At 42.1% G+C, this 70149-nt stretch overlaps 8 protein-coding genes across 12 annotated transcripts in view; 2 read left to right on the forward strand and 6 right to left on the reverse strand.

The window, feature by feature from the left end:
* Positions 1–309: 309 nt before the first annotated feature.
* LOC27206553 lies at positions 310–44276 on the forward strand. The gene is made up of 4 exons (XM_016180009.3): positions 310–1715; positions 9079–9124; positions 25447–25477; positions 38642–44276. Exon 4 carries the CDS (start codon positions 39274–39276, stop codon positions 41956–41958), a length of 2685 nt encoding a protein of 894 aa, XP_016024670.1. The 5' UTR covers positions 310–1715; positions 9079–9124; positions 25447–25477; positions 38642–39273; the 3' UTR covers positions 41959–44276.
* On the reverse strand, positions 3965–5400 carry LOC6731993. The gene is made up of 2 exons (XM_016178404.2): positions 5192–5400; positions 3965–5132 (listed from the first exon to the last, which is right to left on the reverse strand). Exon 2 carries the CDS (start codon positions 5105–5107, stop codon positions 4079–4081), a length of 1029 nt encoding a protein of 342 aa, XP_016024671.1. The 5' UTR covers positions 5108–5132; positions 5192–5400; the 3' UTR covers positions 3965–4078.
* On the reverse strand, positions 9682–10023 carry LOC6731994 (accessory gland peptide Acp33A). Its single transcript, XM_002079092.4, has one exon. The coding sequence runs from the start codon at positions 9997–9999 to the stop codon at positions 9856–9858; it is 144 nt and encodes a 47-aa protein (XP_002079128.1). The 5' UTR covers positions 10000–10023; the 3' UTR covers positions 9682–9855.
* LOC6739231 (SUN domain-containing protein 1) lies at positions 29524–30817 on the reverse strand. The gene is made up of 4 exons (XM_016168995.3): positions 30593–30817; positions 29962–30534; positions 29741–29907; positions 29524–29676 (listed from the first exon to the last, which is right to left on the reverse strand). Exons 1-4 carry the CDS (start codon positions 30743–30745, stop codon positions 29652–29654), a joined length of 918 nt encoding a protein of 305 aa, XP_016024672.1. The 5' UTR covers positions 30746–30817; the 3' UTR covers positions 29524–29651.
* On the reverse strand, positions 32523–34335 carry LOC123327055. The gene is made up of 2 exons (XM_044922377.1): positions 33780–34335; positions 32523–32659 (listed from the first exon to the last, which is right to left on the reverse strand). The coding sequence occupies exons 1-2, from the start codon at positions 34067–34069 to the stop codon at positions 32641–32643; spliced, it is 309 nt and encodes a 102-aa protein (XP_044778312.1). The 5' UTR covers positions 34070–34335; the 3' UTR covers positions 32523–32640.
* Positions 44277–62345: 18069 nt separating the features above from the next.
* LOC6731997 lies at positions 62346–66548 on the reverse strand. Of its 4 annotated transcripts, XM_044923474.1 has the most exons (8): positions 65146–66548; positions 64641–65083; positions 64252–64583; positions 63614–64139; positions 63295–63555; positions 63090–63239; positions 63024–63032; positions 62346–62953 (listed from the first exon to the last, which is right to left on the reverse strand). In XM_044923474.1, the coding sequence occupies exons 1-8, from the start codon at positions 66458–66460 to the stop codon at positions 62924–62926; spliced, it is 3066 nt and encodes a 1021-aa protein (XP_044779409.1). In that variant the 5' UTR covers positions 66461–66548; the 3' UTR covers positions 62346–62923. The 4 variants fall into 4 exon arrangements, with proteins under 4 accessions (XP_044779409.1, XP_016024674.1, XP_002079131.1 ...); XM_016178403.3 differs by lacking the exon at positions 63024–63032; XM_002079095.4 differs by having other exon boundaries at positions 62348–63032; positions 65146–66547.
* Positions 66549–68998: 2450 nt separating this feature from the next.
* On the reverse strand, positions 68999–69719 carry LOC6731998 (ATP-dependent RNA helicase DHH1). The gene has a single exon (XM_002079096.4). The coding sequence runs from the start codon at positions 69624–69626 to the stop codon at positions 69060–69062; it is 567 nt and encodes a 188-aa protein (XP_002079132.1). The 5' UTR covers positions 69627–69719; the 3' UTR covers positions 68999–69059.
* A 378-nt stretch (positions 69720–70097) lies between these two features.
* The window catches only part of LOC6731999, a 1444-nt gene continuing 1392 nt past the window's right edge, over positions 70098–70149 (forward strand). Inside the window, exon 1 of one of the 2 annotated variants that reach the window (XM_016180010.3) lies at positions 70098–70149. This exon is cut by the window's right edge and continues 109 nt beyond it. The gene's annotated coding sequence lies outside the window, so the exon portion shown is untranslated. The other variant, XM_044923464.1, reaches the window with a different exon arrangement.

The following is a 70149-nucleotide window of genomic DNA, read 5'->3' on the forward strand; positions in this document are numbered from 1 at the left end:
TTGAAATTAAATAAATTATAATCAAAAAATAAACCAATATGGTTGCGAAAGAAGTGTATTCTAATAGTTTAAAATATTATTTTTAATTTTATTAAAATATATTTTATTATAGTATTTTCTTTAATCTCTTCATAACTTCTCAATCCTGGTTGCTTCCGTATAAAACGAATATATCCTTTTTTACTTTAATTCATCTACTTTATATGAATTATACAATTTTAAGTGCATTTTCATCGTGTTGTACTTATTAATTATCTTTTTTAATTGTCATATCAATTGGTAAATGTATGCAATTGACAAGTCCCGTTGATTTGGATTTTAATAGGCGTATAAATCACATTGAAAATATAAATAAGGTAGCTGAGAGACCGGTGAAAGTGGTGGGCGACTTTCCCTTGCGGCTCTTTCTCTTCTACACAATCTCTCGCTCTCTCGGGAGAGAGCGTGTATAACAGTTTGTTTGCCGAGTGAAGAACGAGGCACGAGGACGCTGCCGAGAGAGAAGGCCGAACTCCGCCTGGTTTCCACTTGGCGGAGGCGTCTGCCTGCCTGGAAATCCGTCGAGCGTTGCGGGCGCAGCAGTTGAAAAGCGTACGCCGTGAGCGACAGACACGCCGCAGTCGATCCGTTCGAGTCCGTTCCGCTCCGTTCTTTCCGCTCCGAACCGGACGGATCCGTAACCCCGCCCGTGGAGCACTCCGCCGGAATTAAAGCTGCCAAGAGCCAAAGGGCCTGACCAGGCGGTCAACTAATCCGTAGTTAACTCAACTAACCCGCAGTTAACTCCTTGGTGCCTGGGTTTCCCTGTTTCTGTGCGCGTGTGTGTGTGTCTGTGTACAGTGGCAAGTGGAAAGAGGCAAGAGTTGGGAGGGGGGCAGCAGTACGTGTCGCCATAAGAATTTTCCGAGTGCGCCGGGTAACGCGAGACGGGAAATTCGGAAAACAACCTGAAATCCATTTGCCGCAATTTGAGAAACCAGCGACAACAACATGTGTAAACGCTAACGAGCGCGAAAACGCGAACATTTTGATTGATTTTTGATTGACATGCCACTCAGCGCATGCCACCCACCTCGAAAAGTGACAAAAAAGAAAAATAACAGAGGGGGGCTGAGATAAAATAAAACAAACAACAAACTTGAGGAGCACTCGCTGCAACATGTATTCACTACAAAATCAAACAAAATATTGAAACGTTGTAAGCGATTTCGGGTCTAAAAAATAATTGCCCCAAGGGCTGTCAGCGAAAGTGCCAGCGCAAACAGCAAAAAATACATATATTTTCCACAAACAAAATGCAATCAAATCAAGGCCCATAAAAACCGAACAAGGAAAAACCAAGTTGGGCAAAAAATCAAACAAAGTAATAATAAAAATCCACAGCATCAGGCGGCTAATCAACTGCCATATATATTTATATAAAAAAAAACGCTGAGTTTGGCAACTGTTTTTCTGGCTTCTCGGTTGGATTTCCTACTCCCTTGCTGTGTCAGTGTAGTGGTGTATTTTATTTGTATATATATGTTTCATGTATATTTGTGCCTGGCTATGAAAAAAGGATAAAATATGCCGACATTGATTTTCTCCTGCGACAACAACAGCACCACCACCACCATCATCATCATCGGCTGAACAACAAAAGCAACATCCTTAATAAGAATCAAGGCGAAAAAGTTGCAGGATTCGACGAGGGCAAAGTTTTTCGGACATTTTCGGTATGTTGTTTCTAATTTCTGCACTGTTTTACTTATTCCGCTTGTTGTACATAAAACTCAACAATATTGCTGTCAAAGTTCTGACAGTTTGAACTTTTTATATGCTCGAACTCCTTCTCATCCTATCCCGCATTACGATTTTGGGTTCGAAGGAGCCAAATTCGATATTTGTTATGCGCAAAGTTGCTTGTATAATTCGGTTAAATGGTTGTAAATAAACAAAAGTGCTCGATTTAAAAGAGTTGGCCACGTGAAGTTGGGCATTGTGAGGATTGGCTTCATCGGGGGATTGGCAATGAAGTTCACCAGGAGTTTGGACTTAGAAAAGAGTTCCTACAACTTTGGACAGGAGCTCAAAGTAATTGAATGGCCAGTATTTGTTTGCAGATACAACCCTTTTGGGTTGTTATCCTTCGGCTCTTGTCATTAATTTGTACAACATTCAATTAAGCTCGTGTAAATTACGGCTGTCAAATGGCTTGCGAACCAGATAAAGCCCCTTTGATAAGGTCATTTAATTGCCAAACACACAAAGTGCCCTGAAGAAAAACTTGCTGATATTTAAAATGTTTGTGCTGTGGCTTTGGTAAATTTCGAAAAGGGAAAGGTGCACGAACCACAACAAAGGACCTCGCCATGCCCCCATTTCTAACCACCTCCCCATCAGCTCGAAATTGGAACCTTTTTTGGGGCAATCGGGGGGTTAAACTGCAAGTATTTCGAAGTCCACTGAAAGACGTGTGTTTGCCTCGAAATGAAATGGAATCGAGGAAATGCCGAAGGCAGTGCCTTGCCTTTTCAACGCTGACGGCGTGCAAATGAGAAAATTCATTATTTAACATTAATTAGGGCTTATTATGCACATTATCAACACAGTGAAGCGAACACGCACACACGTATGCTAACCGCATTAAATGTCAGTCAAAGACTCGACTAAGTAAACACAGGCGAATGTAACTTCACTGTGTGTGTGATTCTGTGGACAACTATCAACCACAGCAAGCCACACACACACACACAAACACAGGCTCACGGGCACACAGCACAGGTGAAAGTTTTACTTTCCACTGAGCCCCCCGCCGAAACACCCAAAAGGAAAGTCAGGTTCATAATTCAACGCCCATCAGTGGAAAGCGGAGGGGAATGCGCGGTGGGGGTGGCCAGCAAGGAGCAAACAGGAAGCGAAGCGGCAACGAAAAAATACAGGCAACTTATGGAAAATTTCTCCGCTTCAGCTAGACTAAATGCTACCCAGCTTTTGCACTTTTGACTAAAAGTAAAATGAAATTAAGCTGTGCGTTTGAGGGAAAATGGTATTCTTTAAAATGTTTTTATATTAAATTTTTAAGTAAATCTGGTAAGATATTCTAAAAATTCTAAACCAATTTGTGCGCTCAATTTTTCGTGCATCTATAAACTCCACTGCACGCTGATTTCCTGGCCCAATATGCCCAGCACGATTGCTTTCACCATCCGCTGGGCGGGGAGGGAGTGTAAATTATTCAGTAAATTGTTAAGTAAATAACACGAAGGGCGCACGTTAAAAAGCAACCGAAAGACAACAATAACAGCAGCCAGAACATAACAACGGGCACAGACATCAACACCGTCCAACTCCGACCCAACGTCCTTGTGTCTAGGGCCGCCGTGGAAATTTACCTCTCATACATGGATATGGCGGTGATTCGGCGTGATTCCGGGTCTGATGATAATGATGATGATGATGTTGAGCAACTGAAGCCAAGGCGAATGATGACACGCCGAACAGTTCACGGCTCAGCGGAGTCGCCGGCAGCAAATGTACAATAAAATAAACACCAAATGTGGAAAGCTTGCCCCGGGCCCTTCGAACGAAACGGAACGAAAACAAAGCCGGAAACGGAAGCAGCTATGAGAGTTCAGGGGGCTGGAACGACTCTGAACGCACTCTGAACCGAGTAAACAATGGCGAGAAATTTGTTAGCCCAGGAGCAGGAACCAATGCAGGAAAGTCGAGTGTAGACAAAGGCCCCAACGACTCATCTCGGTGTCCAGTCCACCCACAAATCGGCGATGATTGTGCAGGGTTGAGAGGAGATGGCGATGGCAGAGCTACAAGTAGCACACAAATTGCACAAACAGATGAATAATTCCGCATAGGGAATTAAAACTTCAACCCCCTCCGACTGACTTAAGAAATACATTTAGAAAAATGAAAAAAAACTAAGCTGTAGAAGACCTTTAAAATCAATTCAAGGGATTTTAAGATCTTCGGTTTTGTAAACACTTATATTATCTCGTAGAAATAATAACTTTCGAATTTCCTTCTCGCTTTCCGTGATAGTTATTGCAAATGTTTTGTACAATATTTGTAAAAGAAATAGTTAATTAAATATACTCCTGACTTTTCCTAATGCTTTCGCAATGTATCCGAATTTGAACCAGGAGCGGTTAGCATCCTCTAGAGAATTTTGACTTTCATTCCAAACTTCTAGTTGGCAATTATGCTGAAAATTGAAATCCTTGTTCGAAAAATTTAAATCACTTTCTGGAATCTGGGTGGACCGTGAGGTTTTTCGCTTATTTTCGCGCTTGGATACTTTGGTTTTCTGTCGTCTTGGTTTGCTTACACTTCGATAGAGATCCCTTTCGGAAGGAGTCATTTTACGCCATAAGGAGGCCTTCTCCACAATCATCAGACCGGGATTGGCTTGACGGGTTTTGCGCAGAAAGTTGTTGTAAGCCGAACCACTATAAATTAGACGTCCCGCTGCCTTTTTGCCTGCTTTTTTTCTGGGATTCACCACAGCTCGTGGTTTTTTTTTAATTGTCTTACGTATCCTTTGGGAGGAAATCTTCTTCGCAGAGTTCATGGACGTACTGGATTCATTAAATGCATTCAGCATTTTTTTTGTAGTTGCATAAACCGGATGCAGGGTAACTGCGTTTAAAATTTCGTCACGATTATGCACTTGATCGCATAATTTTAGAACGTAGTTTTCAGGATTATATTCTTCTTGTTGGTCAGCTGTAAGTTGATTCCATTGAACGATGGCCTGCTGAACACTTTCTCGGGGTACGGAACCATTAGTTATGGAGAAATCCTGGAGATAGTTAACAAACGGCTTATTTCTCACCGACACTGATGCCATGGACATATCACTAATTTCAGAATTAAGCTCTATCGTGCCATGTGCGTTGCTATTATTATTATATCCCTCGGCTAACGCACTGTAAAGCGATGAATTTGAATACCGCACTAGTCTAGGTTTTTCAATAACTTGAATATTTGGATTATTTTCCGAGTTCAACAACTGTTGAGTTCCTTCCATTATAATTTTCGAAAGCGTACTCGTTATTTTCACATCTGTATTGGATTTTTTCGGTAAACGGCGTTTTGAAACGGGCGGCATTTTGAGGTTGCCTGAATGTGTCTCCCTATAGATTGAAGAAATGAAACAAATTTCTGATAGAAGTCGACAAATAAGGGTACATACTCTTGCGGGCTTATGAATGCATTTAGTTTACTAGGTCCTATGTAAATGATGCTATCCAAGTGTTTCCCTGCAACAGCTGTTTTTAAAAAGTAAAAAATTTCGAAATACTTATTTACTTGAGCCCAGAAAGTGTGTGCTGTTTTCTATACTGATAGACTAATGGAGAAACGTAAACGCAGAAGCAACTGTGATCTCAGCCTGCTTTTTACAAATTTTAAACCGAAAGAAAATACATATTTTTGTGGTAAGTTTGCTGCTATAAATATTGAAGATTTATCTGCCGCACACCGAATAGAAGCGCACAGAACCCGTTCGGTCCATTCTGCACCCGCAGAGCTCCTCCAGATCTGGGCCAAAATCTGGGCCGCAGAGTGCTCAGACGCAAATGACATGCAAAATAAGCAGGAGCAGAACCAGTGGAACCATTGGAACCATGAGCAGGAGCAGGAGCAGGAGCAGCCGGGCCACTTACCAAGTCCCAGACATCCAGCAGATAGGGTTTATTAGGGCACCGAGACGGCATCCGTAATTTATGCGGGTTTCGAGTAAAAATGTTTGCATAAACTTTATGCAAAAATATGCTCTGGCCAACGCATGCTGGGTTTTCATGGGTTGGGTGTGTGGTTCGCTGGGTGGCTGGGTAGTTAGTTGGCTATATGGGTGGCAAGGTCTCTGGGCAAAAAACTCTTGGCCCAGGCACATTAACAGAAATTGATTTTCGATTTTTCCCCCACTCGCTCGTAGATTCTGCTCGGAAACAAAGTATGGAAAATGCTTTCTAGCTGAATTAGAAAATAAAGCAATTTGTTTTGCGCATTTTGTGTCGTTTCGGTTATCCGGCAAAAAGTTTGATTAGTTTGTTTTGCATTTGTTTTGGGCGTTGGGAGCGGATAATGTTATTAATGTTTCCTATAGAGTGCCCTGGAAGTTGATCGAACTCTGAGAGCACTGACCAAAAAAGGTTTGGCAACATATTTGCCGAAAGTTTGGGTAAGGGTTTTTAAAAAAAAAAGTTTGCCATCGTGTGTTTGCGGATTTTCCATGAGAGTTGTTTTTTGTTTCACACTTTCAGGCACCGGTTTCAGTAAGCCTTTTCAGTCGAAACTTGTTGGTAGAAGCCATGTTAGCTGGCCTCCAACTTATGACACTTTACAGAAATGCACTTTGACCTCGCATGGTTTGCTGAGAGTTCAAATGGAAGGGATTAAATGGTTAAATTGTATGAAATGTAGCGCCGCTACCTATCAACTTGGTTAAAAATTTTCTTCTAACATATTTCTTCAAGTGATTATAAAATTTCTTTTTTTTATCATAAAGATAGCCATAAGTTATTAACAGCCCATTCTCCTCAGCAAATCATAGGCCGTCAAATGATTAAACTGATTGGCAACTGTACGAGGAATGCACCCTTGAGATGGAAAATTGATTGCTCCTCTCTGCTCCAATGTGGGTCAAAGCATTTTGGCAAGGTGCTAATTTGGTTTTTACATCGCAAGATCAAAGAGAGCCTTCAAGTTTTGCCCACTTATTATTATTATAACATTCTCAATTTGCAGGCCCCCCACAGCCTTGACCACATTTCCCAGCCAAACTGACCGTGACCAGAAACAAATTGGCGTGCAAAGTGCTCGACAAATCAATTGCAATTACCCGGCAGTCTGCCATCGGGGAAATGGGGCCAAGTTGTGCTGGCGGGTGGGCGGCTGTTTGGGCCAAATGTAAAGCATTAAATAATTCCATTCGGCGCCTGTTATGCGCCGCAATGAGCCACGAGCTCAATCAGAAAGTTAGCCAAACAAATTGCAAACGAAAACACAAATGAGATACGCTTTCGCATGGGACTCGATGCCTTCCATCGACTTTGTTTCTGGCTTTGCATTTACTTTGCTTTTTCCACAGCCGAAAAGCGACAGGAACAACGGGATGGCGAAAAGTTGAGGGAAAATCAGGCAACAATAATAACGGCAAGGGCTTACTCCATTTTCCCGCGGAGAGCGAAAGCAATTTCCGTTCGTTAAACCTACATTTCGAAATTAAATTTTTTACACTTGAGAAGCTCGCAGCTTCAAATATTTTCATTTTCCTCAGACGCGGCGCAATTATGCGCCGTCAGTGGGGGTGAGTGGGTGTGCAAGGACCTGGCAACCCTGGCCAACTCGAACAGGAACCACGCAACCCCCGAACCCGGGCTAAGACCCATTTCTGGAAACCTCCCTCGCCAGCCGGAACAAGTGAGTTGTAATGCTCTCTAAGGTTGTGACGCCTTTAAAACTTTTGCCCCGAGTCAAGGGATGATGGCACTAAATTATCGACTACTTTATACCTATTTAAAATATTTGATTTAATACAAAATAATATGCATTGAAGTCTATTTTATTTAAAAAGAAATAGCATTAGTTTAACAAAAGGCATAATGCGCTTAATTTTTTACCTTATTACAGCGGTTTGAATACATTTCAATGGGTATACAGTGTACTTTCATTTATTGTGGCATATAGAGTAGTGTTGCCGTTTTAAAATACCCTTAAATGTGCATACCCGAAGAAATCACCTCATTGGGTACTAAAAATAACCATCAGCAATGTTCAGAAAAGCTGAAAAATATACACGAAAATATTGCTCAAACAAATGCCGAGTCTGCCTACGCCACCCCGCTACGTACCGACCTTTGACCCCCCACATCCGCCCACTCATTACGTCTGTCGGCGCAAGGAGCGCGGAATAAAAAGTTTAGACTCTGTTTGCTGTGGTTGCCCCTCGTGGTCTGCGGGGGAAGGTTCGATGGGGATGGGCATGGATGGGCAAACAAAAAATGCTGCCGAGTATTAAATATCTATTGAAAGTGATTGTGGAGTGCGGAATTGTGGGGCTCGACCTAAAGGAGATGAAAATATTATGCTTGCTTTTCATTATGTTTTTCATCGCCGGCTCAACAACTTCGGTGGCAGCTTAATTGAGGCATTATTTGTGTCATCGATTTTGGCTGAGCCTAGCCTTCAAAATATGCTCCCGGTATCTGATCACACAAGCCGCCCCGATACCATCTAATTTATATTATCTGTTTAATTTATATGGCACACGAAATTGCAAAACAAAAACCCTTCCATCGCTCTTGTTGGGTCAGAAAAAAAAGGCAAAGTGCTGGGCGAAAATTGGTATAAAGAAAAGGGACCCAAGGACCGCCAATAAAATCTGTTTTATTTGCATGCCCCTGGCGAGGACATGGACGTGGCTTTCTTTTTGCTTACTCAAGAGGGGCCTCCGGCTAATAAACGGACAATCAGAATTCGAATAAAATGGCTGCAATTCGAGCGGAGAGGAAACGGAATTAAAATGAAAGTTTACTGCTTTTTTTATTGGATTGCAGTGCGAGTTTGTTATTTGTTATTTGCAGCAAAGGGTTAGCTGCAGGAAGTTCCAGTTGTAGTTATGAACTTGCCGATGAGGTCAAAGGTCCCGGCCCAAGCCCCTGTTCCTGCAGGAATGCATCAAGAAAAGTTGTGCGACGCGTCTGGCATACTACGGCGCCATTAAATAGAATATTTAATTTTATTGTCGCCCCCCAACAGCCTGATGGCATTGTCCTTTGTCACCAAAGATACATCGCACACACCCACAAAAGGGTCCAGTTGCTTTCGCAAAATGAAGCGGCTCGCATTTTTCGAGGCTTAGCTACAAATTTAAATTCCGAGCATGCTGCTCCGTAGGCTCCAAAGGCATCCAGCATCCAGTATCCAACACATATTTACATATTCTCCTTGCCCGTTTCACTTGCCAAATTTTTCACCCAAAGCCATTTTATATTAAAAAACGGGAGCAACAAAACAAAATGGAACGAAAAGTTTTATACATTTCTAATATGAAACCCTTTTGCGTTGTTTTTTCAGGTTGCTTTTGCAGCACTAAGCCGCGGATGATTAAAACGATAAAAAGGTGGGTTCCACAAAATTCCAGACAGCTTTAAAATATTATTTTTGGGATACTTTAAAGCTTGAATAGTATACCTATTTACCATTACCTGTTTGGCCTATAAATACTAAAATTACAATGCACTAATTTTGATTCATTACATTAAATTGTATTTTTTACTGCATTTTTTATGTCGAATTAAATAAAATATGTAAATCAAAAGCGACGCTGTGGCTTTGAAGTAAGTTTTCAATTTGGTGTAATATTTATTTTTCTTTTTGCGTTTTTGCCATCGAGCTGTCATGTGCTGGTCCATTATTTATTTATGATTATATTTATTTATTTATAAATGCTATGTGTACATATGGGCGATTCATCAAAAACGCATGCAATATTTCATTGGGTTTTAAAAACAATATTTATACGCTTGCGGGCCAAAAGTAAAACCGAGAGTTTTTGCCTGCTTGTTGAATTTGCTACTTTTTCTTTTCGAGGCTGGGCCTTTATTAACTGAACGACATACAAATGGCCAGAAAAATCGCGGGTACTGGTCATGTAAAAGTAACACAGACAAACGGCACTCACAATAAAAACGAAATTGATTTATTGGAAGACTTGAAATGTTGCCATGTTAAGGCCACATATTTGTGGATATTTGTATTTATAAAAACAAATTGCAGTTTTTGTTAAAGCCTTGAGAAGTGCTGATATTTCGAACCAGAATACCAGATCCTTCGTTGATTTCTATAGATGGGTTACATGCAACACGGGTCCTTTGTGATCAGGCATCTTGGATAAAGAACGCAGTCTGGGAGTACTCTTTCAGCTGTGTGCTGACCCAGTCCAGCCAGAAACAGGATTATGGTGAACAAAAATGGAACTTGCTTGGAAGGTAGCATGTTGTGGAATGACAAACATGGAGATAATCAACTTTTTACATTAACTATATTATTAAATAGAAATAATTGCCATTTAAATGCAATAATTAATTCAATCATATACGTAACGTTTTATAATTTAGTTCGTTTCGCAGATTTGAAACAGCTATAAATTTTAACGAATAAGGTACCATTTTTAATAACAATTCAAATTAGACTGTTTTAGAATTGGTGCAAATTGATCTTAAGTTTTGTATAATACCTTAAAGAGTTTCTTAGAAGACCTTTAAATATTTTAATTCAATATTCATCAAACACTCAACCAGTTTTCCTCGCTGTCCATTATTATACACCATACACTCAATTCTCGCCAGTTGTCTCCAAATTATCTCATTAGATGTACTTGAGACTGGCGAGGTGGAAAATGCGGAGGAGTATGGCAACATTTTAATTTCTTTTTAATGCGGTACGAACTCATGGTCTTATGGTCATGGTAGCTTGGGGTAGGCCAAAAAAATTAATTATCGTTGGCAAACACGCTCAGTGCGGAAGAAAGAGGATGGAAAAGTGGGCGGGATCTGGGCGGAGAAATCATTGCAAGTGAATTGTAAGCCGCTGAGGCTTCGCGTTTTTCATTACATGAGCGTTGTTAAGCTAAAAATAAATTGCTTATTAAAAAGCCTTCTCTGCACATGTACCAGCCAGGTGGGTGGTGTTTTGGGGATGGTGGTGCGGTGGTGCAGAGAATGGAGCCACTCATTTACACTCGAGGGGACACCAAAGCGAGATGTGGAGGAGCTGTTAGCAGTGACAATGCGGAATAGAGCGATGGAGGCAGACATCCAACTGGGTGTGAATGACAAAGCCGCCAGGAATCCAAGCCACTCCCACTCCCACTCCGCCTCCTTTTTCCATCTTTCTGCTCCCCTTTCTGCAAATTTCCCTGGCTTTCTATGCTAAGCGCGAGAAAGTCCTTGAAGCAATCGACTTAGTGCCTGGCTGTGGCGTTTGTACATATTTAGTTTGCATTTACATGGCACAAGGACAACAAGGACATTGGCATACAAACGCACTGGCAGAAAATTATGTTGCATAGCAGTTAATTTGCTTTTCATAAGTTTTTTTTCACGCAATACTACGAGTAAGGTGTTTCGTGATAATCCTATGTACATATTCCATGTAAGCCATTTGAATATCAGTGCACAATCTTAAATGTGCCATCCGTTTTTTCTTAGTGTCTGAGACTCCAGCTAGCACATTTAATTTTCTACACAGTGCACCATGTCCTGATAGATTAACTGGATATTGGAATGCCACTCCAGCCATGTACATATGTGCTTTGCTCGAAATGAGCGCTTTATAAATATGTCCTTGTCAGCGTCCGAGGTGGGGACCATTTGCCACTCCCACGTTATCTTTATCTGCGCCAGGACCCGGACAGCAGGCCTGATTGGATAGACCAGAGTTCGAAAGTCAAGGTATCCTTCCAGTCCGGTGCGGTTGTGTGCGTATCCTGTATCCTGCGCGCTTCAATGAATTTTTGTCAACGTGATTCGCATTAGAATGTGTATTCAAATGAGCACATAATTTGTTTGTTTGCTTCCCAGCTACCCCAAGTCTGCGAGCATTAAGATATGTCTGCATGTGGGATTGGACTTCCTGGAAACGAGGTGGTCGACCTGGTCATGCCAACTAGTAGATAATTCGATAATAGCAATAGGATAATTCGTAGAGAATTCCAATTCCTTGAAAGGAAACTCCAAGGGAACAACACTATTTCAAAGCCATAATAAAATATTGCATGCAGATGAGCACAATTCCTTACATATATGTTTCTGAAATTCGATTATTCCATAACACCCACTTTGGCAATGGGTATCACTTTCCGGCATAAATATCGAAGCGTGCGGAGCCGGGTATTTGCCATTTTATGAGTGCAATTATGTGTGGCAGGGTGTGCGTGTGTGAAATAGAGACTCTCTGGGGCCAGGATATGGGTGTGGTGGGAGCGGCGTTTATAAATTTCGAACAAATTACAAATAAATTGGAGTTGTCGTGGCAGCGCGCCATTGTCAACCCCAAAAGCAATCGTCGCCGAGCGGCCCCACTAGTAATTTAAAATATGCAAATTTCCCAGAGCTCTGTGCACCAACCAACCAACCAACCCTCTGAGCCCAGACACACCCACCACTTGGTGGAGTATTTATTGCGATTCGCATTGTCGTCGCCGAAATCCGTTTTAAAGACAATTTTCATTGAGGTTTCCCCAACTCTATACCCCATCAGCCCTTGACTCCGCCTACCCGAAAAACCATAACATTTAATTTACTTAAGTTCACTAAGCCGCTTTGGGGCCAATCACTTTGACGAATATTGTGTCTGTGTTCCACATTTTAATTAAATGTATAAACCCATGTGCAGCTCGTATATGTGCATACATATACATACATATCTGTGTGGCGCGGCTTATCGTTTTGTCATTTCGTCCTGGTTTTGTTGGTGTCTTATGTTTGATTGATGGGCGTAGCTTTGTGCAACTTTTTGTGGCCAGCGAGTCAACGCGAATTGATTTAATGCGAAATGCATGGGTGTACTCTCGTTTTGATGGACAATTGGCGGACACATTGGTTCCGTTGATTGCATATGGTCATAAATATAAATTCTTTAAACCGTGTATGATTGAGTTGCAGCTCAGCAGGCGAAATGTACATACCTCCGAGCAAAGTAATTCATTGTGCTGATGAATGGCTGGCAATAAATAAGTTAAAATTGTTTATTGAAATACAGGATGTGAGTCAAATAAATATTTGAAATATCTCTACTCTTTTGCTTTTTTATATTCTATTTTATTTATATTTTTATATTCTATTTTTCTTTAAATTTTTCAATTTGAATTGAGTTCAGTGCACTGGGAATATTTGCAAACTTATAATTGTTCTGTTTTTCCTTTCAATTTCAAATTCAAAGCAAGCCGCAAAAAAATGCATCAAATAAAAAGGGAAATGCTTGATGTTGTTTCCAAATGAAAATCACAGAAACTAGGGCGAAATGGAAACTACAGAGAAACTCCACTTCGGCAACATTTTTGTGGAGCTTGAGCTATTTCGATATTGTTGCCTTTGAAATAGCGCAAAGCAACTAATGTTTTGACTTTCAGTTAAAGAAGGGCAAAAACTATGCCATTGTTGTAACAAAAAGAAAAATTGGTTAATGTTTAGTTATTACTTCTACTCTTGAGCCAGCTCTATTTTCGCGCATTTGCTGTTTGAATAGAACAATAATAATAAATTGTGCGGCAATTCGGGAAACGGGCATTTGTCGCTTTGCCTTTCCACTGTTGCCAAGCCACGCCCACTTGTCCCAAACAGCCCCCAAGTATCATGCCCTGTAAACTTTCACTATTTGTGTTTGTGTTTTTCAAGACCGGAAAGTTGTTCGCCTCTTTTGCATTGAATTTATTTGTTTGTTTTTGCGCCAAGGGGATTTGGGCAAATTATTTAAGCCTATTGAACCTGCCGGTTGCCTGGCTGTGGTAATTGCGTAACCAAATAATTGCTGGCTTCTTGATTTCCAGCCTAACTACTTAACCCTGGCTTTATTAAATTTACAATGGTACAACTTGTCGTATACTCGATGCCAAGGGTTCGGCTGAAGGGAGCAAGTAAAGTGCTGTGAAGCCGTGTTATTAAACATTTTCTTTCGAAAATCGGCGCTTAAGTTCAGCTTGTGCTTGTTTTTTCGCCTTTCAGCCCGGATTTCTTGCCACCCTGCCTTTTTTGGCCTTCGGGCCCCTGCGTTGATAGACTTTTCTGACGATTGAGATTGAGGCGAACCAAACGATGCAGAGAGCCCAACGGCAAAGGAAACTGGCGCCATTTTGTATTCCGCACACAGACACATACGTACCGAATACATACATACATATATATATGTATATATATCCCTATTTCAGTAGTGTGAGTGTGTGTGCCAAAGTGACGATAAAACATTTGCCTCGATTGCTTAAGTATGCCATATCAGGAAAGAGCTGCCAAAGCTCTGGAAATGAGGGAATTGGACTGAGGAGGTGGAGATGAAGCTGGAGGAGGAGCTGATGAGCAGCTTGTTCCTGCACCCCAGCGAGTTGGGTATTATGATACCATTACGTAATTCTATGAGCGAACATGGAATCTTATATGCCATTAGAAAAATGGTGCAAACTCAATTATTGATGTGCCTCGTTGGCAAATCATATGCGTGCTAGCGTCTCGGTTTTCAAGTGCCAAAAAGGGTTTTTTCTATCTCAAATATCCATTTTCGATGTAGTTTCATGGATTTTCTGCCTGACATTGCCAATGTGTCTTCGTGAGCTGTCGCCAATAATATGCAATCAGGTACACTTTAATAAAATAGGCATATAAGACATATAATAAAATATCTATAAACTTAAATATAAGTGAGCCGCTTGTATACGTAATCTAAAAAAATTATATGTATTAATACATAAGGAATTTTGGTATATTATTATTAGCAGATGTATAACCCTTTTAAGAAGTTTTCCGCTGGAACATTTATAGTTGTTCCAAGTGCTCCTCACTCACACACTGAAAGTTAACGACTAAACGTTAGTTGGGTGTCGAAAAGCGAAGGAAGCTGCTCCGGGCTCTGTTAATTTAAGTAAAAAGCATTTTGCCTGATGTGTTTATTTGCCACGCCTACCGAAGGACCTTCCTCCGGCAACGCCCCCTTCGCACATACACACAGAAACACACACACACACACAGAGATCCATGCGGAGCGTTATCCTGGTGCTCCAATATTACTGATAATTTAGTTGGTCTCTTGTCCTGGCAGCGTACATTTATTGTTTGCCATGTAGCAATGGCTTTATATAGAGGAGCTAAGCGAGTGTCCTTGTATGGGTTAGCCCAGCAACTGTGTGCGTGTGTATGTGTGTGTGTTAGCCTTCGAATGTGTTAGTTCATTTTTGGCCTTTTGCCAGGCCCGACACATTGGCGTCCTTTTATGCGAAAATGAGTTGAGGCAATGTGTTGGGTTTGCTATTTTTCGCATGTCTTTTTTCGTTTTTCTCATATCATTATGAAACGCTTGAATGGGTTTTTATGTGCAGTGGTGTGCGTGTGCCTGTCTATGTATTGTCTGAGAGTGTATATAATGGGGCTAATATATTTGGCTATTGATTTAGAGCGGCGATAAGTTAAATATTTAATAGATTTTATCGGGAATTTAATGCTGCACTAGCGGATGTGGTGAGCTTCCAATCGCTTCTAAAGAATATGCCAACTTAAGTAAGCAGAAAAAGAAAATATTATTTTCAAATTTTAATTTCCTATTTTGCATTTTAGTTTTTATTACCAACTAAGCTCTAGCAGAATGTATTTTAATTTAGTCCTGGCGCTTCCATGTAAAACAACGTTTTATCGACGGTTTTGGGTATTTTCCAATTTGGCTTAATTCCAAAAGTGCACAGACATAGCCCAAAATATCACACACTTTCAATACACACACACACACGTGTGTGTATCTGTATCTATGCCCGGGCTTGTTGAGCAATTATGTAAATGTCCCGGGCAGACATGCTAATACATTTTTCGGTAAATAAAACATTTTCGCGGCAGATTTTAATGCCGCCAAATGAAAACAGCGGCAACAGCAAACACACGCTAAAACATAAGAAAATAAATAAATACGGGAAAAGTGCACCAACATTTTTCGGCCAACATAAATTATGCCAAAGCATGAGCCGGCAACAACAATTGGCAGACAACCGAAACCGGCAGCAGCAGCAACTGAGGCAGAGCCGCAACATCATTGTTGTTGACCTACAAAACGGGCGAATTTCCATTTTCCCGACCAACTTTTACCGCGCAAGTCCGCGCAAATTGCGGCCAATTAATTAGCTGCAGTCGGCGGCCAGTCGGTTCGCAATGTGCGCCCTGTAATTTAAGGTCTGCGCGACACTTTAAGCCATCATTGAGAATGCCAGGTGTCGAGCAGCGCAGACCAGAAAGTCACCTGTCCACAAATTAAATAGCTACGCATAATACCAATAATTCAGCGTATCCACAATTGTTATTATACGGATTAAGGCACATTAGTACATCGTGGAAATGGGGAAGGAGAAACAAGCGAATATTTATGGCAGTTTAAGTTTACTCAGAATTATCAAGAGTCTTGTCGCAATTCCCACTTAGCCAACTGTAATCCAACTAATCCGCAGATGCCAGCCCCACTCTTTTGAACCTAACAAATATTGCGGCTTGCTCTCTTATTGCCACGAAAGACATTTAGTGCCCAGGCCTCATTAGAATACTTGCCTTGTTAATAAGATTATGCTGACGTATGCACGAAAATTCCAAGGGAAAGCCAGGTGAAAATGGCTGAAAAGTGTGTTGGTAGCACAGCTGGCAAGCTGTGTTTGCACCACCGCAAAAGCCAGGGAGCCAAAAACCCACCTCTACCCAACCCACCCAATTCCGACCCGGGGGTTACCTGACATTTAATCAAGGCACAGCGCAAAGGTAAACAAACGGAAATAAGCGAAACTTCCTGTTGCTGTCACCGGGTTTTGTTGCTGCCGCTGCCTGTTTGCTGCCTTTCTGCGCATACGAAACGGAAATACAATCAAAATTGTGTAATGTTTGCTTGCCACCAGCACAGGCAGCATCAGCTGGCAGCAGGAAATGGTGAATGGTCTGGGGTTCCAGGGCGTTTTGGGGCTCTTCTTGGGGGATACAGGGGGCCATAGTGGGTTAAGGGGCTCGCAAAACACGTGCCAGATTGTGGTGAGGGTTTTTAGTTTTTTTTTTCTTGCTTTCTGCACCCCAAAGACCCTCGAAATGGGTTGATTTTCAGACTTTGATGGCTGGCTTTGAGGTTTGGCTGAGTGCTGACAGATGTGATCGGTGGATATACATATTTGCGAAGCGCTAATGAATTTTGGCAGCCATCGAGTGATTAGCATTATGCCAATTAAATATTTAATGCTTCCATTTATTTGCCATGTTAATGCGCGCATTCGATATGCAAAGGGAGAACCGCGAACAAGAAACTCACATTTCGACTTATTGCCCCACTTGTAAATGCAAATGGGTTTTTCCCCGGAAAAGCCTCGCGGGCGACGTGGAAATGGCGGAGCTGCCAAGGAAACGTGAAACATTCGACGAGTGTCAGTTATAATTGATGTTTTGACAAGTCAATCGTCAGCTAATTGGAGCCGCATATGAGGCATGGTATGAATTAGAGCTCGGAAATCAAGGAATCGAATCAAAGTTGTCAAGTGGTGACTGGCATTGATATGGAAAACTAATTAATTATTGAGAGCGCAGGAAGGCAACGACGATTTTTAAAAATCAAACAAAAACCGAAATAATTCCAAGAAAATTATAAAATATTAACAATGCCCTCTAAGAGCTTAATTAATTAAGGTATTTAAATAAGACTTCGTAATTCCACGAAATGTCTTCAATATGTTTGTAAAGTCGTTGCCCTCGTGAAAAACTTTAAACTCGAGCTGAATTAATTTCACTTTGAGCCATGTGAATGAAACTTTTGTGAGTAGGGCAACATTAGTTAAGTTGGTTTAAACTTTTTGGCAAAAAGGCAATTAATTAATAGCACAGAAGGTTCAGAAAAGGTCATTGACAGGCTTAAATGGGGTTTCTATTCGTTTTATGTGATAGATAGAAACAAAATAAAAAAAAAATTTTATATAAATCGAGGTCCTATCAAATGAAGCACTCGGATTATTTTATACCATAGTCACAAAAAATCACTTGCTATTAGTGAACCCTCAGTCGAAACTATTCACACCTACTCTCCCAATTCCACGACTTTGATTCTTGGAATATCCTGCGACTCAGTTGACAAACAAACCCTTTCATAGCGATAGCAACCCCCTTTTTATTTGCTACAAAACAATTTCCAAAGTCATATTTTATGCCATCAAAGGCATTTGTCATTTATGCACAAAATGTGTGGCAATTTGGGCAAACAGTTGCCAAAACAGAACTATGTAGTTTAGAGCGAGTATCTGACGAGTGAACACGCTGTGGGTGCTGTTTGTCGTAAAAATGTAGGCAGAAAGGGTGAAAATATAAAATGGAGAATACGGATACAAGCTGAGGAATGGGGCCAACAATTTAGCAAACTTGTGCTATTTGTCTCGCTGCGCAAAAATGGAATAAATACAAAAATATGTATAGAACGAGCATAGAAAGAAAATGGTTACGCAAAAAAGTTGACAGCACGAGCAATTTGAGTTCGGCTCTGGCCTGACTGACAAATTTTTTCTCTTGCTTTTGGCTAATAGTAAAAAATATGCGCGATGGAGTTTCTGTGTGACAGCTCTCGAGATTGCCACGAATTTGTAAGCTTGGCCAGAAATATGTATATGTATCCATGGGGCCATGTGCAGCCAGTCCCAAAAAAAAAAGAATAGAACCGAAGGGCAAACTAGCAAGCCATCTATTTCATTGCAAAAGACTTTATGTTGCGATACTCTCTCATACTCTATAGGCCTTGAAAAATGTTGTGGTTTTTAGATATTTCACAGATTTAACCTAATCAGACTAAGATAGGAACTTTGGCACTACTTTTCTTAATATTTTACTGCATTTTGCAAAATAAAACTAATTCTTTATGAAGGGTATATTAACAGTTGACTCCAGATTTTGAGTTCTCCCTTTAGTTACATTTTCCCTGGCTTTGAAGCCTCGTCAAAAAAGTTCACTTTCTAAATGTTGTTTTTCCACAATTTCATGTCGCTGGAGAAATGCCAGGCTACACACACATACATACACTCGGAGAAAGCCTCGCCCACGCACAGACATACCGCCGTGCACTTTGCGTTTATTGTAAGGCAATAAATTCGCTGGATAATAATTTCAGTCTGGCGTCATAGCAATGATAAACTGTAGATGATATATTATTGCGTTTTTAGTAGAATAAATAGCGACAAGTCCTCTGCCGTCTTTGCAGCTCCCTCTCTCTTTGCGCTCTTGGTGGCAGAGTTGGTGGCAGGTTTTGGCGGCAGGACGCGCTGTTTACCACAAAATACAGGCCGGAACTCGGTCTAAGCCTTAGCGCACATAAATCTCATCGGCGGACCATCATCCACCGCCCACTCCAATGGCCATGATCCAGCATAAAGCCCGTTCACATGCAAAGTGTTGTCTCGTGTTTGCAGTCTTGTACCGCGCCCCCTTTTTAAAATGCCCCCGTTTTATGAGTTAGTGTGACGAGTGGCCATAAATTTGATGGCTAAGAACTGAGTGGCAGCGCACATATATATATATATGTGTGTGTATATTTATGCCGGCAATCCGGCTGAAATTTACAAGTATTTTGGGTGCTTATAAATTGGGTGGATGAAAGGTTGCGGTTGCAGGGAAACCCAAAGAGCGCAGAGCAAGGATTACGCAAGATATAAATCATGAAAGAAATCCAGCACAGAGGATATTTTCCAGGAAGCATTTAAAGCAGAGAACGAAAAGGATTGCCAATCGTGAAGTGAATTGGAGTGGATGAAAAAAACTAAAACAAACATTTGGATACCCATCGGAAACCAAATATATATATATTAAAGGCACAAGCTATCGAAAGACGCGTCAGGCTGACAACGAAATTTGCCGACTGTCAATGCCAGGCTTGCCAAGGAAAACCAAAATTAAATGAAATTTTTTGCGTATATTGAATATGCACATAAAACGGAAGTAAAACAGTTTGATGGGCAAATGGGTGTTGGGGGTATACAAGGTGCTGTTCGACATGCCGATCGATTTTCGCTCGGGGATGCAGGCCAGACAAATATTTGCCATCATCTGGAAGGGTTTCGAGTGCCTTTGTCGGCTGTTTGATGGCTGATGTCCCAGCATAATGTGATTGACTTTAAGAATCGCCAAAAACTTCGCCATTCTCTCTGTATGCCCGCAACGTAGAAAATTAAAACGAGCCGGGGCGGCCCCAAAACCACGGTAAATAAGCTTCGCTTTTGGGCCCGCTTTCCCGCTTTTCCATCGGCGGTCAATGGAGCGTTGTGCGGACTTCTCCGACTGTCGTAACGTGAAATGAAAGCACGTAGCATTTTCATTTCGGTCAGTGTGCGGAATGCCAATTACAAGATGTGGCGGCCACTTGGCGAAAAAGGAAGTACTGACCTGAAAGAAATGGTGGGCCTTCTTTTTTGATCAAAACATCAAAAGGCCACAAAGACTCTACATAAATCTCTTATAGAGAAATTGTGCTATAATATAGTAAAATATGTTTTACTAAAGAAGCCATTAGAAAATTTTTTTGCTTTTCAATGTTATGTTTAATTCTTATATTTATATTTACAATTTGCAGTGCACGTTATTTAAACACAATGTCAGCTCTTCTAAGCCAAAACCAATCGAAATGCCTCTGGGGCAATATTTTTAAAAATTCTCAGTTCTCAGAAACTTAGAAGTACTTATGTATGTATGCCAAATCAATCTAAGTAGACAAACCAACTTTTAAATACTTTAGTTACATATCAACATCTTACTTGATTGACTACATTTATATAAAAATTAATCTTCAACTAAATATTTTTTTAAATTTGACATACAAACCTATTTTCTATGTCTTAAAATACATGTTTATTTTACTTGAAAAAACGCGAAGAAGGCCGAGCCTGTTTTATTATTAGGGTTTGCAATTGGAATTTTAATTTTTATTTCAAAAGTTATGCGTGTGGAATTTGAAATATCTTACAGAGCATGTTTCTTTTCCCGTCTGTACCTTTTTCTCCGCCTCCTTATCCGCTCTCATTCTTCCGTGTTGGTGTGTGTGTGGGAAATTTATTATATTCATACGTGTGTCTGTGCTTGTTTTCGTTCTTCTTGTGCTTCGCACTTTGCTTGTTTGCTAATGGCCTGTGCCCGAAAAGTATGCCACATGGATTTGTCCCACGGCAGACGTGGCGGCTACTTGATATGCACACCTGGCAACGACGCCCCAAAACGCTGGCTGGCAACTTTAAAACCCGGGATGCCCCCAACGCAGGTAACTAGCCAAAATGGAGAAACGAAGAAAAAGTGTAGGCTATTCTCAAAACAAGCATACCGAAGGTAAAATACTTGTTATTATAAAAATGCATTGAGATATTTTTCAAATAATTGTGCGTCACCATCTAGTAAATATTAAGTAAGTGTAACTGAAAAGATGTTCGTATAAGAATGCCAGTTAAGCTTAAATTAAATAATGATTTTATCAAAGAGATCTTGTACACAGGATGCAGTTATGTCTCATCTCCACTTGAGAGTAGCGAAACCAACTATATATCACAATGTCAGCGCACTTAACACAGTTTATCCTCGTGTCCCTGCCGTTGTTCGTGCCTCTATCTCTTTCTCCTTCGCCATATCACCCGCTATCTCTTTCTTTTTCTTTATATCTGTCTCTATCTCTGGGTGCCGGCTTATCATCCTCCCACGCTGCTATTATGCACACGTCGCGCATAACCATAACGATTATGTTAATGCTCTGCAGGATGGTGCAAGGAGGCGTGAGTGGGTGGATGTGTGGGTGGCCGGTTGGGTGGGTGGTTAATACACCTTGTGGCTTGTTCTTATGCTGGTTGCCAGTTCGTCACTCGCCTTGGCTTATTTCTGCTTTATTTACATGCTCTAAGTAGTTGTAATGGGTTCTCCACAGACACGACAAAGTGTTGGCAATAAAGCCAGATCTTGTCCTTGGTTTTAAGCCATGGAGTGGCCATAGAATCCATGAATGACTCCGGCTACTTTTTCCATTTTCCCATGACGCACGGCTCGTGATGGGATTTCACTAACGAGTATGCGTATGTGGATAATGAGAGGCGCAGTGAATTACACAAGACATTCAATGGGCAAAAGGATTTTCTGGCGGGTCGTGCCCGAAAATTGTGAATTTGGAGTGCCATTGCCATGCGATGAAACGTCATGATGGGGGCATTTAGACGCAGGGACCCGAAAAACTCAATTGCGCATGCAACGGCCGTTGCGAAAGCGTAAAACTTTCAATTTGCGTTAATGGCATTAAATAAAGTCACTTGCACGCACCCATACGTACATAATCTCGGCAACGGAACAGGAAACGGAAACCAACACCGAAACCGTGCCCATACCACATTCACTGGCCAGCCACTTAAAAAAGGTTGCCAAAGCCGCCCAAATGGGCTCGTGTCCTGGGTGTAAGTGCAGGTCTGATGCTTTCTTTTGCTTCGGAAATCGCATTAAAAATCATTGGCGAGCCATTTGCAAGGTGGCCAAAGCACGACATGATCCCCGACAAAGCAAAAATAAATAAAAAGTCGACAAATAAAAAAATAGCATGCGTGGCAGCAACAAGGGTTTCGTTTTCGGCTTAAAGCAGGTAAAAGCAGGTGAAATCTGGCCAAAAACAACCGACCCGTCGAAGGGAGCTCACCAATCAGGCAGCAAAACAACACGAAATGTCTGAGCGGAGGTTGGGGAATGTTGTACTTTAGATAAAGTTACCACTGCTTTGTGTTTGTGCTTGATGTTTTTTAGACTTTGTTACACACATTCAACATGCAATGCACGTAATGCCACAGAAACACATGCACACTTCTTGGCGCTCACACACACATACTAACTAACAAACACCTGGCAAAAGTTTTCCTTGAGAGACTTTTATCCCACTTTGCTTGTTGTGATATTTTCTTTCCCCAGTTTGTACTCTTGCTGCGAGTGTGATAAGTTTTTCTAAAAAACTTTGCCACTCCCGAAAGCAGAAATACGTATCCAAAGTATATACATGCATATAAATTTTTCCTTTAATCATCATTAAACTTTTTAAATGCGTGTCAGTTCCCAAAAGTTAAAGATAGCTGAGAACTTTTTGTGTGCAACAAAATTTAATTTAAATATTCCTAAAATTTGTGTGCATGTTTCTAAAGTTTTTATAGCCCGAGACTAACAATAAATGGAAAATATCTCATGGATAAAGCTTAGGTAGGGTATTTAAAGTTTGCATTGGCCTGCACCATTTCCTTTTTCACTCAGCCTGATTTCTTGGTCTCTATTGTTGGGTTTATAAAAGAGAAAAATTGACGGAGAGAGTGGGACAACTCAACCATTTGCCAGGGCAAACCTCAGCTGTTCCCCCGTCACGCATCCGCCCCGTATGCCAGTGTCAAAAGAGTGTGGCTCACTTTTCGGGGCAAGGCCGAGCGTTGAACATGATTTGTATTTTACTTACATACCGTTGAGTAAATCACATGCACAAACACAAACACCGACACTTCAGAAGCCCAGAAACTTGGGCATTTACCGAAAAACAAACAACAAACAAACAGCTAACAGCTAACGGCAAACAACAAGCGCTGGCGAAACAAATTCGAGTCTCTCTCCAAGGGAACTTCACTTCACTTCGATATCTGCCCTCGACTCACTGCAGTAATAATAATAAAGGGAATTGTTATTGTTTTCTATTAATTTACTTTTGTTGCTGCCTGTTATTGTTCTTTCCCACTGTTCTGTAGTTGCCACCGCCGCACGTGTGTGTGTGTGCGTGTGTTTCTCGGTGTTTTGTGTGTTACATTTTTGTGCTGTTGTCTGCATTTGATTTGATTTGTTTGGACTTGATTTTATCTGTTGAAAAATTGCTCAACCACGAGATCTGAGCCCTGGGTCTCTGCTGGAAATTGTCTGTCAGGTCGGCAGTGAAGTGAGTAAATTGATATAAATAGATTTGAATTTGTATGTGGAATGTTGTTTGCAACGGAAAGGCGTAGCAAGTGGTTGGAGATACCAATAAAGATGTGTTTTTCAACTTCCGAATAGCCTAAAAAATAAGCTGTACAGAGTTTCGTGCTTAAAGATGTAAAATACTTTGATAGATACATAGGTTCATAACTTTAAAAGCTTGCAACACTAGACTAGTAATCCAAATAAGCTTCATAAATTCCAAAAATCCACTAAATGAAAATTGTAATGTTCAGGCTATGGGGCAAGCACAAATATCATTGCCAAAGTGCATTTGTAACAAAGAAAAATACTTGGCATAAATTCGTTTTTCCACAGTTTCGGGCCTATTGCAATAATAATAAAAGCAAAATACTCGAGTACGGCCATGCAGAGCAATTTCGAAATATTTCTCATAAAATGCCGCGCTTACATAAATATTTAAACTAAAGCAGAGCCACGAAAGGCATTTCCCTATCTGCACTTAGGACTCGTCTAGAAATGGGAAATAAAAGCCCTATGCCAGCTGGCGGCGTTGTATTTTCCTGGCCAGAGGAATTGGAACTCGACGATGGAGCAACGTCTTCGAATGCCCTCCTCCCGGCCGGCATCCTCCTCCACCAGCTTCCTTCGGCATCGATCCTTGGGCGCCACGCTGCCTAAGTGAGTGAGTGATGAATAAGTCCTGTGTGTGCGTGGCTCTGAATGCGAGTGTTGGGATCTGGGCCAAGCCAACTGTCCTTGGGCCAGAAAAGCGATTTTCAATAGAAGACTCAAACTGGTAACATGTTACAGATTGCTCAAGAAAACGGCATTGCGTGAAATGTTGAACTGGGCTGAAAATTAGATGAGCAAGTACTGAAAAACTTTACATTAAAAGTATGAAAAATAAAATAAATATGAAATTTGTGACTGAAAAAAAAAGAATTTATATTTATATTATAGTTACTTTGTATAAAGTTAATGAAAAATAACACTTTATAAGTATTTCATCTATTAACACACTGTATTGTAGATGTAGTCATAATGGTGATTTATAGATAAATTTAAAGATATTTATCAATTTTATTGTGAATTTTTTGTTTTTTTTTTTTTGCTGAAATGAATTTTGCACAGCTGTTTTAAAAATCAACGATTTTCTGCTCTACCGAATTTCCATTCAGAGCATTTGCAGAGCTGTCTGTCAATTGGAATTTGTTGTTCACCGAGTTGGCTTCAATTTGTTGCACGCACTTTCGACGCCTTTCGGTTGCAAGTTGCCTTTGTTTTCGCAGCAGCCATGGGGCAGAAGGGGGTGTGGAGCATCCTTCGCAGGACAGGACACAAAACTGATATAAGCCGAGTGTCTATCTCGCATCTTGTTGCTGTCATTCCAGGCTAATGTCTTCGCTCCATTTTCCCTTTTTGTGTTCAATGTCTATCGTCATTCCCATTTGGTTTTCCGCTCGTCCTTGTCCTTTTTTCCCTTTATTTTTCCCAACCAGACATTGCACTGGGCTGCTGTGTTGGTGGTGTTGTTTCTTCTTTCTGCTGACACAGTTGGTAGTTTTTCTCTTCGTCCTTGATACACATCATTCAAGCCTGCTTAACGTGTCCCATCATATTAACTTGGCCAAGATGCCAGCGAATGTTGTTTTTCCGCCGGAGCTGGCATTTATGCTAAAAGGAAAAAACTGCTTGTCAGTGCGAGTGGATTGAAGAAGACGTTTCCCTGAATTAATTATTTTATTAAAAGCAACTTTTTGATTTCTACTTTCAGACTGGACATCTGTTAGGAACCCACTTGAAAGGTATGTAAATGAATTGACTTTAATATTGATATGCACTCTGTTTAAATATGCTAAGATACTCAAACTTAGGACGCAATCCCTTGCCAATCGAATTATGAGATCCATGTGAGCTACTGTGAGTGTCGGGCAGATTTTCGGCTTAGCAGAGTGAGCAGTGAATTTTCTAGGAAATGGCCAAATGCCTCGCAGCGGACTTGACTCCATTAAAAAGGTGCTCCATGGATGGTGGCTTGGCACCCGGCAAAGTTAAGCAGCTTATGACCCAAACTGATCAATAATAAACGAATTTGGTCGGGAGCTACGGCTCTCATTATGGATGCTCCGCGGGCTGGGGGATTTTCACTTGGAAATTTATAATCCACCGGGCTAACTGCAATTAAAGCGACTTAATTGTTTATTAATGCGCACTTCCCAGCAGCAGCGTGAAAAAATAAATTAATTAGTTGCTATTTTAAATATGGCGCAGACAATTTAAAATGCCACGCCAGTAAAAAATACGACTTCCATTTGCCACGAAGGGCCGACTCCTTTGATTTATGCTACCTGCACTTGTTCGAGGGGCTGCATCTGATTCTGATTCAGATTCTGGTTCTGAATCCGTGTATCTGGGAGTGGAAATGGAAATTAAAATGGGGGAGCCAATTTAATTGCTCGCTGGATTTTCACACTAAGTCCGTGCTTCCTGCAAACAGCACCAAAATAGCCCCTTGAGATGGGGAACATCACGAACGAGAACACAAGAAATGGGGCTTACTCGGCGGCAAGGGGCAGTGGGCGGGGGGCGTGGAGCGTTGGAGCATGTCGTGTGATGATTAATGAGACAATTTTTATGACAGCGCACAGTGGGCGTGCGTATGTAATAGTCTGCCCACATAAATATCCGAAATGTCGAAACATTAAGTGGAAATGGGAAAAGATATTAAACTGATTACTTAACTACTGCTCTATGGTAAAAGAAAAGCCCTTTAAAACTTCAAGATATTTCCTCAAGCTGTCGTCAAGCAACTATATTTGTAGGTATGAATTCGAGTTTTTATTAAAATTTTGTTGGTAAAGCATTTTTTAAATCTTCATCCATTTTTTATCGCCTATAAAACTGCTTTGACATTGTTTGCAGCTTTTGATCCACAATATTTATGTTTACTCATAAAGTTAATATGAAGAACAAAAATGTAAAGAATTGGGTTTCAAAAGTCAAAATTATAAAGCTATTTCCTACAATATTTTATAATCTCTAGATGTATAAAGTATAAATACAACTGAAAACGGGTTAAGCCGCCTAGTCAGAAAAGTAATCAATTCTTCTGGCACGCAAATGACAATCCCTTACCACTGTGCATTTACTAGAAAGTCTGATATCCAAAGGGCACGAAGACTTGTCTCTGGCACATGAATAACATGAATTGCGTTATGAAAAATGTACAACAGCAGTTCGAGGAGATGGATTGATAGCTGGGAATGGGTTGGGGATGAAAATGGGGGGACTTTGGGGATTCTTCGGGGTCTTTTCGGGGTCTGCTGCCATCATTACAGAGCTGAGCGATAAGCGACGTTGCATGCGGCGACACAACCGACGATTGCAATATGATGGATATGAGTGTATTCAAACATGTGCGTGTGCCACCGACAGACAAGAATGCGAATTGATGTGTCACGTGGGTGCAGTGCTGCTGACTTTGAGGGATTTATATGGAGAGCGTTGACAGCTGGCAAAAATTAGCTGCCAGTCCGTATTCAGAACTGCGAACTCCGAACTCCAAGCTCCAAGCTCAATGCTCCATGCTCCAAGCATTGCAAATGCCCAACTCCTGGCGGCATAATTAGCACAAACTCAAAACTTTTCGACTCCGACAGCCAGTGTGCTTACAATTATTATTGCTCTGGTTGTTGGCCAACCCAGGATGCATACATAAGCGACTGGCAACTCAAATTTTGAGCCCGAAATCCCAAAATGTCAGTGGCCAACAGGAGCAGACAGTGGAAGGCTGTCAGGGGACAGGACGTCAGACAGGAGCAGCTGCTGCCTGCCAACTGCCAGGACACCAGTTTGCCGGCTTTCCTGCTCGTAACAATGCAACAGAGCACTCAGCCAATCTGCAGCAGCTCTCAACGCTCTCATTATTCAAATGTATTTTTCGATTTGGCCAAAAAGTCCTTTTCAACATAGTTCGGTTAACAGAAAGAGTTACTTGAAAGGAGAACAACAACCATGCTCATTGCAGTGAAGGAAAACACATGATTAATATACAACTGCTTACATATAACACCAATAAATATGATTTCATTAAAGACTTCGGATAAGGTATTACTATCATGATTATAATTAGTATTAGTTTTGTCATCTTTCATAAATATTTTTATGATAAGCTATAAAATCTAATGATTAGATTTCCATCATCAACCATTCCGCCAAAAAAGATAAGATAATTTGGAAAATTTAAGTTATTATTATAAAATGAACCCATTTTAACGTATTAAACTTAAACATTCTAACAATGATCTTTTTCTGTAATATAACCCACTTAAACTGAGCAAAATATCGCTTTCCAGTAGAATTTCCAGCAAAGCTTGCAAATCAAGGCATATCCTCCAAGTAAAGCTCTTCCCAAAATATTCAGACATATATTTAAGGATATTTTCCGGCTGCATCGCCACCAGCCCGTGGGTTTCCTTCTCACTTGTCATGCATTTTCTAGCCAGCTCTCGTGAAATCCCCATCTTCCGCTCCTCTGGCCATCCAGCTACCTGTTCTATTGCCGTAACAAATCCATTTTACCTGTCAGCTTTAACGCGTAAGCAAATGGCAAAACGGCAGCAGCTGGCTAAGAAAGAGCGCAAAAAGCGCAAAACGCAAAGTGAAGAGCTATCTACATACATGAACCTACATACATATATGTATGTATATATGGGTGGATGCTTGCAGATGAGTGTCAGGTGGGCGTGGCACGGTGGTAGGGGCACTGATATATTGCAGAGCGCAATTAGAGCGCAGACCGCAGAATGAAACGAAACACTGGCTGCCGTGTAAACAAGCCACAATTGCGCCACCGAAGAAGAAGAAAATGGCGAAAACTAAGCTGGGGAAAACGAATACTTAATACACTAGCTTAACTAAAAAAGGGATATATAAATATATGATAAAGTAGTTGGCTGGTTTTAAGTTTTTATAGTTTAAATATGAAAATAATGGCTATTTTTAATGACTTTCTCGTGCAGAAGAATTATATTTTTGAATCGAATTTAAATTCTTTATGCAACTGCATTATAAATTCCACATTACCCTTTGGATAGAGAAACAACGGATATAAATTTTTGCGCAAACAAAATCAGGCACATCTAACACACATCCCCACCGACATTCACATTTAGACAATCAGACTTTTGTGCTCATGTCCTTCGTGTCTGTGTGTGTGTGTATGTGTGCGTGGGTGTATGCACGGAACACACACAATTGCAAATTACGAAAACGAATTCCGAGAAAGTCACAAATGGAATCGCATTAAATCAAATCAAACGAAACGTACGAAATCAAACGAAACAATTCTGGGCAGATGCTTCCCTGGGCTGGAATGGCTGCCAAAATTCTCCATCGAACGCCGTGTAAATCTCGGATGACATCTGAGCATATTGTCGCCTAATTACATAAACGCATGTGCAAAGGGGCGCTTGGAGGCGTGGTTCTCACGCATGGTACCTCCAACAATCGCTAATTAGTCTCGGGGCACTGACAATGTGACACGGCGGAGCAGATCAAACGGCTGGCTCTGGTACCGCCGCTCAGATCCCATGTTACTTTGCATCCTCTCTTTTTTTATTTGGCAAACTCAACTCGTCCCTGGGCGGCTTTTTTTATGCCATGTTTACCCCTCAGCATTCAGGTCGAGCGAAATTAAATGAAAACACAGCATTCGCGGAAGATCAAAGCGGATGCGACAAGTCATTGGGGATCCGAAAAATTTCCAAAGCTCTTCGTGCTGGGAAATTTAAATTAGTTGCACCGTTTAGCAGGGAATCATTTTGCAAACTGAACGCTAAAAATAGCAAGGTTAACTTTTGCGTGTACTTTATTATGGACTACTGGTATAACTTTCAATGTTTACGTAATCGTATATACAAATTTGTGCAAAATGACTCGCTCGAAAAAAATATAAATATTTAAAAAAAAATTCGACAATTACAGTCTTCCATATACTTCAACGCTGAAAAAAAAAAACAAAAGCTGTTTAAAACCATTAAAAGTAACGAGTTTTGGGAAACACTTACCGATAAATACAGGTGGTGTTCGCACCGTGGTTTGAATTGAACGAAAAATCCAGATTTCGAAAATAGTAGTCGCTGCGCACACTGTAGCTCTGAGTGCGCTTGTTGGCCGCGTTATCGTAACTCCACTGTCCCAACAGCTCCCTCTTAGAATTATCAATTCGCAATCCCTGAAAAAAAAGAGACATAGAAGACGTCGAGATCAATTACAACTGAGTGCATACATATACATCGAAGTTTTTGGGCGCACTCTTCACGCACAAATCGGGCGTCATTTCGCGGGCCACGTGGGTCAGGGTTATGGCCTCCACGATGATGGTCCTGGCAAGATGAAGAGTCACAGTGGCCCGGGTTCCATTAAATCCGAAGCATGAGCCCGGAGAAAGCCCAGCTCGAATCATATTCACCGGCGGATTACTGCTAAAGTCCAGACCCAGAACACTTCTGATAATATTGGTGCCATCAAGAGATTTTGCCTTCACATTAATGATCCTGGCACCCAGATCCTCGGAAGCGTAGTTTATGCGAGGCTTGGCCAGCGCCGCGGATTCGGGTTTCGGAGTAGATTGGGCACCTTTGGAGGCGCAATCGGCACTCTTCACCTGCTTCTTCAGATTGTAAACGTCGTCCATCAAATGTCCAATCTTGCGCTTGAACAGAGTATCCACATAGGCACTTACATCCCGGTTGCTGCATCTTCCAGAAGATCCTAATCCCTTCGGTTCTCCTCCAAGGCAATCGAACTTGCTCGAGCCCTGAGCTCCTTTGCTGTCTATCTGCTGCTGACGCAGGATGTGCTGGGGGAAAGCTATTGGGCTGGGTTGTCTGCTAGAAGAGATTAAGCAACAGTCTTACCGATATATCATCGACATCCTCACGAAGTCGCATTATGCCCAAATTATTCCTACTATTGTGGGCCATGAGGTAGTAGAAAAAGGCTGCGAGCAGAACAAATGAGAGCAAATAAGATACATAGACTCGCTTTCTAGCTCGTCGACAGCCATCCATTTTGGATGCTGAGTTGTTAATGCACTCTAAACAGGTTTCTGCGAAAAGTCAAGAAAAGTCTACTAGATGTTTGTAAATGTCACAATTTCTAGGAAGAATATCTTATATAATTACTGCTTTATTTTAAACCTATTCACGACGACACTCGACCACAAAAAGAAGTGTTCGATAATTGGGTCGTAGGAATGCGATGAATCAAATATAATTCCCCGAGAAAATCGCTGGAAAATGAACAATTGTTGAGAATAATGAGGCGAAATCGCATTAGGTGCGGCAGCATCTGCGAAAGTCTCTAATTGTCAATGGCTAAATAATTGAGAGCCGAGAGCAAAGGAAGCGAAAGGAACAGCGAAGGGGAAAAGCGAACAAAACGTAATAGCATTAAGGAAAAATCCAAATGAAAATCACTTTAAATGCTAAACAGCTGGTTGCCCCGACCGAGGCGAAATAAAAACACATAAAGCGCCTTCGGCCCTTTAAGCATCCATTAAAAATTTAATAACTTTGGTCCGGGCCCAATGCAATTTTGTAAAATTCTCTAGCAAAATTAATTAGTCAAACAATCCATCAGGACGCAAACCGGACCTCCTTAACGTGGCCAGTGCTGGCAAATTATGCTGGCCCAAAGAGTCCAGAGTCCACAAAAAGGTACGAAATCCCGCTGAGAGGGACGTGGCGGCAACGTGAACGTGATCATCCCCACATTTTGGTCAGGGGATTTTCCATCCAAGAGTCCTTTTTGGTCCGGCTCACGTGCGTTGCCTAAGCTGGCAAAATATTGACCCAAACCGGACGAGAAATTTAGGTTACAGACGTCCGTTGGCGAATCCCAACACTTCAAAGGCCGCAATGAATGTAATTTTAATCAAAAATTGCTCAGCCCCAAGAAATCCCAATGCAGGAAATACCGACAAGGTCCGCTAATCCTTCTTAAAGGCAAACAGTGGACTTAAGTGGAATATTTTTACGCATTTCATTTCCATATATTTATGTATTTATGCCATGTTCGAGCACAAACAGAATCGCAAACATCTAATGGCGTTCACAAATGTTTCAATAACTTTCCGGGCGCCGTGTCCGCTTAGTGCTCAACAATTTTCTCGCATAATCGACATTTGTGCTGCGCAATCACGACCCGAAACATTGACATCTACATTGAACACTGTACAGTGCACACACAGACAGGAGACAGGGGACAATTAATTTTTAATGCAAGTCGCTCGACAGATCAGCAACAGAGCCGGACACAAACAAAAACGGCATCGTCGAGAGCAAGTGGCTCTGCTAATTGCACTCATTCACACGGCAAGCGACAACAAAGGCGGCCTGAAGAGGCATCCTGCAGAAGACTGCAACAACATCGGTGGCAAGTCGAGGAGAAAACGCAATGGTGGTGATGATGGAGCAGGGGGTTGGCGGCAGCCGTCTCCTTGACGCACGGAAACGGAAGCGTTAGTTGCAAGGATATGTTGCAGTGCCGTACAATAGTTGGGGTTACAGTGGGACTGCTACGTTTTCGGGACCTGTAGTAAATGAACCAGAAACTTGAGATTCAGGGTACAGAAAAAGAGGTGTTTACTTTATCTTACCTGGTAATTAAACCGTTTCTTTGGTTTCTAGCTTGTTAATCATTATTTTTAGTCCTAATTTTACGATTTCGTGCCACTGTGCCTGCTGCGACTGTGTGCACTGCAATTACGTGCCATTGAGGCAGACCATTGTTAGCGCTCTGCAGATAGCAAATAGTCGCATTCCGAGAAGGGAGTCCCTTCAGAGTCCGGCATTTCCAGGCCACCCCGTAACGGTAGAAACTCCACTGTCATTGCCTATTTCCGGCGTAATTGTTATGCCAATTTTTAAGGGCCACCCGGTGGGTGTGCGAAATTAAATGAGAATCAAATAAAGCCGACGGAACTGAAAAGAATACATAAATGCGGTTAAATTTGCAGCGTTAAATGTTAACAGTCGATTTTCCAATGCACACAGCAGACACATAAAAATATCAACGCGTATTTGCGTGCTCCTTTCATGTCTTCAGCTATAACCCACAAAAAAAAAATATAGCTCAAAACCCTTCCCTCGGATAAGCCACATTCTGCCTTTTAGCCCATCAGCCGCTGACATTCCTCGTCATCATCATTCCGGCTTAGACTTCGGTAGACTTTGGGGGGAGTGCAAATTGACAATTTCTGTGAAATTGCACAAATACGAGCCTGTGCTCCAATTTTTTATGGCAAATTACCCAGCCGCATGTGTGGATGGCTGGGGGCATTGGGGCGTGGCTTTGGTGGGGCTTCGCTGGCAGGAAAATGTCATAAAACCGTTTCGTACGGCTGGGTTTTTTATGATTGGTTTTTAGGCGGCATTCCCGCTCGAAAATGAGGAGCAAAGAGGCACCAGAAAAGGGAAAAAATGAATAAAATATAAACTGCGTTATGTTTATGCGCCAAAAAAAAAAAAAAATGCAGGGGATGCGGAAAAACAGAAAAGCTATCAGGACGTCATCAGCCAGAGTATAATTAAACATTACGCACGGGCAATAAAAGATGAGACAAAAAGAAGAGCATTTTGCGGCATTTGAATGGGTGAGTTGAAAGGTCGAATAAAAATATATAGCATATGTATTTACGATAAGATTAGCAATGGTTCAAAATAGCCCTTTTAAAATACAAAAGAAATGGATCGCTTTATGTACGTTTTAAGTCGTAAAACTTGCACCAATTTTACTCGTTTTTCGTATTGATTGTTTTTATCAATGGCATACAAACATTATAAAATTAAGCAAATTTATTCCTTGTTGTGCTGCAAAATTTCCCCTACCAGCTGTTGTTTTCGAGTAAAGTTTTTCGTATATTAAAAAGCAATTAAGCTGCATATATGTAAGGGTACGTAAAAGTTAATAAACTGCTAACGAAAGGTAGACAAACTGCACAAATTGCCATGAAGCGGGCTTTGTTCTTAATATTTGTTGGTAATATTTTATTCACAGTAAAAAATGTTTCGTGCAGTGCTTTGATTTCAGCTTGCCACTCACCTTAGGGCCGAGATGAACTTTTCCGGGCAACAGCTGGCGTTGGCCAAGAAAGCGGCAACATTAGGCCCCATATATACAGCCATAGTATAAACATAATGATAAACATAATATGCCGCTGAGTGCCTGGAAGTATGCTTAATTCTGTGCAACTTTAGTGCCTTTAAGTTGCAGGCGGGACGCAAGTGTATGGGAAATTCCCCCAAAGTGAGCGCTGGACGCTGGGAAAGTCGGAAAACTTTCCTTCCTTCTAGCTCTCCCACATCCTCCGCCCCTTTCAATTGTGCTGCCATCCCTAAGTGCACATGCCACAAACAACCTAAGCTGCTGCTAGGCAAATGTACATCGAAATGCGAAGTGGCAGCAGGACGAAAGGACGAAAGTGCTCAAAGGAATGCCGGCGGAGGCGTTTATTTGCGTTTATAATGTGTGAGCTATTAAAATTTTAGAGGCTGTTAGTGGCGCTGTGTTCGTGCGTCTGGCGGCGCACTTGAATTAAAATTGTTTCTGGTGCAGCATAAAATGAAAATTAGTTGATTTTTTATACCCGCCGTGCGGAAGGCGCGAGGCTCTTAAAGCTTTTAGGGCAGCACCAGCTGCTGTTCAGTCCTAAAAAAAAAATCTACAGTAAAGAGAAAATAAAAATGAAAAAATCTTTTAAGTAAAAATTTTCACAACGCTTGTTTGGATTACATTCATATTCATATTTTTATTTGTGTTTGTGTCGGCAAGCGTAAAGTGGAAATTAACATAAAACAGCGGCAACACAGGGCGCATACTTAATGCCGTGCCGAATCCGGGATGCCCTCGCAAAAATGCAGGAATTAATTGCACACAAGCAGTGAGATTGTTTCTAAGATCGCTATGGCATATATAAATTATTAAATTTATGCTGCGGCATTACCAACTCTGTCCATGGACTCTTTATCTCGCCACAACACACCCATATTGCAGCCCGCTGAGCTTAACGAACCCAAAAGTCCTGGCTCTTCTATTTACTTTTATATATAAATATGTTTTGCCGTAAGCTACGGCGTTTTTTGCACCTCGCGGATTCAGCTGCAGCTTATTTTTGATGCATATTTTATTTTGCCATTGCATGCGTAATTTTATTTGCCGCCACGCCCCCCTGCGCCCACTTCACCCAACTGCGGTGTTGTTGCTGCGGCTAGTTGCGGGCTCGTAATTCGCAGCAAAGGTATAAGTTTTATGACCATTGCTGCGATTTTTGTAGCTGATGTCGCGATAGTGCTGGCAACATAGCCTTTTTAAAGCTAAATGCTGATAATATTGCAATGTGTAAGAATATTGAGTTAAAGGTAATAATTTAATACAATTCAAGTAAGTCTTGAAATTTTAAATTATGAATAACAGGGATGAAAAATTCTTTAAACTATTTAAATACTTTCATGAATGCTCTTATTGTAATTAACTTTTCAAGCAAGTACGCTGTATATAAAATGAATGCAATATATTTGTACATATATTAGAAGATTTTCGATAGCCATATATGGCATCACACTTTTTTGCCTTCGTTCTGTCTCCTTTGGCAGGTTGTAAAAAATGTATGTATTGTACAACAAAATGACGTTGTCGCCACTGAGGCTGCACCTGGGCGGATTGTTGTCGTCGTCTCGGTGCCAGAATATGCACGGCAATGTGCCAAATTAAGTGCTCTGCCTGCCAAAAAGGAGCGGCGAAAAAACACGGGGAAAAAACGGATCTCGACGGGACGAGGTCCTGTGCCAGGACGTCGCTTAAGTTGTGATGTAAATTTTAATTTCCACATGTTATGACATGTTTCGCAGCGCGCCTTTGAAGTTCCGCCACGGTTGCTCGTCTAATTCAAGGTGCGGCTTTAAGTGGCCTGTGGAATTTTAAGTATTCAAGGAGACTATGTTAAATTAGTGTTCTCAAAAACTGTAATGCAATTTCTGGGGGTTCCAGAAAAGTCAACCGAAGTCGTTTGGTGGTGTCTGGCTTGAGGTTGCCAACGGCAACAAACACAAATGCTTGGAAAATTGCCATTTTGCCGCAGCTGTTGATAAGTTTTTAATTAGGTTTAGGCTTATTAGGTGGGCTGGGCCATAAAGCTGTGCGGTTTCAGTGCTAAATATTTAAGCTGGTATGAATGAATGTAATTTAGGTTCAAATTGGATTTTTCCTTATAAAATCAACTAGATGATGTACAATTTGGAAAGTGAATTTAAATTTCAGTAGCTGTTATTATTTAATTAATGTAATTGGAAAAATGTATTAGTATCAGTAACTAATAAATGTGATTACAGTTTAAACTTTTCAGCTTATACGTTTGATTTTAACGCATACGCCCTGTTGTACTGGCGCAAACAAAAGTATCTTGTAAGCTTCGGCAAAGCCGTATTTCCCACACAAATTATTGGCACCGATAACGAGTATTATCAGAATTATCAACATTTCAAAGAGATTCCACAGCAACCCGATTGCGCAATCAATTTCTTATGAAATTTTCATTTGCTTCTGAGTGAAAGGTCAATTTGTTGTAAAGGCCTATTGATTTCCTGCGAACGAGCTAACGGAATGAAATTGAAATTATTCCCAGTGACAGCAGTTTAACTGGCGTGTCAATGTCTGGGTCTGCGTTAACATGGGACATGTGGAAAATAAAATAAATATTTATCTAGCCCGAATTATTCCGGCAGTAGCCGCAGCAGGCAGGAGTTGAACAAATCCCTCAAATTTTACAAGTCTGCTACGTTCTTGTCATCTTATTAAATCACACAAGATAGAAAAAGTTTCGGGCCAGGACAGTTGGAAGTGCTTCACAGAGGTTCAACTGCCTCTTGGTCTCGACTGTCAAATCATTTTGTGATAAGGATATAACAAATGTGCACACTCCACACACACATACAGTTGCGAGCCAGGATTTTCTATCTCTTGTCTGTGTGTCTGCTTCATAACTGACAAATGAAAATGTCAAAAAATGTTTGCTGACAAGCCAACCAAATGAGAAAGAACATTTTCCATTTATCTCCGTGCGCAAGTTGGCGAGAGGGACATTTCCGAAAATTTAATTAAAATTTCGATTCGGCTTAAACTAACCAAAAACAGCAGGAAAGCACTATTCAATTGGTCAATTAGGCAAATACCAATACAAATATTTACAGTCGACTCGGTATAGATCCAAATAATAAATTTTACAAATTTTTCCCGCAGTGTTCAGTGTGCGGACAGAAAAATGCCTTTGTTTACTATCGGTCAGAATACGGTTTTCCAATTAACAGACTGCCATTGGGTGTAAGTCAGGTCCTTGAGTAACCTCACCTTTCAGGTGTATCATTACAATCTCGGCTTCAGTTTCGGACTAAGTACCGCACATTTGAGTGAGAGCCAAAAGCAGCTGGGCCAACATTAGGCCATAGAAAGTCGCCGGCCATGATTAATGTTCGGTTATTAATAATGTCCTGTCGTCCTGTCGGTCGAAGAACAGACTTCAGGTGCCTGCCAAATCAAGTCAATTTGCTGGAATCCGAGTATCCATTACGCATTTGCATTGGCGCCAGACGGTTCGTTCTTAGTCAACTGAAATTCGAGTCTATCTGTAGTTGGATATTTGGAGTGGGTCGGTGGGGCGGCTAATGAAACTGGAATCTTTTCGGGATTTGCCTTTGTGACCGAACCGGCTCATCTTGGGTTTCCCAGAAAGATGGTCGAAATCTGGGGCTTTGTTTTTATGTTATTTTCCACGTAAACGCAATTTCTCGGTGCGCACAATAAACCTGCATTTAAGTTAATTTTCCTGTAATTTATCTGTTATTTAACTAAGGCAGCAGCCATCGTGCAATATGTTGCATGATTTATGCCCGACATTTTCAATTGTTTATGGCTCTCGTTTCCTGCTCTACTTTGGTCTGCTCTTTGTTTTTCACTTAGATTAATTTTGACAAATATTAATGTCAGCCTGCCATGCCCCAGGGTGAATTTAATGAACTGCCCTCATAAAAATATGAATAATAAGCAAATAAGTGCGGGAACAAGGTGGAAAAACACAATGATGCGTCTTAATGGGGGCAGCAAATTATTGGGATTATATCAACAAAACGACCAATCCATTTCCATCCAATTAAAGTCGAACAATTCGTACTTTCGCTGTGTCAATGCTGCGAGTGCGAGTGGGGATTTGCATTTCATTTTATCCGGCTGGGATATATATTTACATAACTGCAATATCAATTCTGGCCATAATAAGCTTGTTGAGGCACTCGATTCACTTCCGAGCCAATCGGATCCGATCCGATTCATTATGCAAGAAAACAAACACTTGAATAATTGAGAAGCCTCGTTGAAACGCGACCTGCTGCGAAAACTATTAAAAATAAATCAGCCAGCGCAGACACAAAAATGGCCAGTGAGCTTATTATCGGGAATAATTTACCTCGACTGCGCTTTATTTATGGCTCTATGTCACGCAGATAATGAGCCAAATTATTTTCAATTTATTTTGTGCGTTAATCGCACGAGGGAAAAATTAGTTTGTCTGTAATCACAGAATACATGAAATGTTTCGGGATTAGAGTAAAATGTTTGAAAGCTACATTTTTGTTAGTTTTAATCGCATTTTGCAATTTGAAAATCGACAAGTCGCAGCATTTTAATTATTTTTACTTTGACATAAATATAATAAATGGGCAATCGAAATAGGGAAATAGCTTTTTGCTAAATGAGCTGTGGAATATATTTTTGAACTCATAAATAACGTAGCCATGTATTTATATTATTAAATCTAATTTAGGCAAAATAAGATTGCCTTAATTATAATAATAATTTTTCTCAGACCCATTGACTAATCTTTCTTTTTGTGATTTTTTTGTTTAATTTTTTTGCAGCAAGCGGCGTTAAACGAGACACAAAACAAGTTCGACAAGGAGACGCGGCAAATGCATTACATTATAATTTCATTAAGGACAACAGCCTTTCTCTGCCGCCAGTGGAACAACGTAGCCGGGAGATAAAAGAGAGGTTGGAGGAGAAAGAACAGAGCTAGGGAAAGGCGTGCGGAGAAAGTCGGAAAGCCGCAAAAGGCGACAATAGCCCCCGAGCCCCATTGCCTACTTCTGAGCGCTGTCAAGCGCGAATCAAGAGCCTGGCATTTTTATGAAATTAATACAAAGGGCGCTGAAGGAGTAGAGGCTGAGCCGAGTGGAAGCGGAAGTAGCAGCCATGACAAAAGCGCCAGCGACAGGACAATGATGGGCCGCACTCCGATAGCGATTAAAGTGGAAGGAGAAGCGCTGCTTTTATGGCCCGACACTGCTCGAGTAGACGTGACAGCGTCCGATCGGCTAATAATATTTACCCGCGGAAAAAGCCCGGCTGCATAATTTGACATGCCAACGTGAGCCAGCTGGCGAAAATTGTTTACCCAAGTGCTGCACAGGCAGAGCGAAGAAAACGCAAGTACGAAACATAGAAGGATCTTTGAACAAAGGACTCAGCCCAGCCGGAGGCACTTGAGACAATGAGTGGTCTGCCAATCTGGATACCGCTCCTTGCACTTCTGGCCATCACTGCCGCCTGTCCGCCGGAGGTGTGTGTGTGCAAATGGAAGGGGGGCAAGCAGACGGTGGAGTGCGGCGGCCAGCAGCTCTCCAATCTACCGGAGGGCATGGATCCGGGCACCCAGGTCCTCAACTTTAGCGGCAATGCGCTGCAGGTGCTGCAATCGGAGCGGTTCCTACGTATGGATCTGCTCAACCTGCAGAAGATTTATCTGTCCCGGAATCAGTTGATCCGGATACACGAGAAGGCCTTCAGGGGGCTGACGAATCTGGTCGAGCTGGATCTCAGCGAGAATGCGCTGCAGAATGTGCCCAGCGAGACGTTTCAGGACTACAGCTCACTGATGCGCCTTTCGTTAAGTGGAAATCCTATCAGGGAGTTGAAGACATCAGCCTTCCGGCACCTGTCCTTCCTCACGACACTGGAGTTGTCCAACTGTCAGGTGGAACGGATCGAGAACGAGGCCTTCGTGGGCATGGACAACCTGGAGTGGCTGCGACTGGACGGCAATCGGATTGGGTTCATCCAGGGCACCCACATACTGCCCAAATCGCTGCACGGCATTAGCCTGCACAGCAATCGGTGGAACTGTGACTGCCGCCTCCTGGACATCCATTTCTGGCTGGTCAACTACAACACACCGCTGGCCGAGGAACCCAAGTGCATGGAACCGGCGAGGCTGAAGGGTCAGGTGATCAAGAGCCTGCAGCGGGAGCAGCTGGCCTGTCTGCCGGAGGTCAGTCCTCAGTCGAGTTATACGGAGGTGAGCGAAGGCAGGAACATGTCCATCACCTGCCTGGTCAGGGCCATCCCGGAGCCGAAGGTCCTTTGGCTGTTCAATGGCCAGGTGATGAGCAACGACAGCCTGATGGACAACCTGCACATGTACTACTATATCGACGAGACGATCGGAGTAAGTGGCGCCGAGGAGAAACGCAGCGAGATCTTCATCTACAACGTTGGTGCCGAGGACAATGGTACCTTCTCCTGCGTGGGCCAGAACATAGCTGGCACCACCTTCAGTAACTACACCCTGAGAGTCATAATCAAGGAGCCGCCGGTGGTGAATGAGGTCTCCTTCCCCAGGGACTACATGAACTATATTGTGGCCAGCAGTGCCGGAGGCGGCATTATCTTCGTGGTACTCCTATGCACCATTGTGGTCAAGTGTAAGAAGACCTCGGAGCCGGCCAAGCAGCGCAAGAAGTGCGATCAGGTGACGAGTATTGCCGGTGGCACTGACTCCTCGACGGGGAGCACACAGGATACGGGCATGGGCATGATGAAGTGCGCCTCGATACTGAATGATGGCGGGGATAGTCTGAACGGAAACGCAGGACTCCTACTGGGCGATACCCTGACACCCACCAAGGCGGCGAATGGAGCAGCTGGCGGAGGCATTATTCTGGGCAATCAGATGAAGCAGAACTTACTCCTCTATGCCACTCCGAATTCCGCCCAGCAGCAGCTACAACTGAATGTCAATCTGATGGGCACTGGACCGGGATCACCGCCGTTGCTCCTGAGCAATGGCCACGGCTTGGCGGCAGCTTACTGCTCTCCACCCGCCTCGCTGCGAAACTACCAGGAGAAGAATCCGGACTTGGTCAACGATGCGGAGAGTGTCAAGCACAAGCTCAAGACGGCGGTGAGTCTGGACGGAGCCGGGGAGTACGAGACGCAGAGCGACTGCGGTCAGTACGAGGGCTGCTATCAGCTGGCGGCCGCTCCACATCCGCATCAGGGACACCAGCACCCACATCCGGGACATCCGCTAATGGGACGCTTTGCCCAGGCGATGACCACCTTGCCGCGCGGCATGCAACTGAAGCCGGCACCCCATCAAGTTGATGTCCACCTGAATCCGGTGTGCTTCCTGGGCCAAGATGGATCCTTCGCATACGACTACAGCAGTGCCCATATGGTGCAGCAGCCACCGCAGCAACAGCAGCAGCAGCAACAGGTGCAGCCTGCCAACAACTTCTATCGCACGTTGCCACACAACAGGTTGCACAAACAGCAGCAATTTCAGGCGGCTGCGGCGGCTGGCGGAAATGTCGGTGTGGGTGGCAATCCCACACTGCGCTACAGCCTCGAGGCCGAGTTCATCCAGAGGGGTCCGACGGTGAGCTACGAGAAGTACCAGCTGCCCAATGTGCGCTTCACAGCGGAGGGTTATCCTCAGCAGCAGCAGCAGCAACAGCAGCAACTTCAGCAGCAGCAACAGTTGCAGCTGCAGCAGCAGCATCAGTTCCCCTCACCGCCAGAGGGCTACAAAAGCGATTTGGCGGTGATGCCGGCGCCGTTTCAGCAGTGGCCCAGCTGTTTGCCCGGCTACCGATTCGCCCAGTCACCCACCAGCCTGCCAGCGGTTGCAACTCCACCACCAGCCGCAGTGGTGGCAACACCACCACCGCCCACATCAGCAGTAAGCACACAATCCACGGCCACATCCACCATTCCGGAGCTGGATGAAAGCGAGGCGAGTTCGCCGCGCCTCGAGGAAGCCGCCGGGTCTGCAGCGCCACCTGCCGGTGAGGAGGAGAGTTCGGACACCGCGAAACTCAAACAGCTTAATGGCCCCTTAGCCGACAGTCCCGACGAGGGATACGTGGGCGATGGCCAGGAAACCAGCGACATTTGACCCGGCCAGCAGCCAACTGCCAGGGATGAAGCGGCCTTAGACGATTCAGTGGCTCTGTAAATGGCCAGGCTGATCACCAAAACCACTCATAGCCTAAGTTCACCCTTCACTTGTTTCCGTCCCGCTGATTTTTTACTTCACTTACATTTTCCCTTTTCTGTTTGCTGGCTCGCCCCAAAAAAAAGGAAGCAAAACAAACAAAGGCAGACCCAAGTTTAACCTAATAATTGGCTGAAAGAGAGAGCTCCGAATGCGAGTCCGAAAAGTAGAAGGGCCAGAAAACCAAATAATAGAGGGAGAGCAGGAACCGGACCTCTTCAGCAAGCCGATGTTCAAATGCCCAGTGTAAAAGGATCAAGTTTCAGTTAGTTAATGGGAATGAAGGAAAAGTTCACGTCAGGTGTGGGAAGTTTTACCTGAACAATATATTTTTTGTAAATTGCTTCCGATTGAAAGTTGAGTTTAAATCATGAAGTGTTATGGATAATCAATCAATTTAAGAGGTCATATTTTGATATTCAAACCATTTCAATTTGTGACTTTAGTTACAGTTGCATGAAGTCATGCCAGGACTCCCAAAATATCATGACTTTTCCGCAGGACTCTTTGCGTTCAGAGTATTTGTCAGAACAATAGGCGGACCTAACCTAATAAAGCCGAAAAACAAAGACGCCGCTAAACAAAAGCCTCTTGTCGTTGTTTGTTTCTGTTTGCTGCGTGCTTCGAGTGGCAAGCTGGCAGCGTTTTATTTCCGCTGATGTAATTGAAAAACTTTTTCATTTAATATAAAGTTTTCAGCAGCTTCCCCGCAGCACAATGGCAAGAAAGCGAGGAAAGAAAAAGCGAGGGGACGCAAAGAAATCCCGGGCCTACAAGACTACTAGACATGTGGGGGGATTCCTATGTGGGCTATGTGTGCCGATTGAGTTGTTGTATTCTCGCAGGCGTTGTTAGTTGACAATCGACGAGGAAGTCCCATCCACCCCTTTCTGTGCATCCACTTCACGAGGTTCCGAGTCGGTGGCTCACTTCAGAGCCAAGTGGCATGTGTTTTCGCCATGGCGACACCTGCTCTCCGTGGCACAAAGGACTCCAGCTCGAGGACCCGGCTGTTGAACTGTTGAGCCTTTCAAGGGAAAGGACTAAGTCGAGAATTCCGGCCGAAAATCGCGAGTGGCATCAAGGGCTTACCCCGTGTAGTGTGCTCTAGTTTATGAAATTTTAATTCGGGCCACATCCGCTCCAGAGTTGCATTTAAATAATTTATCGCATTTATTTTCCATAGAACTTTCTTCGAGTCTGAAACAAACCTTCGACCTTCGTCCTACACCCCACACTCCACACTCACTTTAGAATTTGATTTTCCCGCCTTAAGTTTGTTGTATTGCATCAAACAGACATGAACACGAGTGTTTCCGGGTATCGTTAAAGTAGATATCGTAAATTAGATCGGCTAACATTGTAAGAACTAACTAAATTTAGGATAACCCCGTTTGAGACTTGTATGTAAATGTAGCCATAGAAATCGTTTAAGCAGAGCCCTAGCTTTCCCTTTTAACGTAAAAGTTATGTAAAGTGTTCAAGACTTTTCCACTGTAACATAAATTGAAGAAAAATGGAGAAAAGCGGAAATGCTTGCAAAAGTATTTTGAAGAGACAAAAAAAAAAAAACAAAAACAATTAGCAATAGCTAAATGCATATGAGGGAGTGAGGGCAGAAGCAATCATTTAAGCACAATATGGAATATTGTAAATTGCATAAATAAATCATTAGACGTAAGAACAAGGCAAACACACTCGTACTCGGAATGATTTGTGTATGTAGCGAATGACTAAATTTTATTTTCACCAAGTGAGTTAGTTGGCAAATGCACCAAAAGGAATATAGAAGCAGAAACTAAATTAAAAAACCGAAAATACAACAAAAACACATTTTAGCCTAGCAAACTGTTTAAATCTCAACCCAAACACAGACACACTCAAGGTACATATATTAAACAAAAGAATTGCCAGCTGGCAGAATAATTTTAAATATTATATGGCATACACTACAATATAAAGAGAATGTTTAGCATAAGTTAATGGTTAGGCAAAGCAGAACATACACGCATAAACCTAATAAAAGGGCCATAAAAGGTAACAGAGAGATAAATTCAGAAGGACAATGGGAAGACACAATCTAGTTATAAATTAATTCTCTAAGGTAAATTAAAATCGAAATGCATAAAGATAATAAGAGAAGCAAAGTGTATAAAAGGATAAGAGAGAAATTAAACCGAATAAAACGCATTAAACTGAAGAATTTAATAAAAACTAAATTATGTCGCTTTTTATTTTTGCCCAATGGACGCACTGCCAACAAAGGGGACGCAAACAATTTCAGCGATTGAATATTAAATAGATGGAGATGGATCCTTTTCCCCTTTTTTCCACCAGGATAATGCCGGACTAACGAAGAATGGAGAGGGAAATGCAAATGCGCCGCTAAGTAGGCAACGCAAAAACGTCCATTTGAAAATGGAGGCAATGCTTAGCTAGATGTGTTGGAATATAGAAAAGAAATTAAATCAGAGATGAACGATGTGCCGGATGGAAAATGCACACAAATAGCTTTTTGTTGATTAAAATTTTAAGCCTTTAAATGCAGAATTGAAATAATTTGGCAAGATTATGTAATTGGATAAAAAATCGATTGAATTATTGACAAAGTCGAAAATGGAAGCATATCAAATATTAATATTTAAAAGAGGAAGATGGATTTTCTCATTGGTTTCCACACAAAGTGCTTACATATTCAAAGCCATAGTGACAGAAAATGAATTATGTCCTAATTAAAAATGCTAAGGGCATAAATAAAGTTAAACAATGTTAAATATTCATAGATTATTAAATTCAGTGAGAGAGGGGAAATGTTATTATCGTAAGTCGCAACATCCCAAAGACTTGCAATCGCTTTTGGCATATGTAATGACGGCCCTGCTGCCGCAAAATTTCCACAGCAACAAAACCTATTGCAGCACAAGGTTATGTGCAGGCCTCAAGATGCGCACATCACGCATACGCAGTGTCTGCCCAAAAGTAAGCACGTCAAGGCGCGTGCAAGGTCATAGCCCAACTCAAAGCAAAGCCAGCAGCACACAGGGCCCGGTCTGAAAGCCCGGACGGAGGATAAAACCCGGACCCGGGCACTGACGCATTATACGTTTCAGTGCGCAATAATGTCATTAAAAGGCGCAAACGGAGAACGCAGGCTGCGAGCGCCAAAAGGGAAGCACAACTGGGTCACTTAATGCAGCCAGCCAGTTGTTACCTCGACCTGACATTTATGAGCAGCTGTAGATGGCTGTAGCTGGCTGCCCCTGAGCGAAAGACAATTTTCAGTGTGGAGCAATTAAGAGCAGGGTTTAAACCAGCTCCACACCAACGGCAGCCGCTCCACACGAGTGTCGAAATTTATTGGCAAAAGCCCTAAGCCAGCACACCCGAAAGGCGTCTAAAGCCAGCAAAAATATGGCCACAGAAGTGGTCGGGGTTGCGAAGAACTTGGGGCTTCCTCTCAAGCATCAGCCACATAGTTGACAGCGCCAAAGAGCCCGGAAAACCAAAGCCAAGCTGGAATTGCGGCAATGGCAACGGCAACGGCATCAAAATCAAAATCAAAGAAGACGAGCATCCGACTCCGACCAAAAAACCAAAGTCAGAGGCGCGCATAATTAATGTAGGCATAAAAACAAGTGACTTGTAAATATTACCAAGGCGATGCACAGTATCCGTACGCAGCAGAACCCACATCCATGTCTCCTCCCGGATGCCGAGTATCTTTGGGATGCGAGTGTGGGTGGGCATGTGCCTTCGGTGCGGCTACTTACAATGTGGCAAGTACGAGAAAGGACCGCGTTGTTGAGGTCTCATGTACGGTGGGGCAGAGTAAGTTGTGAAATTGCCAATTGGGTAATAACTTTGTTTAAATGAAATCAGTTATTCTTTGCCCTATTATTGAAAGGCCCACTATTACTTATTTTTCATCACGTTATTTTGGGACCATTTGCATTTTATTTATGTAAATATTGAAAAGAAATTATCACGTATGAAACTTAGGGATTATTGTTACTACTTTTCACTACAAAGATATTTTCCAGCCCACAGTGCACGATCTAAGTTTCACTTTTGTGGAATGGCGGCCGAGTGGGCAAGACACAGAGCCACTTAAAAGCGCACACAAAGCCAGCCCTCAGCACGCAAGTGTGTGTGCGTGTGGGTATCCTGGTTGTTTATGTGTGCGAGAGATGGCCGTTGCGCCCACCATCCGCCCATTTCCCCATCGTCCTTTCGACGACTTGCCTGCGTTTATATGGTCTAGTGATTGTGACATTGTAGCTACAATTACAAGCGGAAGTGACGCACATCAACGCACGAATATGGAGGCGTCTATCTTTGCTTTATGTATGGCTAATGCCCCACTAAAGCTGCGCACAAATTGGGCTTATCGTATGGTTATTCCAATTCTATTTTATGCCCCCAACTCGACCCCTCGGCCCCACAAACATTGTGTGAAAAATGTTGACTCAAAGTTTGTGGCATTAGGGCGGAACATCCGGCTGTGAGCGGTAGTTTGATATCTAAACAAGTTGGCTAGTTTGTCTTATAAAGTTATTAACCAAAATTAATGTTTGTTATAAAATTTGCGATGTGGTTCGGAAGTGCTTGTGCATAAAATAAACGATTTGGGCAGTCGATCCATGTATGTAAGTATCCTTGAGAGTGTGGTTTCCAGCCACAAGAGAGGCAATCAGAGTCATGCATAAGTAAAGCATTTCAAAATGGCAGGTGATTCATGGAGAACTTTGTTGGTCATTAGGTTGAAAGAGATTAGGTGTGGAGCTGGCTTAATATGCCAATTAAATATTGATGTCTGCCTTATATAATATTAAGACTCTGAATTAAGACAAGCAGTTCCCAGAACTTTTGCCATAAGTTCTCCAGTATTTTAAGGCACGTTCCCTTAGATTCAGAAAACTTAGCCAATTTCAAGCCCAGGCCCAAAATGACCCTATGCAAACTTGGTTCATTTATCTGGCTCGCTTCGAGCTGTACCTTAAATATGTCCATTTCCATTCTTTTGTCATATGTAGGCTCCTCGCAGAATCGGAATTAAATATTCACATTCACGCATGCATGCACATTAATTTGCATCACTAATATTGTCGTGCCAACGGAAAATATTGAAAAACTTTGAGTGTCCCCGGGCAAGTGGTCTCTCAAAATAACTGTCAAACTGAAAAACTCCACTGACTAACAATGGACAGGACCGAAACGTGCTGGAATAGAAATCGAGCAGCTGCGAATACGTCTCCAAATTAATTCAAACTCATAAAATATTGACTACAAACTGACTTTGGCCTGCCAGCTGGCCCAAAAGATGATGTGGGATGGCCATTCATCTTGGGAAACCTTCCACGTATTTCCATGGCCGGCTCCTTTTGGTATTTGTCTAGTTGTCAATTTTTAATGTGGCTGCTTGACAAATCAATTTTGCGAGACTGCAACAGATGAAACGAACAAAGGACTTCTTGCGAAACTTTCTATTTGCCAGATCCGGCACACAAAGAGCAATGTCAACGTCTTTAGGATAATTTGATTCGGATCTCTTGGCCATCTCACTATTTTGCCAAATTGATGGAATTTTAAATTTGTTTTGCCAGGCAACGTCCATTGACTGGCAATTAGAATAATTTGGCCAGCTGTTGCTACAACTCAGCTCCTCCTCCTCTTCGGATGCTGCTCGTTGGCCATTCTGCTGGTGATTACACCAGGATATTTGCCAAAATATTTAATGGTCACACTTTGGACTGTGAACTCGAGAAGTAAATAGGATGGGATGGCTAAGAGGATTGATTATATGGATACGAATGCTTAGTACCTTAAGTAAAAGCCCCGATATTAAAACTATAGTTCAGATTGCGTTATCAAATGTTCAAATTATGCATATTTTAGATGTAGTAAGGTAGTAAGTAAATAGTAAAGTATCAACGGGTTCATTTTGTTTAGGGATCCATATTAGTTCAATAAACAAAACTCCCTCAATGCATATTTTAAAGCGAATGTAAAGCTTAACACTTCCTTCCGAATCAAGCAATCTCTCATGCTTATCATTGCCAAAATAACTACCCAATATTTTCTCTTCGCACACACAAATCCAGCCCAACGCCCTCAAACCCTTTGGCAAAGATATTCTGAACATTCTCTAAACACAAATCACCAAATAACCAAACAGGTTTCCTGGTCAAAGCCTTTCGCACACACACGCTCACCATTTCTTCATGCGTATTAAGTGTAATTAACTTGGCCAGAACTTTGGCTGGATCTAAGATGGCCCTAAGGCCTGGCCTAAGCTTTGTTTGTTTATATCCATCCTTTGTTGTATAATTTAAATGGATTTTGTGGCTATTTTAAAGATAACTATTGCAGCAGTATCTCGGCCATAATAAGTCCAAGCTGGCCATGTGGTTGCCTGGCTTCCGTTCTTTTTTCGGACTTGGAAGGGGATTGAGGATTGTAATTTATACAACTTCCGGCTGACCCGGTTCTTAAGGCAAAGCGCTAAAACGATTTACGGACTTAAATGGTTTTCGGACGGCCGAATGAATTTAAGCCATGATACAAGAATTACTTTCTGCCTGCAATTGAATCTTAATCGCTCTCAGTGGCAAACAAAAATATTGAATTTTTAGGTAAGAGCATGCGTTTCAAATTCACTTCTAGATGATCTTACAACTGTGCCACCTATTGGCCCACATTGACAATTCGAAAAAGCTCAACACTTTGCCGCTGCGAAAAATCAATTTATATGTTAATTTGTAAGCAAAATCCACAACGACAGGGAAAAGTGTGTTAAAGCTTTTGGCCCAGCCCCCTACTTCCAGTACCAACTTTCCCCTTTCCCCATTGGCAAACAAAAATATTCACTCACGCAACTCCAAAAAGAGGAGGAAAAAACAAAAAAAAATCGAAAAGTTCCACAAAGTGTTGTAGGTGCCAAAACTGACATTTGCCAAGCCAATATGTGTGTGTGTGTATGTTGGTGTTGCTGTGTGGGTGGAATGGGCGGAAAAAGTGGGCGGACAGCACGAGACACAAGTTTTAGCAGGCAGCTGTAACCCATCAGTTGGTGGAACAACATGACAGCCCTGAAAGGCATCACTTTGGGCCAGGATGCACACACCAAGGACAATACAAGACAAGGGAATAACGCATATGAAAGATCTAAATTTTTAAACATTTTTAAAACACTTAATGCTACGCGTTTAATTTCGTATGTAAAAATTTTATTAATGGCAAAGATAGAAAACGAATTTTCTGATTTAAATAGACATGTGTAACATGTATAAACTTTGTTTTAAAAAAAATTGAATATCTAACACATACAATTTTGACTTCGCAAAATCCAAACATTCTTTCTGTACCATATTTTTTTTTTTTAGTTGTTTTAGTACTGCAACCAATATAAAATATGGCGCAAGATCAACAGAAAAAACTCGGACAAGTGAAACTGAAAAAAGAATGCCAAAAATATGTTCAACTTTAAAGCATTTTATTAAGCGTTTTCCTTCACGAGAACGCAAAAAGGTCGCTCATAAATCTCGGCAGGGGAAATACCTACGATTTTTGTATTGTCTTCTAACTTTTGGCTTTTGAATCGGACGGCATCCGTTTAAGCCATGTCGAGTTATCCTTAGTCCGGGTAAACAACTCGGGCCATTCTCATCAGCCACGCCCAGCCCTTTCCGCCCCCTCCGCCCTCATTCTAACCCAGCGCATTCGCACAAAGTTCAAGATTTAGATGCGTTAAGCGTTATTTATGGCCGCAAATAAATAAAGCTTAAACCATACGCAATGCCTCATTGTGGCGTTGAAAGTTTTCGACGTTCATACCAATTTGGGTGTGTGTGTGTGGGTGGGTGTTCGTGTGCATGTGAGTGTGTGGAAAGGATACGTAGGGCTGTGGGAACCCTGTCTAATTAGGAAATGTTCGCAGGCGACATCGCATCCGGAATAATAAATTCGCATTCAAATGGTCAGATAAGTATGGAAATGTCTATGCTTGACTCTTCTTGAATATCAAATCAATTTAATGAGCAACATTAATAATGCTTACAAAAATGCAAATTTAAGGGTATTTTACATGTGTAAGCAAGTATGATCTCATCATAATATTTATAATAAATGTCTGTTATTAATAATTAATTATAACCCATTATAATAAGCGAATTAAATCACTATATTCATTTTATTGACAAACTCACATTATTGACAAGACAACAGCAAAGTAAATAAAAATATTAATTGGCTAGCTGAATTAACCTGTTCACAAATTGCCATCGCCAGCTCGTGCATTGTGAAGTAACAAATATAGAAAAAAACGGGCAAAATCTTTTGAACTGGCGCATTTTGAAAGCACAAAAACCGCACTGTTGTTTGAACTAATTAATTTTGAAAATTTAAATGCGCGCCAAGCTAATTACACAAACTCTACTGAACACAAAAACAAACAAAGCGATCGGCTGGCTGGTACTACGTACATGACAAAAAAGTAGTCATCACAATTACGAGGTCGAGGATGAGCAGTCAATGAAGGCGGCACAAAATTGTTAATTAAATTTTCCCAATATAAACAGCGCCCCGCGTTGGGCGCCAAATAAAATCAACTGCCACTGGACCGTATTAAATAAAGAGCCGAATTCCAAATCTGTTCGCATAGGGGTCCCCAAAAATCTGACCAGGCCACAGAGGCAATCTGTTAAATTTACCTTCCAACAAATCCCGTGTTTGCCGCGTTTGTCCACCGTTGTTGTGTATGTGTGTGTGCTTTATTCTGTGAGTGCTGAAATAGCGCAGTTTGACGAAATTACCATGAATAAATTTTAGTCATTCCCACGCGAACCCAGCCATTTCTGATGTCCCATCGTCATTGGCAAATTTGCCAAAAATACGTGTGTGTGCGTGGCAAATATTATTGAGTTTTTGCCGAAGTCGCATGAGGTCGGTCCATACATTTTGCAACATTTCGCGACTGCGCGGAAATTGCAATTAGAGCCCGCGCTGCGCATAAATAACTCGCAAATTGTTATGTGTGGGTATCGAGGCTGAAAAATACCTAAACACAACCATCACGAATGGGGCAATACCGATTAAAATTGAAAGAGATATATTTTTGTCTAGAGAAAACCTTAGCCTTACTATTACATCTTGGACAATCGAATATTACTACCTTAAATTCATTTAGTTAATTTTTATATCATTTAATATATCATTTGTAATGTATAATACATGAATTAACTTTTTTAATTTTATAAACAAGCTAAAAATGTGTATAACAATAAGTAAATATAGGCCAGAGATAAATTTTATACCCAAAAATATCCAATACACAGTGATTAATAGCAAATTGATAAAACCTAATCCCAATTCCCTTGATCTTCTCTCCCCTTTCCCACAATGATTTTTTTATTAACCATATACTTTTCGTTGGCTTTTGTATCTAGCACTGCCCAGTTCCCATCCATTCAGCCATTTCCGATAGAGGGAGTGCGGATTTGGCCAGTTGGCCTGGTCGTCGGTGAGGCACATAAATTATACAAACAAACTGAACGCAAAAGGCAAACAAAATTGTTACGGGCCATGGGAACGGCATAAGAATCGAAATAGGGTTTTCAGGGATATTGCAGGAGCCAGGGAAAAAGTGCCATGGAAATGGGTTTGAGAATGGCATCAGAAGTGGAAGCGGCAGCGCCATCAGCAGCGTAAAATGAAAATCCAAGCGGCCCTTGTCAGCATGATTAATGATGACGTCCATAAAGGCTGCCCCGCTGGCCAACGGCCAAGAGAATAGGGATACGGAATCCCTGAATCGGGAATCGCTTCCTTTCCGGGCTCGAGGCTCCTGCAGAGTGTCCGTGCTAATCCACATCATGACTGCAAATAATAGAACTTAATCTATTTTCAATATGGCAGCAGCAGCGGCAGCGGCAGCGCAACACAAATTAAGAACTCATCAATTTTTAATGCCCGTCTCCGAGGGAGATGGAGATTGGAGATGGGAAAAAGTTTCGCCCACGACGGGCTCCACTTGAAAAATACCCCCCAGGGAATTGCTCGGAAGTCTTCGTCCGTCCAACTTCGTTTGCTCCTTCCAGTGAATTGAGGAGCGGGATAGCGGGAAAGTGGGTGTGTGCAGCCTGTCTTGACCAACAAGGGGGCTTAAGGTTATATTTTAACAAACAACATAAAAGTTTCACACTTTCCCTTGTTATTCCCGATGTCCTTGCGGGTGTTGACGTTGTTAGACTTTAAAAACTTGAATTAAATCTGCTAAAGTGTTTGTCAGGCATCAAGGAATTTTAAGCAAACACACACAGCTCAATTGAATCAGAAATTGCTAGAATATGCCAGCAAGTCTTTTGTGCAAATTGCACACTTTTTAATAAAAGTCTCAATAACCATATTTGTTTTACTAAATCAAATGCGTAAACTTATTGCGAACGTGTATAAAGAACAAAATCACATATTTACTTATTTTCAGCGTCTCTGAATCTTTCAAATTCCGTTGCCTATTAAAGGCCAACATTTTGGATGGTTCTGTCGCATTCCTGTACTTCAGCTTATTCCCCGATGGGAGGTCTAATTAGCATTCGTCGACTCAACACTTCAAACAAATCCGATCCGCTGCCGGCTAAGCGATGTTAAAGTCACAAACTGCAAACAGTTGTCGTCACAATTTGTCGGACGGTAATTGAAGAGCCTGGGCACAGGAACAGGAGCAGGAAACTGAAACTGAAACACGCAAACAGAGGGTCCAAAATTCAGCGAGTTGCTGATCAACCGCCAACAGCAAACAGTCGCAAACGCAGCAAGGACTCCAATCCCGGTGGCCCGAAATGACAGGCCCAGACTCAATCTGCTCCCGCGGATGCTCGCAACATGCTAGATACAGTTACGGATAGAGGCACAGATACAGCTACAGATACAGATACAGCCGCCGACACAGGACCAACATACTGCTAAACTAATTAACTAAGCGCAGCTGTGGCCACGTCACCTTCAGAGCCGCTGTCGTCGACCACATCGCGTCTGTTACCCGGGGTCAGGATTTTTTCCGCCTCCCTGCTGCACAAGTGCGTGCTGCAGCCCTGCGAGGGCAGGTAGTAGAGTAGTGCCTCCTGGCCACATAGTACTCCTAACTAGGCGTTGATTTAAGCCTGTAAGAATATAGATTTAGGACTTAATTTTTTAATGGTTTGAAATTGTGGTGTAATTACGATGAATTCTTTTTATTATCCAACCCAAGAAAACCCCGATAACGCTTACTAGTTCCCAGCCACCCCAGTGGCTCCCCTCGCATCGACTTCCGCTGGTGTTTTTGTGAGGCGGACATTAGGCCCGATCCTGTTGTGGCAGTTGGTTTTGGGCGACGGCAGTTTTCAGTTGGCAACTCTGCACTCACTTGTTTGGCAATTAATTTGCCGGCGTCTGTTATTTCTTTTCGCCGGCATGAGTGTTTGCAATCTAAACACGGTTATTCGCTAATTAGCAAAAAACAAGCACACAGATACAATTCCGTGGAGTGGGCGGAATCGCAGCATTTCCCTGCGGTTCTGTGTTTGTTTTCGGAGGTGCTTGGCCTCGTTGCCATTTATTGGCGCATCCCCAACTGCCGGACTCCTTTTTTTTCGCACTCTCGCATAAAATTAGGTCGCCGTGTAATTAGCTGCTGTTGCTTTAATTTTAGCACTTCACGGTGTGTTTTGCTGGGTTTTTTTTTTATATTTGTTTTAAATGGCGTCGCGAAATGCGCTGCAAATGCAGGGAAGGCGGCTTCAAGAGGCGGTCGTATAAAATTCCAAATTAAGTATGAAAAGGCTAGCTAATACGATGACTTAATTAGTGTTAGTGTACGCTTCACAGACCATTTCTCTGACATTTTTATAAAATGCTTGTAAAGTCAAAAGCAGTTTTAATATATTTCAACGATTCTTCGTTGGTTTTGATTAAATTACGCATACGCCGCATGGTACGAGCGCTTACAAATGAATATTTAAAGCACTTGAAACTGCTTCGGCAGGTACTGAACAAAACCTATTAGAATAGTTGCCAGTGGCTTCTAGTCGTTTATTAAAATGCCAGAAATAATTTCTATTCGAAATTTCCCTAGACTTTTCGGTAGTTGTCGTTTCAGTTTTCAGCCAAGGTGTGGCCTTAGATCGAAAGAGAATTTTCCTCCGCACACACGGATAATAAATATTTGCTTTGGTATTTTGATATGAAGTTTCATGCAGTCGGGGATTCGAGGGTTTTGCAAAGTCAGCACACAAACATTGGAGGAGTTTGAGGCAAGATATCTGAACAAAGCACATAGTTCATGAGTTAAAGCCCGGCTATGCCAGGAAAGCTGGATGTTTTTCGCTTTGCCGGGGAAAATGCCAGAAATGCTTCAACTCTTGCCGGGTAAAAAGAACTATATCAATTTGGCATGTATAATTTATGCATATACAATTTATGCTGCCATTTTTAGCAACATTTCAAACTCGTTGCTTGCTTTTCAATTTGCTTGAATTGACTTTATCGCACATGGCCATAAATCGCTGGGAGCAAAACGAACGTGGAAATCAATTTAATTATGTGCTGCCTGCCGAGAAGAGACCCTAAACTTAATGTATTCTTTATGGCGGCGAAATCTATTGAACTGCACTTTGAATATCTCGAGCGGCGGGTAAAACTTTCCATCCGTCGAGAGTCAATATCATGAATAACGATGTAATAAAATACGTGATATGAATTCAAAATTCAGTCGGCACACATGATGATGAACTGCTTTGGTCTGTTGCTCTGTTTCCTGCCGAGGATAAGCCTGATCCAGCACATAATTCTTGAGTATTTTCTGTGAATTAGCTGGCATACTCCAGCCATAAACAGGCTCGCATCCTGCTCTTCCTCTCGCCAACTCAATGGTTATTTGCCAGGTCCTGTTCCTGAGTCCCCACGAGCAGGAGCGGCAGGATATTCCAGCAATTTTGCAAGCACTAACGCAGCGCAGAAATATGATGAGATAATGCCAGAAAATAATAGCTGTGACTACTCCAACGTCCAGAAGCAGCCACAGCTCGGCATGCGTCCCATAGGCCCAACCTCAAACGGTTTCGACTGAAAAACACCCAGGACAAAGTTCCGAAAGCCATTGGGCTCCGCTGTGCCCGACAAGCACTGAAAAAAATATTATGAAATGTTTTATATTATCTTCCATTAGGAAGATTATTGGTATAATTAAGAAAATCTGATACAAAATTGTATATCTGATAAGCCCGCATAAAATGTTACTACATTATTTAAAGTACCTATATTTGTATAATCTTTTTGGAAAATTCTTTGAACTACAATTTCATTCTTAACTTTCGGAAGATTTATTTTAAATGCCTTTCTTCTGACTTATGTATAGGGACTCAACATTAGCATATTTCAGTGTATGAATTATCGAGTCCCATATACCCCGCAAAGACCACTGAAAAGTCCGAAGCTGGCTGCAAATTTTGTGACAGGCAGCAGTTGAGAACGGACTTGGTCCTGGTATCCGAATCCCCATTCCCCGGGGGTCACTCAAGTCCAAAGCGTCTGTGTTTCTGCATATGCAAAATGCAAAAATTTCGCATTGCTTGTATTTTTTTGCCCCGGTTTTAGACTTGCAGATTTACTTGCCATAAGGGTATTTGGTAAGATTCGGTGGGAACCCAAACTTAATGGTTATTCTTGTTATAATAACTTTGCAATTGTCATTTAAAGTTATGGAATGAGAAAGGAATATAAGAACAAGAATAGTCATTCTATTTTAGGGTAAAGGATGTTGTGTATTTCTTCTTCAAAGCAATTGGAGTTATTTAAAGTTTTTTCAAAATATTATTAATATAGGTACGAATAGGTAAGCCTAATAATTTGTAACACAGTATAAATACAAGTGGTTTTATTCAATTTCTTAAGATTTATTTTAAATTATAAATATTTCACAATCTTATATAATGCACCACATAAATTCCCAAATAGTTTTAGAGCATAAAATATTCGCTTGATCCTGTTGGTGTAACGCTTATTTTGTTTTCTGTTTACGTGGCTGTTTTCGTTTTCATGCAACGTCGCATTAGGCAAAATGCAAACCACTTTTCCCCAGTTTCCTTCGCTGGCAAAAGGGCATAAAATGAGGGAAATAAATGCGAATAAGAAAAACCATCAGCAGTGGAGGGAGTGGGAAAAATGCAGCATAAATTCGTTGCAGGGCCTGCACGTTAAATGCAAACGCTGTCAACCTGGCTAATTTGTTTCGTTTGAGCGGCGGAAACTCTTCGAACAAAAGTTTCCTTTAAACGGCATTAAATTGACCTGGTCGTGACAGCTTGACATAATGCCTCGATTATGCTGACACAAACACAATCAGATACCTATGTGCGAATCAATAAAGTGTAAATTGTAACATTAAATAGTCATTAGTGTCTGGGGCCATTTGACCGGAAATTAATCAAGCAATAACCGCACGGTCCAAACGCTTTATATTTGACCAGTCAGTCGGCTGGCACTTGTTTTCCACACGCTCCCGCTCACGCCCAACCGCACCGCACCGCACCGAAAAGGGTTAATGTTTGGCCAGTCCTTGTACATATCATTAAGCACACAAACATATATGCGGCGCAATCAGATTGCGCCTTGTAGATATGTCAAACAAGTGACGGAAACTGTTTATTATTGCCCCATTGCAATGGCCGCAAAAGGAAAAGGATAAAGGATGTGTCAGCCAGTCGGGCGAACAGAGGGACGAGTGCGGCTGGTTGTGCCCCAATAAATTTGTGTCCTGTGTCCAACGATTTAAGTTGCTACCTCTACGGCCAGATCAAGTGACCGCCCCTGGATGCGCAGATTAAAATAGAAAATTGTCAACAATTTTCAGACTCTGTCTGGGCAAAATAAAATAAATACCATAATGGCTTTTACTGCCTCAAAGCCGGAACTGCTAACAACACCAAAAATCCAGGCGCAAGGACAAGTCGGCAGGACGTTTGTCTTTCGCATTGTGAATTTCCTCCGCACACCCATGCTCTCACTCAAAGCGACAGGATCCATTGTGCTCAAGCACCGCCCACACACACACACACACGTATATACATTCACATCCGGTGGCCAACTTCCGTGTGTCAAGGAGCGCTCAAGCATTCATTTATGAATTTTTATTATTTTTTATCTTTGCCACCATTCGCTCTCGACCATCCGAACACCTCCTTCCCTGTGGCATCCGACCCCGATTGCCATGTAGTTTATATTGTTTTTTGGGGCATCTGACATCTATTGCTCGAAGTGTCTCTTTGGGGCTGTGGAACTCTAGATCAAAGACTCAGGTTGAGCGGCTTGCACACAATGTAAACACAGTTTGCAGCCACACGCAATTAAATTTCCGGAAATCGTCTATGCTGAATCCGATTTTAATTAAAATCGTTTTGTGCAGGAAGGAAGCCCGATTTTCGAGTCGGCAGGTAGCTGTAACCACAGTCGGAAAAAGTGTCGCATGGCAAAACACTCAGAAAAAACAACTGTTTTTCTAATCATTCATATATTTCCTTATTTGACAACCAACATAATTTGTGGATTGCGGTTTTTGCCATCAGTATTCATAATCGATGAATATAATCATAATAATTAACTAATTGATTATTTGCTTGCTAAACTCGAGGTCAAGGCTGGCAATTATATTCCTAAACCACAATGATTTTTAGCTATGCCACGATTATACACCGCAATTAACATAATTTATATATATTTTTTATTCAAATTTGATTCTAAGTGCTTTTTAACGAAAGCATTATATTTTATTTATACAAGGACTAATATTATACATATTGCGACAGAATACAAATGTGGAACATTTTCTTAACGTGAAACATAGGACATTCAATTAATTAAATTATTTATTTCCAGGACGCATATATACAAATTTGTTTTCAGTACGATTTTATGTTTTCTATAATACATATAAGATACGTTTCTTTTTTGCTGTGCTCACACAATACATACAGCACTCCTGCGGTAAGAAAACCGCCGATATCGCAACGCTCGCCGAGGAGCAGAGCTTAATCGCTGGCCGCTGATACTCGCATATGTGTGTGTAAACAGCAGCCGGCTGAGTAGCGCTAAGCAAAGGCAAACACACTCGAGCAAATATCGCACACCCACAGAACGGTCCACACACATGGGTGTGTGCGTTGATTTCTCGAAACCAAAGCCATCCAGCCATGAGACCAACAACTAGCAACAAGCCAGGAGCAGCAGGACATGGGCGGCTGCAAAGGGTCCTGATGGTGCGGCAGTGGCTACAGTTTGTGGCAGGCGACGCATGGCCTTGTCAACGGAACAGTCGGGGGGGGACAAGAGGCCACAGATAGACAACCATAAATATGAATGCATGTCCTCAAATGGTGGATGGGCTGAGGATTGGGGAAGGGGCGTTGGGTGAGCCACCCAGGGGCGGAAGGAAGTGGGCGAGGGTGGACTGCTGGTCCGGCTTGTTATTTACAGCCGGTTTTCAGAACTTGTGGCATAATTTAAGCACCTTGTTTAGCCACTGTTTATGGTCTCTCATGTCACTGGTCCATCTGCCAGAGTGCGTGCACAGGGAAAAATAATATATTTTTTAATTGGCTGCCCTTTTGTACCAGTGAATTTAATTATTGTCTCTTGTATATTACACCAAAATGCAAAAAAACCCATTCCTTTCGGTATGGGCTGATTTTGAGCTTTTATAATTGATACGCCACCAAATAAACTATTTGTTACAGTAGTCGCATAGAACAGGTGTATCCTTTTGGACAGGATAATATTTCTCAGTGTGCTTAGAGTGCCTCTCGTTAAAATGCTGCTGTTTCTTTTGGGGTCACGGGGTCAATGATGGTCAGCGCACACATTCATCAGGCCAAGCTGAGCTGGCGGTCTGCCACTTTAAATAATTTATAAATGCGACAAATCTTAAAACAACTTGGCCATAAAGCTGCTGGCTAAAGGATTTAGGCCCCGGCGACGTCCTTCGAACGTTACTTACGCAAATCAACAAACAAATCAACGGCACAAAAGTGGAAATCCTTTCGCCAGACCTCCTCGAACGATTTCCTGCTCCGACTTCTGTCAGCAGAAAATTCTTATTCGGCTATCAAATTGTAAAATGAAAACCGCTGACTTACTTTCCTCTCCAGCAGCACAAGTACGTGTGAGTGGGTGGAAGTGGGTGGCTGTTGACTGGCTGGCATTATGCAAACAAGACGGATCCTGTGAAAAAGCAAGAAAACCCTTTACACCGTCTCCATTTCGCATTTGCGTGCGGCGCGCATTCAACGTGTTTCGTTTTCGCGTTTTTTTGAAAGTTGAGAATTTGCAAACATTGGAGCATAAGGGGCCAAAGTGGAGGTTAGCAAATGGAATCCCACCTGGTGTGTTCTGATGCGAAGGGGAAAGGGGAGCACGAACAGGTGCCATTTCTTTTTTGGCAGATATGATTTTTAAGTGACGCCACCGATTTCATTTCGCGATTTCAAAGATTTCAGCACGAACTATAAGTATATGGGAAGGTGTGGATAAGTTTAGGAACTACTTCCGACCTAAAAGAAACTGGTTGTTTATGTTAATATTTTCTATATTCTATGAAATATGGCAATCATGAAAAATATTAAGTAATCCTATTCCTATAACATAAAATGACTTTCTTCTTAATACATAAACATCGATATCCCCCAGCCAACTTTAAACAATTTCGCGAATCCGTTGCTATCCTTAAATTGCATTAATCGGCAGGGTCGCGGGGTCGCGGCAGGGTCGCGGGGTCCTGCCACACCGCACACATATCATATTGATCGCAAGCCCATTAAATATGCATTTGCTGATATCACCTAAATCCGCAACGAAAACAGCTTATGCGGCATTCACCGTGTGTACGGCGTACTCAAAATCCGTGGCTTTATCCGTCCGTGTGCGTGAGTTTGCGTGTGCGGTTGACAGTCGTAAAGAAATACACGGCAATCCGGAAAGGAGTGATGGCGGGCGGGTGGAAATTCAAGGAAAACGCAAACAAAACAATAGAATTTAAATGATTTTAATGCGACCATTGGATTTTATTGAAGCCGACGGATGTCGAGGCATTTTGGATGCTTGGTTATGAGCTACACGGGTGTCATATGAATACCAACCAAGCAAACATTCAAACATCCAAACAACCAGCCCAACATCCAAGCGAACCCGACTCTTATTCGCACTGACAATAATAATAATAATTGTCAATTGCAGCAGCTGCCGCACAGGCGGCACACACGAGGCATCCCATTTTTTTTCATATTCAATTTCAAATGAAATTTTCATGTCATACCCCGGCAAACATTTGCCCCGCCCAACGATTCTATAGCCAGTCTGGTGTAAATTTTACGTTAGCGCTTTGCCAACTTAATTCCGGGCGGAATCTTTGCATACTTTTCTTTTTGGCAGGATCCGCAGCTGTTGTAGTTTTAGCCACCAGTTTCTTCTTTTTTTTATAGGATTTTTCTATGTGGTTGCGATATTAGCCGGAGCTGAAGATATGTGCGGCGGATGGAGCTGAGCTATTTTGGTATTAAGCTGAGCTGCTTTGCGTCTGAGCTGCTTACAAGGTATTTGCATATTAGCCTGTCCATCGCATATTTTGATTAGAAATTGCTTCAGGTTTCCACACACCACACATTGTATCCTTCCATATCCTCAAGGTTGGCTTGGCTCTCCACTCGGCCTTGTTTCGGAATTTTGGCATATGAAATTCATACAAATTAATATTATGTGCGAGCAAGGTAGAGGCATTTGATATTCAATTTTGGCTATTGGTAGCAGAAATTTAACGTTTAGTAAATAGGAGGAACGCAGTTCCATAATGCAATAATAAAGGTTTTTATTCCAGAATGCTTCTTTTTAAAAGCAGAGCAATGTAAATCCAACTCTAAAACTGGAATATCGGTTACAACAATAGGAACATAAAGCTTGATATTCTTGATTTATTTCGCTTGTACAAATATTTGCCTCCGATTGCATTAGAAATGATACCGCACCAACATCGAGAACATTCACATTGTGACAGTTTGGCTAAACATCGATTTTGGTCTCATTTGGGTACAGCTTTAATTTCATTTGGTGTTTCGGGGGGGGATGCCCACGGGTGCAGCGGCCTAACAGCATCACTTTGAGTGCTGTCAGACAGCAAAGTTCGCATAATGCAAATGCTAATGACATGTGTTCGCAACCAGACTCGAATGGGTTCGCCACCGACCCCCATTGAACCCATGGAGAAACCATGGAGCCCGCAAACAACAGGCATAATAGGCACATAACAACATTATCATTAGCAGGCGCAGGCAGCACATTAAATTGCAATTGTTGTTTCGCCGGCCAGTTGAGTGCAGGCATTATGGACGGCATCAGCAATCGGAATAGGTATGTAAATGCAAGTGTCTAATTGATTTTGTTGCGTTGGGGTGATGGCAAGTTGTTCCTTTCGGCAGTGCCGTATGCGTGATGTTGATGGACCTGAAACGAGCGACGGCTAAAACGCATTTTAAAGCCGTCTTAAAACATTAGCAGCATGTGTCCCGGCTACCTGGCTGGCTGGCTTACTTGATTCACTTTATGTGTTTGCTCACAAATTTCATTTTGATGAAGCCAATGTGTGCGTGCTAGTGGGTTCTAGTGGGTTACACTGTGCCCCACTGTGTGTGCTCAGCAGCCGAGAGTTGTTGGCCTTAAACTAGCTCAACAGCCCGAGCTGAGTGGCTGTCCCTGCCCCATCCTGGCTGTCCCGTCATTAGCATATGTAGTTGAGGGTCAGGCCCAAACAAGACAGGCAAAAAAGTGTACAGCACCCCAGTTCCACTACCACCCCACATCCACTTCCACTTCCCGGCAACAGGACAACACCCCCTGGCTTGGTTTGAGTTGAGCTGACAGCCGAGCTGTCAAAGCGGATTTTAGAGCACTCGCTGCCAGGTAAACAACAACAGGAGAGCCGCATATATAGGCCAAAGAATAGGGGATGCTCTATAGTGTAAAAATTCTTTATAGAAAAATACTCAAAATAGAAAGATTAAAGTAAAAAGCCCTACAAGATGTTAAGCTTGGTGAATTCTAACAGAATTTACATATTATTAAAACTGCTGGGCTGATTATATATTAATATCTTGTGAAAATTATAACTCATGGGTTGCCTAATAAAAAACAGCATTCCTAAAAACAATCAAACAAGAAAATTAAAAATTTATCTAAAATGGGAATAACAATAGCAGTAATATTAAAATTATTATTTAGCCAAATAAATTTAACACAAAAATTATGAGAATATTACATAGGCGAAACCAAAAGTTTTTGTTTTTCATTGAAGATAGCCAAGCTAATTGGTAAGTTCCTTATACCCCACTAAGGCTTTGCAGAGCAAACACCTGTCATGGGTTGAGTGTTGGCCAAAAGGGTTTAACTACGTATCTCACTTGTTTCTGTTTTGTCGTTGTTGGTTTGTTGGCGGTGTTGCTTTTGTTATTGCTATTGCTGTGGCGGTTTGCCCTTGGCCAAAAATGCATTGTGTTGGCATATTCACGTATGTGCTGCTGCTCTGCGGCTAAAATTTTGACAAGCGCCAGCTCGACGAGGCAGGCGAAGGACATTTAGGGACCGAAATACCTTGTAAACATATGCGTGTGCGTATACTTAATTTCACCTAAGCGCTGGGCACTGAATTTAAGTGATAAATGCTGCCAAAACTTGATGAAAGGCGTGACTTCGGAGGTGTTTGTTTAGGATCATTTTACTCTGTGGCGCATATTTTCTTGGGTAACTGCAAAGCCTTTTGTTTCACCAAATTACAAAGGAATAAAGTCCATTTTTGTCATCTTTTCGGCTGGATTTCCGTCATCATCTACAAGCAGATGTACATTTGAGTACTGTATCTTATCTAGTTCGGCATAAACGCTTTTGCTGATGCTCACTTCAGGGTACTTTAAAGAAGTATTTAAATAGAATTAATAGAAATATAGACAGCTAAATATACCTACCAGTTTAGCCACCTTCCAACATTCCAAGGCCGTCTTATTTCGGCTCAATCGTAGGTTAATGGTAGCTAAGTATCCCCAGACATCTGGTATAAAGATGTCGACTTCTGTGCAACGCGATAGATACGGAATGGCATCCTCAAGACGGTTGAGCTGTTGGTATTTATGTGAATAAACAGCATTTTGAAACAATTCAAATAAAACTCACATGGTAAAGTGTCAGGCCCATTCCATAGTTGGCTATAAAGTTCTTGCGTCTGGTGGGCAAACAGATATTAAATGCTTTTTCGGCCAGCTCGTATTGTTTCCTTTGTAAGGCTAATTGACCGAGACGCAGAAAACTCAACTTGAATAGCACTATATCCATCGGATCTACCGCGGACAATAATTCCTGAAAGTATTTCAGAGCTTCATCACAACGCCCACGGGAATACTCTACACTGCCGTTTATGTGGAGTTGGTAACAGCGCTAGACAATAATTTCCAATTAAATATAAATTTCGTTTTGTATAAAAAACTACTCTCACCTTCAACTTTCCATACACACTGTTATCCGTAGGCATCTTAATGATCTGGAACTTATCATCGATCTGGCGCTGCAGTATCTTCAAAGTGGTTCTTATAAGATAGGCCTCAGCTTCCGTAAAACACTGTTCAATTTCGGAAAATATAACTTCCGCAAATGCGTATGCTCCTAGGCGAGCGAAGAGCTTAAAAACAGGATAAAACTGAGTATTCATCGTAGTGGATGAGCTCTTCATTTCAAAATCGACCGGCAAGTACAGTTCAAAAAGTGAAGTAGGAGTAAAGTTAAGAGCCCTGGGTGCAATTTTCGTTAGATTCTGAAATTTCCAGCGCGTCAACTCCATGCCGGGTAAATAATTATATTCCTTGTAATAGCAGTACAAAAGGATCCAGATTTCCGATTCCGTTCTGTTCTTATCAGCAAACTGACGCAGACTCTCGATCATATTAGATTTGGCCGTACTCGAGACCTCTTCGTCGGTTGATCTTAGGTCCATCATATATTTAATATAGAGCTGTAAGAGCAGACTGCGCTATAGAAGTAAAATAAAGTATATAAATAAATAAAGGCAATTATTAGGGCGCAGGTCTAAATGCATAAAGATGTATGGCCCTGCTCAGATCCGTATCCAAAACTCACGTAAAGTAATATCCACTCCAATCGGTGGTTCGGGGTTTCGTGAAATATCTCGCCGCCTGTTCAAACTGCAGGTTTTCGACGCTATTCAGCAGGGTTACAAAGTCGAATACAATGCGGTTGGTGGTGCTGTGGTCAATCTCATCGTACATGTGAATGGCCAAATCTCGTTGGCCAGTGTTGCTGACCAGTCGCATTTCATTCATCATCCGATTCAAACCATGTTCCTCTTGATCCTGATTCTGCGCAGAGTCACAATTATTTTTCCAACAGCAGGCGGTAAATACACCCTCAATGCGATCCATCAGCTCCTTATACATGTGCGTCAGCATTTCCTTATCGATTAATGGATAACTTATTGAATACAAATACTTTTTCGCTTAGATACCCACTCTGAATTCAATGTTCGTTTTTGTTGGCATTCGTATATTAAAGTCGCAGCCGCATATTTTCAGCACCAGATTGCAGATGTTGCTCAGCTGGCAGCAAAAGAACTCCTTTCTATCATTGATGTCTTGCACATCTCGCTTGATTATGAACTCGATTGTATCGGTTATGAGATCATCAAAGGCACGGTAGAGCTCGAGTAGCACATCCCCATCCGTCTCGTCCTCTTTGAGGAAATCCATGTCGAAGCAGCGTCGCAGCTTTGCCCTTTTGAGGAGGCTCTCATTGTATTGGTCCAGGGGTTCATTGCGCTCGCAAATTGGCTGAAAGAAGCAAATCTTGAAGGTGCAGAACATTGGGCCCATTACTAAGGTATCTCTGGGAAGGCTTAGCTTGATGGATGGCTTGAAAACGGGATTAAGCCTGCATGCGAAGCGGCAATAATTCACTGGGAAAGGTAATGCGGAACCATGTGTTATCGTATTGATATCTTAACTTAAGAGCCCTCACCTCCTGGGTACCCAAAGATACTTGGATTAAGGACTCCCTCGTACAGGACATTCGTCGGTGTCTCCTGGTACAGTTGCAGCAACAATTCATAGTCATTGTGAACTACAGCCTCCTCGAGAATTTTCCTCATTTGCTCGTTAAGAACAAAACGGTGCAGAGAGTTGTTGATCAAGGCAAGGTCCGAAACTGGATCAATTTTATGGATCTGAAAGTCAACGTCCTGTTCCCAAAGTAGCATGCGAAAAAGCTTTGGAAGCTTCACCCTCGAATTGGTCTCCATTTGGTTAAAACTGAAGTTCATGTTGAGGTGCAGATCCCGCTTGATGTTCTCCCACACGATGATCGTGTTCTGGTCACTGATGATCTGTGAAATGAATCCTGAGTAGGTGCACAAGGGAACCACCCTAAAAGCACCATCGGACTCATCCGGCTGTGTTGAACGAAAAGAAACACTGAGGCCCAGTTCAGCGGATTTCAAGTGAAGATCCTCGGGAACATTGTATATCGATTCCAGCGTCAGAAAGGCCAAGTTCGTAAAGTTAAAGTTCTTCAGGATGGGCAAAATGGAATACATGTGCCAAACGCTGCACGTGGTGATTTTATCATTAATCTTCTTCGAACGATACTCCGGGTACAGATAGATGGTGATGTCGCTGATAAAGCGACGTCGTTGGAAAAGCTGTAGAAGATCGCAGTGGCCGCGGGATAGGAGTTCCAGTCTCTCCTCCGAAAAGGTACCTCCCTCACCTTCCTCTCCAGCTTCCTCACCGTCACGTTCAGATGACCTCTTACTTGATCTCTCCTTTGGAACATTTTCTTTACTCTCCGAAGCGTCTGTGATTATTTGACTTATTTCCCATGAAGAGGATGTGCGTCCTTGCTTCCTTGACTTCCCTTTTCCAGATCCTCCCTTCCGGCGCCTGGGAATCCTTTGATAGAGGGATATCAACAGCGGCTGATCGCTGAACGTGTTCATGTCCTCGATATCGTCCTGCATCACACCCATTGCAAATACGGGCTTCTTCAGATTGAACTCGTGCTGATAGATTATGGTATCTGTGGTGTAGCGCTCCTGCATCTTCTGTAGTGTGTTCTTCGGATGGTAGAGGTGCAGCTCCAGAGGATTACCCGTTTCGGGTAGCTTGCTCATTTCATTCAGCTGGATGTAGAGGAAGACCCGTTGCTGTAGGCCCTTACTTTGCTCCAAAGGAGGCACCACCGTCGGCACCTGTGTAACCTCGTTACCTCCCGCTGAGCGCCTCCGTTTGGTGAGCCGTCCAGTTCGACGGACGGTGTTTCGGACCTTTCTATCCATTGTGAATTGACATAAAGGTGTGCTAAGTAAACTTGTTTTATCTTTAGATTGAGCTTAGCAGGTGTTGACACCCGAAGCACTGATTTCTTAGTTTTTAAGAAGTCTCAATACATACACAAGTGTTTGCAACAACGCAAATCCCATTCTTTTCAATCACACGCAGAAAATGAAGCATTTTGAAGGCCAGAACTAATTCGAAATGTTGGAATGCGGTTACACATATCACATATTTAAATGTAAGAAAAACAGCCCGAGATACCTCCTTCACATTTAAAATGCGTATCCAATTCTCAGACATTCACCCATTCCATGCAGAAGTTGAAGAGGTTACTTAGCCGCCTTCGAAGACTCTCATCTCCGTATCTTTTATTCAAAAGGAAAAAATGTTTTATGTATTCTGATGCCGACGCCGCGGGATTCTAAACAATAAACACTTCAACAAGTCGGCTGCTCGTTTCCATTCGCCCTCGCAAAATTCCGAAAGGTCTGGCCTAAAAAATCGTATGGCATTTGGACTGGAAGATGGGGGGCTGTGTGGGTTTTATTACTCCCAGACATATAAGTTTTATTAGACACGGTTGGCTCGTAAACCAAATTTCGGCAAAGTGTCAAGAAGCAACTTGAACAGGTTGAGAATTAAACTCGCCAAGTTTTCATTGGTAGATCTAATTTAATCAGTCATCGCTTTGAATTAGGAGAATTCTTAGAATTTACCCAGGGCATGGAAGCACTTATTCCGCACATTTCTCTACTGCTTTATCCACACAAAAGCCAAAACAATTAAACACCCAGCTTCCAGTTGGCAATTAATGAATGCGAAGTAGAGACGAAGCGTAAATTGATTTAAATGCGCAGAACTAAAGCCAAAAGAAAGTCAATTTATTTAATTTTGTTTTATGTCTCGCTGCTCCAGTGACTTTGCAGTTGATAGTTGTGGGTTTTGTGGCACTTTTTGTTTGATGTCATTTTTTTTTTATTGTTTTAGCGAAACGGTCAAAGTCAGTCCAAATGCATTTTTAAATTAAACTTTTACGCCAACTTTTCGCATAAATGTGCGCACACGCAAAGGCAAGGACAAGAATAAAAAAAATGAAATAAAATAGGAGCACAAAAATTAACTCTTGACCTGCGGGCTGGCAGCAACAAAAAATTCCAGCTACTGCAACTATATAAAAATATTGCAAATTTATACAAGCCAGGCGGCTTTTTTTCGAAAGCGGCGGATTGCATTGCGTAAACTTATGCCATATATTGCATTTATAACTGGCTCGACGCTCCGAATATTAATATTATTTTTTAAATGTGGGTCACTCGGAATTTGCATAGCGCACTTTTCGGCCAGCAGAGGAGTCCTTTTGCACCCAAGATCGTGTGTGCAAATTCCTTGGCTTTGGCTTCGACTTCATGGCTTCGACTTCGTGGCTTCCTGCATTTATGCCATCGTCAAAGGAGGCAAACTTAAAATGCAGCGCTCGCAACTTTAATATAACTTAATCCTTTTGCGGCGCCTGTGTGTGTGTGTGTGTAACTTACGAATTATGGCGTTAATACCACTATGTGCTTATGAGTCCGCTGTCCCTGTGTTTGTGCTGTGTGTGTGTGTGCATGTTTGAGCTCGTGTTACTTTAGCAAGTTGACTTTTGGGATCATCATTAGAGAGCGGAGTGGGTATGTGTCAGTGTTTGCCAACATGCAGCTTGCGGTTTGAGTTTTCTCTTCAGCACAATCCCGATGACGTCAGAAGCTTAGCATCGAAGGCATGCCACAAAGAAAGTTATTTATGGAAATAATGTTAATTATCACAGTAAGCAGGAAAGTTGATTCCTTGGTAACGTCCATTGCGATGGCAGTAATTTGCTGAAATCCTAAACTTTGCTGGCATTCATTTGCGGTTACATAATTAGCTATGCCGTAGTATAAATAAACGTAACCGATGCATCCTTATCCATCTCCAGCCTCAAGCTTTAAGCAATATGAAAGCGGAAATATCAGTTCACCAATATCTTCGATTAATTTTGGGCCTTGCAAATGCTAATAAATATACCCATAATGCGGCAGACAATTCACGTCTTTTGTTCCTATTATAATTGCTTTTATTTACTATTATAATGGCATTAGACACTTCCCATAGATAGTGTCATCACAAGAGTCGCTGAAGGCCAGTGAAAAAATCGGAAGCCACTAGAAAACCAGCTACAACCCCTTTGCCACACATGCATCCCATCCCATCCGCTGATACCACCTTCAGCTCCACATCAGGAGGCAAATGGGTGGGGAATCTACTTTCAGTGGCACATGTATGCTGGAACGATTACAAAATGCTGAAAACGGAATTTGCAAAATGTCACGTCTGACGTTCGCTGGCAACTAAGACGGAAATTTACCACTAAATGACGACCAACCCCCGAAACGAGGTGCCGCTGATACGAGGGGCAACCTCAGAGCTCGATGAAGTGCAAAATGGAAACCCAGACGAGCAACTACCATTATGGGGAACTTCTGCAAGAGAGCTGAATACTTTGATTGAAACAAATTCTATTAAATCAATCCACATTTAATTTCATTAATTGTCCAAACACTGTTACAGAGGATAAAGGACTCAATCGGTAAGACTCCAGCCAAAGGTATACGGCTTGCTGGCATCCATTGGCTGCATCATGGCATAGCCGTCCCAGCCGCAGGAATCACCACCCGCATTCGTTGGCAGATTGCAGTAGCCGTGAGTGCCGCAAGGACTGCCCATGGAGGTTTGCATTTGCTGGCGCTGTAGAATCTGCGCCTGCAGCGGTTGCATCATCGCGAGATTGTTGGACGGCGGGTACTGCTGCACCATGACTGGGCCACGACAAGTCACAGAGTTCTGCTGGCTTGGCTTGGACATGTATGAGGGCGCAGGAAACCGGGTCTCCGTTCGTTGATATATAGGATGTTGAACAATGGACTTGGGGCAGTGGGTATGTGGAGCCTGTGGCTGTACCTGCTGCATCTGCATGCGCTGTTGCATTGCCGCCTGATGAGCACCTAGGGGTGGCTGCATGGGCACTCCGTCCACCAATACTGGATAAACTTTCCCGCCAAAGACGAGCCCGCTGCCATAGGTGACCATGCCATTCTGGGGCACTTGCGGTGAACTGTCTTGTACAGTCGAGTTTTTCAGACTAGTCATTATAATAGTGTTTCTGTTATTCTATTATTAGAATTTCCGTATTCAAATTTTAGCAACCGTTCTCCTAAAAGTTGATCGAAATACTGACGAGAGATTGAAATAGATCTGACAACAGAGTCTCAGCACTCGCTTGAAAATTCCTCGGCCTGCTAATTAATGTGGCTTAACTGTGAGCACCCACCCTAAATTTTCAAGAAAGAAAAACTCAAAGGATTGTAGACCTTATCATCACGTACACTCCGAATTGATAAACTGTGTTAGCTCGGAAAGAAGCGGGAGGCATTTTTAATTAAGCCGAGAGTAGAACTTGAAGAAGGCACCCGAGATTGTCAGAGATAAAAAAGAAAACAAGAAAGGGATAACCGAGATTACTTGGATGTAAAATAACAATGTGAATTCATGTGGCCATACCAATTATGTATAGATAAATAGCAGAGAAAGAACAAAATCAGAGTGATTGCCTTAATGGAATGGTTCAAGACTAGTATAAACTGATTTTTGTGTCAGTTCGTTTCAGATGCCT

Source organism: Drosophila simulans, chromosome 2L, assembly GCF_016746395.2.
Source record: "Drosophila simulans strain w501 chromosome 2L, Prin_Dsim_3.1, whole genome shotgun sequence".
Taxonomy (NCBI): domain Eukaryota; kingdom Metazoa; phylum Arthropoda; class Insecta; order Diptera; family Drosophilidae; genus Drosophila; species Drosophila simulans.

What these genes read in the sequence shown, in the direction of transcription:
- LOC27206553 (XM_016180009.3), top strand. Translation starts at nt 39,274, where the DNA reads ATGAGTGGTCTGCCAATCTGGATACCGCTCCTTGCACTTCTGGCCATC.
- LOC6731994 (XM_002079092.4), bottom strand. Translation starts at nt 9,999, where the DNA reads ATGCTACCTTCCAAGCAAGTTCCATTTTTGTTCACCATAATCCTGTTT.
- LOC6739231 (XM_016168995.3), bottom strand. Translation starts at nt 30,745, where the DNA reads ATGGATGGCTGTCGACGAGCTAGAAAGCGAGTCTATGTATCTTATTTG. An exon ending in CCAAAAACTTCGATGTATAT is followed by an intron (nt 29,908 to 29,961) that starts GTATGCACTCAG and finishes CTTTTTTTTCAG; the next exon opens with GGATTGCGAATTGATAATTC. An exon ending in AACACCACCTGTATTTATCG is followed by an intron (nt 29,677 to 29,740) that starts GTAAGTGTTTCC and finishes TTTTTTTTTCAG; the next exon opens with CGTTGAAGTATATGGAAGAC.
- LOC123327055 (XM_044922377.1), bottom strand. Translation starts at nt 34,069, where the DNA reads ATGGCAGCACAATTGAAAGGGGCGGAGGATGTGGGAGAGCTAGAAGGA.
- LOC6731997 (XM_002079095.4), bottom strand. Translation starts at nt 66,460, where the DNA reads ATGGATAGAAAGGTCCGAAACACCGTCCGTCGAACTGGACGGCTCACC. An exon ending in TATCTTTGGGTACCCAGGAG is followed by an intron (nt 65,084 to 65,145) that starts GTGAGGGCTCTT and finishes TACCTTTCCCAG; the next exon opens with TGAATTATTGCCGCTTCGCA. An exon ending in GTTGGAAGGTGGCTAAACTG is followed by an intron (nt 63,033 to 63,089) that starts GTAGGTATATTT and finishes ACTTCTTTAAAG; the next exon opens with TACCCTGAAGTGAGCATCAG.
- LOC6731993 (XM_016178404.2), bottom strand. Translation starts at nt 5,107, where the DNA reads ATGCCGCCCGTTTCAAAACGCCGTTTACCGAAAAAATCCAATACAGAT.
- LOC6731998 (XM_002079096.4), bottom strand. Translation starts at nt 69,626, where the DNA reads ATGACTAGTCTGAAAAACTCGACTGTACAAGACAGTTCACCGCAAGTG.